Here is a 72,089-nt window from a genome sequence, read left to right on the forward strand (position 1 = left end):
ATTCCCTGTAATTCACGTGCTACTATGGTCACCCTGGAATTCAGAGATGTGCAAATAACCACTGCTCCTCAACACCTTATCTTGTGCCCTTTTTGGAAATGCAAAGGTTTTCTTGATAGCAATTTTTTACTCCTTATATTTCAGCAAATGAATTGCTGTATACCCGGTATAGAATGAAAACGCACTGCAGGGTGCAGCTCATTTATTGGCTCTGGGTTCCTCGGGTTCTTGATGAACCTACAAACCCTATATATCCCCGCAACCAGAGGAGTCCAGCAGACGTAACGGTATATTGCTTTCGATAATCTGACATTGCAGGGAAAAGTTACAGAGTAAAACGTAGAGAAAAATTGATGGTTTTTTCACCTCAATTTCAATATTTTTCTTTTTCAGCTGTTATTTTCTATAGGAAACCCTTGTAGGATCTACACAAATGACCCCTTGCTGAATTCAGAATTTTGTCTACTTTTCAGAAATGTTTAGGTTTCTGGGATCCAGCATTGGTTTCATGACCATTCCTGTTACTGACTGGAAGGAGGCTGAAAGCACAAAAAATTGCACAAATGGGGTATGCCCCAGTAAAATGCCAAAATTGTGTTGAAAAATTGGGTTTTCTGATTCAAGTCTGCCTGTTCCTGAAAGCTGGGAAGCTGCTGAGTTTAGCACCGCAAACCCTTTGTTGATGCCATTTTCAGGGGAAAAACCACAAGCCTCCTTCTGCAGCCACTTTTTCCAATTTTTTTGAAAAAAAACGAAAATTTCACTGTATTTTGGCCAATTTCTTGGCCTCCTTCAGGGGAACCCACAAAGTCTGGGTACCTTTAGAATCCCTAGGATGTTGGAAAAAAAGGACGCAAATTTGGCTTGGTTAGCTTATGTGGACAAAAAGTTATGAGGGCCTAAGCGCGAACTGCCCCGAATAGGCAAAAAAAGGCCTGGCACAGGAGGGGGAAAAGGCCTGGCAGCGAAGGGGTTAAACACAGAACCAACTTGTCCATATACATTTAAATCAAAAATAAGAAAGCTGTGCAAGGCCAATGAGTGATGACATTTTTTTTTGCTTGAATCTTCGCAATAGTAACAGAACATCCCGAAGCTGAACAGCCAACACGTGTTCCGCCCCATTGCGGGGCCTTTTCAAGGATGAAAAATATTGTTTATACATAAATCAAAAAATGAAAGTATACAAAATATTACAAATTAGTAAACACGCTATGATATGTGTCCTAAATTAGTAAACACGCATTAGTAGGCACGTATGTGTCCTAAAGTCCCGTAGAATGTGACCTAGTATACACACAATTGTAATGCAGCACAAATGTATGATTCACCAAAAACATTGGTGTTAGGACCAGTGTTTATATCTCTACTTACACGGGCTGCTGATTATATCTGTGTGATTGGTGCAGCACACTAAGTGGTCATAATACCACTGAGGGGGGCACTGGTGGGAAAGCAGGCATCCATTAAAATATCAAATAGATTCCAGCAATATTGGGACAGACTGGTGGGAGAATGCCCATTTATGAGTTTTATGTAGTAGATAAAAAGTGTAGGGAAACAGGCTTTTTGCAGGTTCCCCTTCCCCCCACTATTTGACACATTCGGAGTACCACCTACTGAGTTTTTGACTTTGAGAGTGCACTGAGGCCTGATAATCATACCTCGGTGCCAGTGTTCTGACCCATCACAAAAGGTATCTCCAATTGGGAATACCCAGGTGACCAGTACTGACCCATAGCTGCCAAGGTTTCAGAGCGCTATGTGTGACGTTTCCATGGTTTCAGTGTCATTATGAGTGACATTTCAATGACTGTGAGCGACACTTTCTCTTGAGCAAAATCAAGGGATGAAGATGAGCGAAGCATATAAATATCAGATATTACACTCATTTCAGGAACGAGAAATTCTAAGAAGATCTTAAAACTGCTGCAAAGCACCAGGAATGGAAGGGCGCTAACCTCGTGGCCTGGTGGGCTGATCGCACTGTAACACAAACGTGTCAAAGCATCCTCCCCCTCAGCTCAGCGCCAGGTGCCCTGCGCAGAAGCTCCACTAGCGAAAAGATGTGTGTGACAAAAGCAGCATCTCACGGCTAGCCTCGTAAAATACAGTTCTGTGAACATGTTCTCTGCAGCAGGAGTATTAACCCTCTGCGCTGCTTTATAATGACGAAAACTGCCAGTAAACTAAATGCTGATCGCTCCGGAGGAACATTGCTCACCAGAGTTACCTTAACAGTTTTATTGCTGCCTGAAACTTCCTGCACACACAAGGAATTCAACGCCACTGTCAGTCAGGTGGTTTTAAACACGTTACTTATGCAAAAGCACCCTCCACCCTTCGGCGCCAGGTGCTGTGTGGCACAAGTAACAAGAGGATCTCTGTGAAAAAAGCAGTAAAACACACAGGTATCCGACCTCAAAAAATACAGTTTTATGAAAATGCAGATTGGTAGAGATTCTTTACAGCAGAGACATTAACCCTCGGCGCTAGGACTGCATGGCAGCCAAAACTGACTCAAAACTGTGACCTTTGAGCAGGGACTTTTATAATCAGCAACGCCATATGCTGGTCTTACCAGAAGTCTGAGAGTCACAAGAGCTGCAGCTGGGAAATAAAGCCTGTGGATGGGGGCTGGGGTGCCTGGGGGCCACACTCCCGGCAGCCGACAGGTGCTGTGGATGAGGCTGTGTGTGCCCTTAAGGGACAGTCAGTACCTGCTATCAGACTCACCCCACGGCCAGACACAACCCCAGGGGACCCCCCACCTCCCGGACACAACCCTAGGGGACCCTCCCACCTCCCGGACACAACCCTAGGGGACCCCACCCCACTGCCGGACACAACCCTAGGGGACCCCCCACCTCCCGGACACAACCCCAGGGGCCCCCCACCTCCCGGGCACAACCCCTAGAGACCCCCCCCACCTCCCGGTCACAACCCTAGGAGACCCCCCACCTCCCAGACACAACCCTAGGGGAACCCCCCACCTCCCAGACACAACCCTAGGGGACCCCACCCCACTGCCGGACACAACCCTAGGGGACCCCCCACCTACCGGTCACAACCCTAGGGGACTCCCCCACCTCCCGGACACAACCCTAGGGGACCCCACCCCACTGCCGGACACAACCCTAGGGGACCCCCCCACCTCCCAGACACAACCCTAGAGGACCCCCCACCTCCCGGACACAACCCCTAGGGGACCCCACCCCACTGCCGGACACAACCCTAGGGGACCCCCCCACCTCCCGGACACAACCCTAGGGGACCCCCCACCTCCCGGACACAACCCTAGAGGACTCCACCCCACTGCCGGACACAACCCTAGGGGACCCCCCCCACCCCTCAGACACAACCCCTAGGGACCCCCCCACCTCCCAGACATAACCCTAGGGGATCCCCCACCTCCCGGACACAACCCTAGGGGACCCCACCACCTCCCGGACACAAACCTAGGGGACCCCACCCCACTGCCGGACACAACCTCTAGGGGACCCCCCCACCTCCCGGACACAACCATAGGGAACCCCCCACTTCCCAGACACAACCCTAGGGGAACCCCCCACCTCCCGGTCACAACCCTAGGGGACCCCCCACCTCCCGGACATAACCCTAGGGGACCCCCCACCTCTCGGACACAACCCTAGGGGACCCCACCACCTCCCGGACACAAACCTAGGGGACCCCACCCCACTGCCGGACACAACCCTAGGGGACCCCCCAACCTCCCGGACACAACCCTAGGGGACCCCCCACCTCCCGGACACAACCCTAGGAGACCCCCCACTTCCCAGACACAACCCTAGGGGAACCCCCCACCTCCCGGTCACAACCCTAGGGGACCCCCCACCTCCCGGACATAACCCTAGGGGACCCCCCACCTCTCGGACACAACCCTAGGGGACCCCACCACCTCCCGGACACAAACCTAGGGGACCCCACCCCACTGCCGGACACAACCCTAGGGGACCCCCCAACCTCCCGGACACAACCCTAGGGGACCCCCCACCTCCCGGACACAACCCTAGGGGACCCCCCCACCTCCCGGATACAACCCCTAGGGGACCCCACCACCTCCGGGACACAACCCTAGGGGACCCCCCCACCTCCCGGATACAACCCTAGGGGACCCCACCCCACTGCCGGACACAACCCTAGGGGACCCCCCCACCTCCCAGACACAACCCTAGAGGACCCCCCACCTCCCGGACACAACCCCTAGGGGACCCCACCCCACTGCCGGACACAACCCTAGGGGACCCCCCCACCTCCCGGACACAACCCTAGGGGACCCCCCACCTCCCGGACACAACCCTAGGGGATCCCACCCCACTGCCGGACACAACCCTAGGGGACCCCCCCACCTCCCGGATACAACCCTAGAGGACTCCACCCCACTGCCGGACACAACCCTAGGGGACCCCCCCCACCTCTCAGACACAACCCCTAGGGACCCCCCCACCTCCCAGACATAACCCTAGGGGATCCCCCACCTCCCGGACACAACCCTAGGGGAACCCCCCACCTCCCGGTCACAACCCTAGGGGACCCCACCCCACTGCCGGACACAACCCTAGGGGACCCCACCCCACTGCCGGACACAACCCTAGGGGACCCCCCACCTACCGGTCACAACCCTAGGGGAACCCCCCACCTCCCGGACACAACCCTAGGGGACCCCACCCCACTGCCGGACACAACCCTAGGGGACCCCCCCACCTCCCGGACACAACCCTAGGGGACCCCCCACCTCCCGGACACAACCCTAGGGGATCCCACCCCACTGCCGGACACAACCCTAGGGGACCCCCCCACCTCCGGGACACAACCCTAGGAGACGCCCCCACCTCCCGGACACAACCCTAGGGGATCCCACCCCACTGCCGGACACAACCCTAGGGGACCCCCCACCTCCCGGACACAACCCCAGGGGCCCCCCACCTCCCGGGCACAACCCCTAGAGACCCCCCCACCTCCCGGTCACAACCCTAGGAGACCCCCCACTTCCCAGACACAACCCTAGGGGAACCCCCCACCTCCCGGTCACAACCCTAGGGGACCCCCCACCTCCCGGACATAACCCTAGGGGACCCCCCACCTCTCGGACACAACCCTAGGGGACCCCACCACCTCCCGGACACAAACCTAGGGGACCCCACCCCACTGCCGGACACAACCCTAGGGGACCCCCCAACCTCCCGGACACAACCCTAGGGGACCCCCCACCTCCCGGACACAACCCTAGGGGACCCCCCCACCTCCCGGATACAACCCCTAGGGGACCCCACCACCTCCGGGACACAACCCTAGGGGACCCCCCCACCTCCCGGATACAACCCTAGAGGACTCCACCCCACTGCCGGACACAACCCTAGGGGACCCCCCCACCTCTCGGACACAACCCCAGGGGACCCCCCACCTCCCGGATACAACCCCAGGGGACCCCCCCACCTCCCGGACACAACACTAGGGGACCCCACCCCACTGCCGGACACAACCCTAGGGGACCCCCCCACCTCCCAGACACAACCCTAGAGGACCCCCCACCTCCCGGACACAACACTAGGGGACCCCCCCACCTCCCGGACACAACCATAGGGAACCCCCCCACCTCCCGGACACAACCCCTCGGGAACCCCACCACCTCCTGGACACAACCCCTAGGGGACCCCCCCACCTCCCGGACACAACCCCAGGGGACCCCCCACCTCCCGGATACAACCCCAGGGGATCCCCCCACCTCCCGGACACAACACTAGGGGACCCCCCCCCACGGCCAGACACAACTCTAGGGGACCCCCCTCACCTCTCAGACACAACCCCTAGGGGACCCCCCCACCTCCCGGACACAACCCCCAGGGACCCCCCCAGGACACGGCAGAACACGTGCGTCGAGGTCAGACATTGCCTTCCTATAATTTTCATTGGCGCCGGGTGGCAGCAGCGCCCGGGGGTCCGGTCGGGGGAAGGAAATTAACATTAAAAACATCCTGCATAATGGGTAAAGTATGCAAGCAAAGAAGCCACAATTCTATGTCAGGACCGGAGTCTCCGATTATGCTTTCTCTTTCTTTACTGAATCAAACAGCAGCCAATGAAATACAAGTAACAGAAAAAACTACACATCCCATGATGCTCAACATCTCATCACATGGTCCAATCACTATCCACGTCCTTGCTATAAGTCCTATGACCCTTGATGTCACTTCCTCTTTCTTTGCTGCTTCGCAGCAGATAAGTACATGATTTATCTCTCTTGTGTTCTTCATGTTTTTATACCGGTGTAAAATGTTATTTAAACGTTGTTAAGCGTTGCGATTTAGCGCGCTTTATTTGTTTTGCTTAGAGCGTTTCTACGCTCGGTTTTGTTGCCGTTTTGCCAATTTTTGACTGGCCCGTATATCGTGGAGTGGGAGCCGAGCTGCCTCAGCAGTCTCCTTTTCATTTTTACTCGCGCGCGCACACGCACACACGTCCCGACGAGCCGATTTCTATCTATTGAATCGATCGGCTCGTGGGAAGTGCGGCGAGGGCGTTCAAGTGCCCTTTTTGGAATACAATTGATTTGCTCCCTGACGCCCAGCAGAGAGACTGTCTGGGTAGTAAAATAAATATTAGGCTTCTGCCTAGAGTGCTTTTCAGGCAGCTCCCTCCACATTCTATTTAGGGCTTATATTTTATATTGCCTGAACTGGGGTTTTTGCACTCCCCCCTTCCTTGAGCCCTATCTATTTCATTTAAGATATTTACCCTATTATTCAGAACATGGCTCAGTGGGATGATCAAGGAGCTGAATATTATACAGATGATTTGAGCAATCAACTAGAAGTTGATATAGTTGAAGCCCTTGATTCCAGGGTTCAACAGTCGGTAAACGACGCACTGGTGAGAGCTTTGGGCCCCTTTTCAGACCAATTATTTGACTATGCCTATACACAGGGTTGGACTCAAGGGGGGTTATTCCAACTTTGGAGGAGGTGGTAATCCATCCCAAAAGTGACGGTAAAGTGACGGTTATACCACCAGCGTATTACAAGTTCCATAGGATATAATGGACTCGTAATACGGCTGGTGGTAAATCCGTCACTTTACCGTCACTTTTGGGACGGATTACCACCTCCTCCAAAGTTGGAATAACCCCCAAGATCAGCAACCTCTCCCCGAATCCAAAAAAGTCAAGGACAAAGCAAAAAATCTGGACACTGGGGCAGAGGTTAGTAGTGTGCACGCAGACACATTTGAAAAACTACGTAAAAAACGTAGTGGGGAGCATAACTACAGTTCAAAAAAGGAAGTCTTCCTCCCTTCCTCGTCTTCCGATAAAGATTCTTCCTCTGATGATTCAGATGATTCCGATGCACCTAGACCTAGTAAAAAGGCTAGAAAGGCACCTCCCCCCTGTCAGGTTCTAGACTTTGATCCCACAGTAATCATTCACCCCAGAGCATCTAATTGGGTTCCCCCTCCCGAGGTGGCTCAATATGTCCATTCTAATCTACGTAAAAGCTTCGACAAGGAAGTGCGATCATGCTTAAAAGCGGAATGCCCTAGACCTGACCTAGAGGGCAAGGTTTCTGAGACTCCGGAAATAGACCCCACAATGGTCACATTTATGCAAAAAATTTCTAAAGACCCCAAAAAAGGTTTGGATCGCTCCTGGCGTAATTGCCAAGACAAGTTGTTGGACCTTTCTGGTCCCTTGACCAAGATCCTTGAGATGGCTTATGTGGCCAAGGAATCTGGATCTCCTGTGGACACTGATGTTCTTATAGGATGGGCACAGAGATCCATTTGTCTACTTGGGAACTTGAATTGTGCTATTTCTGCAGAACGCAGAAAGTCTGTGTTAATGCGTTTTGACCCTAAATTGTCTGATCTTGGGTCTTCGGAAGCAGGACCTTCAGCTGAAGGACTGATCTTTGGATCTTCTTTTATTAAGGACTTGTCCAAGTTTTTCTCCACCTTTTCTACACTTGACAAGGCTCAAATGTCCCTCAAGAAGGTCTTTAAACGAGGCCTTTTTCTCAGGGCTGGTCGTTTTGTAGGACGTATGCCCGGCCGAGGATCTTACAATAGTCCCCAGAACTACTACCCGAGAGGCAGAGGTGGCTGCTACAGAGATCAAGACCCCACCTTCTACCCTACATGTTCTTGGGGAGGACGCCCCCGTTTCCGCAGAGGTCAACGCAGAGGGCAACAAGGAGCCATACAGGACTCAAGTTTCACAGGTGAGCATTATTCATTTTTCTCAGGTCAAACTTGGGGGCACAGTAGCTTTATGCTTGACAAATCGGAAACAGATATCAGGGGACCCCTGGGTTCTCCAAACAGTAGAGGGTTTTCACTTGGAGTTTGTCAGTACCCCTCAGCAACTATCTCCCCCTGTACAAATGTGTTTTTCCATAGCAAATCAAAGTTTTATAGACGAGGAGGTACAAGCCCTTCTAGACAAAGGAGCGGTACAGTTTGCCTACCCTCACCCTTACGGTTTCATCAGTCCTATTTTCGTAGTAGACAAGAAAGGAGGAGGACACCGTTTAGTCTTAAATCTGAAGGATTTCAATCAGTGGATCCTTTACAGACACTTCAAGATGGAAGGCATCCACATGTTAAGAGATGTCCTATTAGAAGGAGATTGGATGGTTCGTCTAGATCTAAAGGATGCATACCTGTCGATCCCAATTTTTCCCCCTCACTGGAGGTTTCTACAGTTCCAATGGAAGGGACAGTTCTTGGAGTTTCTAGCCCTTCCATTCGGTCTGTCATCAGCCCCGTGGTGCTTCACAAAGCTCCTGAGACCTGTGATGGAATGGCTCAGAGCCAAAGGAGTCAGATTGATTATTTATCTGGACGACATCCTATTGATGGCTCAGTCCCCTCAAGTCCTCTGGACTCACTTAGATTGGACCATCAATCTTCTGCAGGATTTAGGTTTCCTTATCGATGTGCAGAAGTCATTATTGATACCCTCTCAGGAGATAGAGTTCCTGGGTTTCCAGATAAACTCCATATCTTGTCAACTCATTCTTCCCTCTCAGAAAATCTGCAACATCAAGAGGGAATTGAGATCGACCTTACACAGTCAGACCATTTCCCTGAGGAATATTGCCAGAATAGTGGGCTTACTAGCTTCATCTATTCAAGCAATTTTTCCTGCTCCCTTACATTACTGAGCACTTCAAAAGCTCAAGATCAGACATCTGCAACAGGGTCTGAGTTACTCGGAACAAATTCCATTGACTGCCGAAGTTCGCTCAGAGATCCAGTGGTGGCTACATCACATGGAAGCTTGGAACGGCAAGGCAATTTTCGGATCCCATCCAGAGGTGGTGATAGAATCCGATGCCAGCAGATGGGGTTTGGGAGCACGCTGCAACTCCTTAGTGACGGGGGGCAGCTGGTCAGAATAGGAACAGACCCTACATATCAATTGCCTGGAACTTCTAGCGGGATCTTTTGCCATAAAGAGTCTCTCCCCTCAGAAAACAGATTGTTGCATACTCTTACGGATGGACAATGTATCAGCAGTAAGATATGTCAACAAACTAGGGGGCACGAAATCCAGAATTCTGGCGGAGATTGCCAAAGACTTTTGGCATTATTGCCTAACACAGCGTCTAGTGGTTATTGCGGAATACCTTCCTGGGGATCAGAATGTCATAGCAGACTGGAATTCCAGATACCTGTCAGATTCCAGCGATTGGAAATTGGACCCTCTGATTTTCTCACAGATAATCAGGAAGTGGGGCAGTTGCGAGATAGATCTCTTTGCCTCGCGGATCAATTGCCAACTTCCAAAATTCTTCAGTTGGCGTCCAGATCCGTATTTACTAAAGACAGATGCCTTTCTTCAGGATTGGTCCCAGTTTCGAGGTTATGCCTTCCCTCCATTCCTGATGATTGCCAGGGTCTTGTCTCAGGTGAGGAGACAGAAGACAGAAATTGTTCTGGTGACCCCATTTTGGAGAGCACAGCCTTGGTTCCCTATAGCTCTTCATTTAGCTTGTGCCTCTCCTCTTCTGATTCCGCCTTGTCCAAATCTTCTGTTGAGTCCGGAGGGCCTTCAACATCCACTGATCTTGTCAGGGAAGTTGGTTCTACTAGCCTGGTTAATTTCAGGTCGAGATGGAATACCCCAGATGTTTCGAAACAAGCTGCGGAATTCATTAAACAGGCCTGTGCAACTAGTACCCATAAAATATATGATTCAGCCTGGCGCAGATGGTCTAGTTGGTGTGATGGAAGGGGTGTCGATCCTGTGGAAGCACACCTTGGTATGATTGTTAACTTTTTAGCAGAACTAGCAAGTTCTGGTATGGCTTATCGTACAATTAATAATTTTAGATCAGCTATATCAGCAGGACACGCTCATCTTGAGGGTAAACCCATTGGTGAACATCCATTAATTTGCAAACGTCTGAGAGGTATACGTTTTTCCAAACCTCCTCAAGCTAAATATTCTGTTTTATGGGATGTTAACATTATCTTAACATTTTTGGACTCCTGGCCTTCCAATAAGTATTTATCTCGCAAACAACTCTCTGCTAAACTGACAATGCTTTTATGCCTTATCTCTTGCAAGAGGGTTTCAGACGTTAGAGCGCTGGATCTAGCGGGTAGAGTTTTTTCCCCAGAAGGGGTCTCTTTTTCAGTGACAAGAAGAACTAAAACAAATTGCAGGTCAGTATCTTATCCTATATACACGGAAAATTCAAAATTGTGTGTAGTACAATGTTTAAAGGATTATTAAGTAGTCACTGAGGAATTTAGACAAGATTCTAAAGGTCAATTATAAATTTCTTTGAAAAAAACATTTAAACCAGTGACTTCAGCCACTCTGGCCAGATGGTTGATGAATGAAGCAGGTATTGACACTTCTGTTTTCGGGGCTCATTCTGTGAGAGGAGCTATGGCTTCCAAATCTTTTGCCCTGGGTTCCCGGTTGGAAGACATTATGAAGGCAGCAGACTGGTCTTCGGAGAACACTTTTCGTAAGTTTTATCACAAACCAGTGTTGGATGTAGCTACTGTAGTGATGGAACAGCTTTAAACTAGCATAATCGGAGCCTCCGGTCCTGACATAGAATAAAACATTTTCTAGCTATCGCGTCAAGAAATTTCAATTCTATTAAGGACACGGAGGCGAGGATTATCCCCCCCTGTTTTAAAAAATTATATAATAAATATTATGAATGTCAATTTATTGTGAATATTTATGATTATTGTCAATTTTTCCCTCCCATTTGATTCTCTATTATTGAACCACTAGTTGATGAAGACATTTCAATTTGTGAGGATATTACCTGCCTGTTTTATTTTACAGGTTCTGATCAGAAAAACTCCTGAAGTTATTCTCAGCAGGAATAGTTTTGTTTTCATGTTCTACCTCGGCTGATGCCCGGTATCGAGTTGCCCAGGAGAAGGTTACCCTGGAAGTCTAGAAGTTATGGTCATCGGAGTTTGTGGTGGCGTAAGAAGTTTCGTTTTCCAAGTTGATCTTATCTGTATTGACCAAAGAAAGAGGAAGTGACATCAAGGGTCATAGGACTTATAGCAAGGACGTGGATAGTGATGGGACCATGTGATAAGATGTTGAGCATCATGGGATGTGTAGTTTTTTCTGTTACTTGTATTTCATTGGCTGCTGTTTGATTCAGTAAAGAAAGAGAAAGCATAATCCTCGCCTCCATGTCCTTAATAGAATTGAAACTTCTTGACGCAATAGCTAGAATTTTTTTTACTCAAATCTACAACTGGCAAGTGGGACATAGGATGAGCTCGGTGCGCTACACAGTTACCTCTAACATCAATGGCATTCCACGGCGCCCGTGCAGTGCACAGCACTTACAGATGCCGCCGCCAGAGGGCAGTACAGGATGCTCATTCATTCTACACCTTCTTTCACCGAGGCCCATGTTTATACTCTTTTAGCGCCACATTTGCGTCATTTCTTGACGTAAAAGCGGTGCAAACTTACAAAATATAATTGTATTTTGTGTGTTTTGCGCCACTTTTACGTCAAAAAATGACGCAAATGCGGCGCTAAAAAAGTGTAAATATGGGCCTAAGTCTTTCGTAGTGAACTACGATCTTGCTTTACTGTCTAAAATGTATGTAAAGCTAGCCACTTTCCGCTGTGTTTTCGCTGCTATAATGCAGCACGAGCGCCGCGGATACGGTAACTTTACCTGATTTTGTTCACCCAGGCTCAGCGCCTGCAGGTGCTCACGGTGCTAAAAATGCGTGGTAATGTATTTTAATGCGGTGATGCGTACTGCTGCATTAAAATGTGTTAGTCTAACACCTGATGCGTGGTACTTGGTAGGGATGCCTTCCTCCCACTGTGGGAGGGGTGGAGTCTGCTGAGATCAGGGTCCACGGGGTCCCACGGTGGCAGTAGCAGAGTCTGCAGTGATCATTGGCACCGGGTTGTATGGTAACTACAGAGTCCAAGGACCCTTGAATCCCACAGTAGGAAGAGTGAGGTCAGCAGACATCAGGGTCCTAGGTTTCCACACTGAAGTAGTGAATTTTGCAGAGATCTGGGCATAATTATTTGTTGCATTTGCGTCATTTTTTTTACGTACATTTGGCGCAAACTTAACTCCATATTTATATTTTGAAGCTAGACACGTCTAACATCAAAATATTGGAGTTAGCTCCATTTTTTGGATGCGTGAACCTACCTTGCGTCAATGAGATTCAAGGTAGGTGTTCCCATCAAAAAAATGGTGCTAACCCCATAGCTCAATGTATATCCCTCGTGCTAAAATTATGCACAGCTAAGAGGAGGAGCTAAATAATGAGTCAGACCGGGCATTAGGGGACCTGTGGACCCATTTCCATGGTTAAACATCATGGAATGGGCCCTCAGGTGTCCAACCCTAGAAACACCCCCATCTACACCAGAGGGACACGAGAGGATGGGGGACCCCATCCCAGGTAAGTAGGGTAAGTATAGGCAAGTATTAAAAAAAAAAATGTAAATGCCATTGGGGACACTGACGTGGGCCCCCCTGTATGGCACCGGGTGGAATGGCCATGCCCACGGGACCCCGGTCCTCTATGTTGGCCATTGGGGTGGTGGGCATGACTCCTGTCTTTTATAAGACAGGAGTCATGTGGTAGCGTTAGCACAGTTTTGCAGCAAGAAGTATAAATCTGCCCCCTTTAGTCCCACAGATGGAGGAGTCGAGTCTACAGAGATAAGGGAGCCTTCAGTGATCATAGGCCCCAATGTCCCACAGTGTCCAACAGACCCTGTGACCAACAACAGGAGGAGCAGAGTGCAGATATCAGGACTACAGGTCTCCACAGTGGGGGAGGTGGAGTCTGCAGAGATCAGGATCCCTGATTTCCACAGTGGGAGGAGAGCAGTTTGCAGAGTTCAGGATCCCTGATTTCCACAGTGGTAGGAGTGGAGGCTGCCGAGATCAGGAGCCCTGATTTCTACAGTCGGAGGAGTGGAGTCTGCAGACATCAGGATCCCTGATTTGCACAGTGGCAGAAATGGACCACCACTTCCCAGGGGCTTAAATACAATTTAATGTGGGAGGTCCGTGTGGCCTCCCTGCAGCTCCGGGGACCACCACCTACCAGGGGCTTAAATAGAATTCAATGCAGGGGGGCTGCATGGCCCCCTCAGACCCAGGGACCATCAGCTCCCCAGGGCACTAATTATTAACAGTGTGTGTGTGTGGGGGGGTGTTTAGCTCCTCAGCAGCCCTGGGGATCACCAACTCTCTCAGGCACTAAAGACAAAGGGCCAGATGTAGCAAGGTTTTGCGAGTCGCTAATGGCTCGATTCACTATTTGCGACGTTGCAAAATCCGAAATGGGATGCAAAAATCCCATTTCCGAAATGCAAATAGCGATGCGACCCATTACCGACTCGCAAAAATTGTGACCTGATTTTGCGACCTGCAAGTAGGAAGTCGCAAATTGCGATTCGCAAACCATATGCAATAGCCAGTCGCAAATTGCGACTAGTCGCAAAAAGTCAATTTTGCACATCCAGATTACCACTGATTCAGAGCAGGTGGTAACAAGAACCAAAGTGTAAAAGGAGACCCAGAAGGCATCTGGGTGACTCAAAATGGCTGAACTGTGCGTGATAGCATGGAGGAGGTGAGTCCAGGCCGCCCAGCAGAGGAGGAGGAGGCAGAGACAGGAGAGGATATAACGAACCAGGCAGACACTATTTCAACAAACTGAGGAGGAGATATATGACAAATATAGACTGAGCAGTGCTGCAATCTTAGAATTAATTGAACTACTGAATCTTCAGCTTGAACGACAGACAATGCGTGGCAGCGCCATCCCTACACATGTGCAAGGCTTGCTCACTGCACCTCTTGGCCTCGGGTGGCTATCAGGGGCTGATTGCTGTGGCAGGTGGGGTATCCCAAAGTGCATTCTCACGATTCTTCAGATGTTTCCTAGATGCCATACTCACACACATGTCCATATATATACTTACCCAGGAATGAGGAAGAAATTAACAGCACCAAGTTGGACTTCTACAGAATTGCCAACTTCCCCCATGTAATAGGGTGTGTGGATGGGACACATATACAAATTTGCCCTCCTGCAAATCTGGAATACTGTATGTGTTCCGCAACTGGAAATGTACCCACTCACTAAACATCCAGGCGGCATGTGAAGCCCATAATGTCATTACTGACATTGTAGCTAAATATCCTGGGAGTACACATGACTCATACATATTCAGGCACAGTGGGATACACCAACGCCTAGCACGTGGAGAGTTTGGAGACGGATATCTATTAGGTATTGCTGACTATACCCTGAAGCCATACATACAGGTCACTGTGTAACCCTGTGATGCCCTGCTAAATTTGCCTTTTTTGTGAAACAGGTGACAGTGCATATGCCCTGAGACCATGGATACTCACCCCGTACCTAACACCTGCCAACCAGAACGAGAGGCGATATAACAGTGCCCATCGACGGACCAGAACTGTCGTGGAGTGGACATTTGGCTTGTCAAAGGCAAGATTCGGATGCCTCCACAAAAGTGGAGGTGCACTCCAGTATGCCCCAGAAACAGCATGCAAGATCGTTGCCGCCTGTGCCATCCTACACAACATTGGCACCAGACGTGGGCTACATCTCACCCCTGAAGACACAGAGGATGAGGAGCAAGAGCTACCGCACTGACAGCCTGGGAATAGAAGCATCGCAAATGAGAGCAGACAGAGACGGAACCACATTGCAACTCAATACTTTGGCAGGTACGTGGCAATCATCACCACACTCACTAATGTTAGACACACATAGGCCAGTTATGTAGTGAAACAAACAAAACCTTTTTATTTCTAAACTATGTGAAAGAAGGAATATTGCTGTATGTCACAGTCTGGAATTGTACATTTGCATTTAAGACACATTAAATTAATGTGCCTTATTTACAGTACAGTCTGGTGGCTCACACCCTCCTCCTAGTGCGGCCACCATGGCTCATCCCTGGTGGGTCCCCTGACCCTTGCCGTGCACTGCTACTCCGTAGCACACGGGACTCGCTGGCAGACACACTACTAATGGTCGACCCCTCCTCGCTGTCCTGAGGGGTCTCCCCTGTGCCCCTTGCAGCCTGCCTGCTCCCCATAAGGTCCTCCGCATGGCTGATGCGGCCAAGTCCTTGCGCCACATCCCCTGCAAAGTGCCCAAGTTTCACCTGGAGGCTGACTCTACGCCTTGACAGGCCTGTTGTATTTGTGGCAAGACGCCCAATAGATGCTGCCAGGCGGTCAAAGCGTACGGCAGTGTGGCGCTCCCTGCGCCTTGCATGTGCTCTGTCTGCCACAAGTTCAATCACCAAATGTTGGATGGCCTGTGTTAGGTCCACCAGATGTTGATTGATGCGGTTGAACTGAATGTCCACATTTGCCATCCCATGTGTCATTGTGCTCTGCAGTCTATTGAGGGTTCTGGTGATGGACCTTAATGTCTGTTTTGCAGGCGCTGACCCTGAATGAGCGATGCCTCCAAGCCCGCAAACTCTGCTTCTCCAACATCATCCTGGGGCACCGACCGAACCCTGCGCCGGCATCTGCGCACTGGTCTAGCTGCTGGCTCTGTGCGCCTCTCTGTGGGGCTGGGTCCTGGTGTTGTTTCTGCAGCCCCCATGTCCTGCGTTTGCTCTTCAATGGACCCTGGTGGTGTTCTGCTGGGCCCGGCAATGTCACCGGCAGCCTCCTGCAGTGGGTCTGGCCCATGTCCCTCTCCCTGCCTTATGTCGCTGCTGGGGGTGTCTTGTGGGAGATCTATGGGACATAGGGGATACACTGTCAGTCTCGCACATCTGTTTTATGCCTCATAATAAACATTTGCCTATATGTGGACTACTGTACTACATTGCCCATAATGCACTATTCTAGAGGTTGCTAGACTGGAATGGAGCTAGTCTGGTGGTGCCTGCTGCTGTGTACTGGGATAGTGTGTATACTGCATTTGTGGGTGTCAAAGCATATCTCATGGTACTCACGTTTTGATGTCCCTGGCGCTGAACTGTTCAGTTCTCCCATGCCCTGTACGGCCTCTGGCTCCAGTGTCTGCTCCACCATGCTTTCCAGGGCTGTGGGTGGTGGGACGGTGGATGGGCCTCCCCGGTGCCCCTCATCTCCCTCATGCAGTCCTGCAGCGCAGGTCATACCACCTTTTGCGCATTTCCTCGAGGGTGCGGTGGCTCACCTCCATGGCATTGATCTTCTCCTGTATCTGCTGCCATATTCTTTTCTTCTGAGTGTCTGGGACACTCATTGCTGCCTTTCCAAAAAGTTCATAATGATGCAGGCAGCATTCTTCTGCCAGCACCTCCATCTCCTTGTCAGAAAATTTCATTTTCCTCCTTCTGCCAGCACTGCCTGTCTCCTCCATGGTTGCTGCAGCTTCTCTCCCCTGGGTGTGACTCAGCAGTTTGAAATGGGTGTGGTCCTACCTCCTCCTTGACTTCCTGGTTCTGATGTCATCACCAAGAGCCAGGAAGTGGGGTTCCAAACTGTTGTGGTGCACCTGCAGGCAATTCGCGAGTCAGTCGCAATTTGCGACACCCTTCTCACAAATTGCGACCTCGCTAAAAGCGAAGGTCGCAAATAGCAGTGCAACACCTTTGCGACTCGCAAATTGGTATTGCGAATCTTTCTTGCATTTGATTTTGCGAGTCGGAAATAGCAAATCGCACTAGCACTTTCTGTTATAACAACACAGGGGTCTTCACTATAAAAAGCTTTATTAACTGTAACACCAAATTTGTGATTTATATTCTTAAATGCACATGCAATAAAATTTATGTGGGCAGTACTATTAGACCGCTCAAACATCGAATACAGGAACATATACGTGCTATCAAGAATAAGGACAATCGATATCCGCTTGCACTGCATATGACATCGATGCATAAACATGATGATGTAATTTCATTCCATGGGATTGACTATATCCCACCAAACCCCAGGGGTGGTAATAGAGAACTGGAATTACGCCAAAGAGAAGCAGCTTGGATTTGTCGTCTGCGCTCAGTCGAGTGGGGACATAATACTGATCATGAGCTTCACTATTTTTTATAATGGGTTGTTATACATACCAATATTTACACCTCAATACATATATTTTCTCTTCTCTTTTCTCTTTTTTTGAATATTCTATTTAAACTGTTAACTAGAATAGTGATCTATGAGTTGCCTATCATATATATTATAATGGAATATTATAATGGAATACAACTGTATGTATAAAGATTGAGTTTGTCTCTTATTCTGTAACATATGATGTATTATTATCATTTTTTGACAATATTTTTTGACAATATTCTGCTCACAGCCAAGTGATTGCCTGGTTGCTTCCCCTTATGAGAATATTGTTGTAACATATGTTTATTTTATACTAATGGATTATTTTTCCATTATGATTGAGATTGTATGAATATAAGGACGATTACTACCGTTATAAATATTCTTGTAAATACTTTTTGGACTATCAATACTTTCTCTTTTCCTATTGGGATTTTGTTATTTTCCCCTTAACCGGGTTTTTCAATATGGACGCTTTGCTTTGTTCTCTCTCTCCCTTTCTCTTATTTTTCCCCTCTTACCTCTTCCCCATTTACTAATAACACTGTATGCACTTTTACACATATTTATATATATATTTCACTTCCTTCTGTTTCACTATTTTTCTCTTGAATATTTTTTATATAATTTTTTATACTCTTTTACTCAACAACTTTAATAATTTGTTTTTGTTTGATTTTGTCTATTCCAATATGGCCGCCACTTTCATTTCGTGTGATATGGTCTCTCTAGGCATAGTCCGTCGACTATGTCTACACCCCTCTTCCACGCACGACGGTCTTTATAAACTGCCGGCACTTCGTGCAATATTTACGTCTGTCTTCAAACGCGGAATTTATTTCATTTTACTTGACGGGTGGCAATACGACCGGGCCCGTCTCTCTGTTCTTTGATTTAGCTGCTGACCGGCCTGGCATATGTTTATCTTCTAACGGTATGTACCTTTACCGTTTAGGTAAGATTAACAAACGGTTTCTTACCTTGTGGTTATGACCTGGTCAATATAATACTACTTGTTTTATCTTAGTATATGTATTGCGCTACGGCTCCATGCTGTTTTGAGCCTTTACATAAAGCGCCCCCAGTCCGCTTTTATTTTATTTCATTTTATTTTATTTTATTTGATTTTATTTTATTTGATTTTATTTAATTTACTTTATCTAATATTGGCGATATCCCCTTTTTTTATATTTGAATTGCTTTCTCTTTATTTTTCTTTTTTCTTCAGCTATTTGCAACTTGGTCTACATTCATATATATATATTTTGCGAACAACTTCTCAATACAGTTTGGAACTTACTACTTGGTAGGTGGTTTGCTGTTCATGCAAATTCACCCCCTTTTTTTCACTTATCACACTTTTGCTTTTTATTTTATTTTAGTTTCACTCTAGTAACCTCACTGTATAGTTCGAATTTAGGGTCTTTTTGCTTTTTGCTTGTAATACATTTCAATGCACCGGTATGGTGATGCTGACACTAATTCGTTCAGGATTTATAGTATTTTTCTATACACCATAGTTGTCACGATGTTTCTAATATCGTGCACACCTTTTTCGTGTCACTCATCACTTCTCTTCATCCCCCCGTCTTTTCGTTTTTCCTCTATCGTCTTACTTTCATCCTTGTCGGTTCTTCTTTTTATTCACTATTCGAGGTTGGACTACAAAAAAGAATTATGGCGAATAAATATAAAAAAAGTCTTTTTTCTTTCTACTGTGATTTAATTAACAACTATATGTAAACATTGTTTTGCGCTATGCATTATGTCATTCTATGTAACAATTTCTTTGGTTGGCTTTGTATATTTGGAACACTTGTGTTATCCAAACCTTTTTATGGTCATATGTTATTTTTGCAGCCCTGAAGAAGCCCAATTGTGTAGGGCGAAACGCGTTGGCTGCTTGCTCTTATCAACTCATTGTTGCAAAAAGTATTCTTGATCAAATAAAATATTTACTGGAAGAAACAAGAACAGAAAACTTGCATCATCAGCTGCTTAACTATTTGGGACTCTTCTTTAATTTTTATATTATGTCTACAATCTAAAGTGGTGCACCATCCAACTCTTTCTTTCCTTTAGCAAATCGCATGGAGTCGCTATTTCCAATTTGCAAAATATTTCCTACCTAGATCTGGCCCAAAGAGTGCAGGGGGCTGTGCGACCGGCTACAATAAAAAAAGTGTTGGGGTCTGTTTTGTACCTCCAAGCCCGAGGGACCATTACCTTCCCGGGGCTGTGTAACATTGGATGGGGGTCACCCAGCCCCACCCATTGAGGAGCCAATGATGGCCCTGGAGACCCCCACACCCCAGCGCCGGCTCCTTCTATGTCCCAGGGTGCCCACCCCTAGGACTTATCTGTTTGCTTTTGGTTAGTGGGAGGTGTCAGCTGACCCAGGGACCACCACCTCCCCTTTGGGACCCGAGCACCAGAGCTAAGTGGTCAGGGTGTTTGTACCCTGGCCCCTTTTATCTTTTTTATCCTTTTTTTCTGGGACTCAGCTTCAGCGAGCCCCAAGATGGCTGCCAACACTTCAAAGACTTTGTTGTTGAAGTGTTGTCAGCCAAGCAGATAACACAAGATCGAGAGGGGTCGTGAATTGTTCGCATCCCTACATATACAAATTTGTTTTCCCCTTAATTTCTCAAAAACTACTGAACGGATTTACACCAAAACAAAAAAAGGTTGCTTTCTGGACCAGGACCTACATTTCTGCCACATCTGATGTAATTCCGTCCAGCAGTTTCAGGGCTATCGCTGTTCAAAATCCCTATGGAAAAATTAACAGGGAATAAGTGTTCTGGGATGCCCCCTTTTTATCGGCCCACACCCCTCGACGGATCACCCCCAAACTTTCCAAACAGCAGTTCAAGTGAGCATTGTATTTTAATGGAAAATTTTGTGAAGATTCGCCAAGCGACGCCAAAGTTATCAGCAAACAAAAAATGCACTTTCTATAGAAACTTGGTCCAAACTACAACTACCTAGGGGCTACCACCACCACCATATAATATATGTATATATATAAATATAGATATACAGTATAGATATAGATATAAATAGATAGATAGATAGGTATACATATATATATATATATATATATATATATATATCTGTCTATATATACGTATAGATAGATATAGATAGCTAGGCATAGATATATATAGCTATATAACAAAAACAACGCAATACATAGGAATGTGCGATTATGTTTTCACACTTGGTATAATAAGAAGATAAAGGAACAACTCTCGAGACATATGAATCCTTCCCTTAAGAACAATAGACATTGTAAAAAGTGTGGAAATGCCTTTTCGCTCTGCTAAAGAAATTGCTGATGCTAAGCAAAATTATAATGAGTATGTGTGATGCATAGAAAATCATATATAGAAAAGAGTTGAGGACACATTTAAGCATCAGGACAAATTATGGAATAGTTGTAGCAACAAGTCAAAATATCACTGTTGTGGTTCTAAGTGTCATAATGATAGTTTTGAGAACTGTGCGGCAATACGTAAGGAATGTTTCAAGTAGAAAAAGTCTGGACATTTTACCAATGTATGCCACAGTTCCAGTAATTTTACTAACAGATAGTTGGGCCTGGTCCTCTCTGCAGGGTCACCCCTAACCTTTTTGCCTTTACCCCTCCTATTTTCTGAACCCCTTTTTTGTTGGTTTTTAGGACTCTGTGTGTTATACCACTGCTAACCAGTGCTAAAGTGCTTGTGCTCCTCCTTTAAATATGGTAAACTTGGCTTACACCCAATTGGCACATTTAATTTACTTATAAGTCTTTAGTAAAGTGGCGCTGTAGGTACCTAGGACATGTAAATTACATGCTGCTAGTGGGCCTGCAGCACTTAAGAAGCCCTTGGAAACATGTCTTAGACCTGTGTGTGCAGTATTAAACTGCCGTTTTTACCTGGCAAAATAAACCTTTTGCTAGGCCAGGCCTAAAACTTCCTTTTTATTATAAAGAAGTCACCCCTAGGGTACGCCCTAAACAGCCCATAGGGCAGAGTGCGTTGTATTTCAAAAGTTGGAAATGTACTTTTAACTTTCACATGTCCTGGTAGTGAAAAACTCTCAAATTCATTTTTCACTATTGCAAGGCATACTTCTCCCACAGGATAACACTGGGTTGCCACATTACATTTAATAAGTGGCAACTTTTGCTTGGGAGAAAGAGGGATCTCATGTTTGGTGTCTCAGGAATTGTAATTTAAAACCCTCTTTATTGGTAAGATTGAGTTGTAATTCACAATTCTGAAAATGTCACTTTTAGAGAGTTGGCATTTTCTTGTCATAACCATTTGGTGCCTGCAGTCTGTTCCTAGGTCATATGACTAGGTGTAGTTGGCAGTTGGTCTCTCTGTATTCCTTCCAGAGAGCCACACAATAGAGAGTCTGGGTGTTGGCAGGATAGGCCATCCTGACTTGATGATAGGGGCTAGCTGTCACCTGTCACACTTGCATTTCAAAGACACTGCCTCAGCTCACGCAAAGGGCCTCACATTAGCCTATTGTGCCTCCAGATAGACTTTGACCAGGAAAAGGAGGCAGAAAATTCCAGATACTTCTGTAGGGGGGAATCCAGAAGGTTCTTCCACTCCAAAGTTGGCACCAGGTATAAAGAGAGGGCCTTCAAACCAACTCTTCCCGTTCACTCCTGGATCTGTGAATACTATGGAAGAAGGGCTGCCTTGCTGCCCTGCTGTTTCAGACCTGCTCTGATGTCTGAGAAGACTGGAGCCGCACCCTTCATCCCAGGCTGAAGTGACTCCAAGGGCCAGCTGATTGACCTCCTGTGCTGAGCTACAGGAAAACAACGAGCTCCAAAGGTCTCCCTGCAACTGCCCAGCTGTGCTGCTGCAATGGACCTACCTGGACCTGCGGGAGCCCTGCTGGCCTCTGCTCGAGTGATCTCCCAGTCCTCAAGAGGTGGCTCTAAGGTCCTGGACCCTTGCTGTGGCATCAGTTGAGATCCACCTAAACAAAACAGGGAAATCCTGAACTTTTGGGCTCTTCATGACCATCAGTGGGCCTGTTCTTGCCAAGATCTTGCCTTCTTACAGGACTGCCAACGGGAAGCTCCAGTGAACCTGACTCTTTGTGCTTCAACAACCGCCTGCAGTGATCACCAACGTGAAGATCCAACAACGACTGTCCGTGGTGCCTGAAAGGATCTTTGCACTACGGCGATGAGAGTCCACAATGCCTAGGGCGTGGCTAAAATGGCGGCCGGAGTGGACGCTTGATCAACGAGCTCCGCTCTCGGCCCATCAATAGCAGCAATCATCCTGTTCCCTGCGGTCCCTTGCACTAAGCAAATGTCTTGCTGGGACACCCTGGAGCACGCCGGCGAACAGAAAAACAAAAAACAATACCCGGGCGCAGTCTAGCGGTTCGCGGCCTCCCCGGCCTTGAGGTGGGTCCGTGGCGAGCGTCTGGCCTGGAGGGCCTCCCCACGCTCGGAGAGGGGGAGGCAAGATCCGCTGGCATCCGGACGCCGGATGCGGCCTCTCCGGACCCCGAGCTGCGCCTTTCCTCGCCGAATGGGCGTCGGGCCCGGACTTTCCCTTGAGGGGGCTCGGTTGGCTCCGGGCATGCCCGAGACAGTTCGGCCGGGCCTTGTGTGCCGCCGCGGCCGTGGCTGAACGTACTCCCTCTGGTTCTCCTCCTGTGGGGCCCCGGCCGCGGAGGCGAGACGTGAAACGCTGCTTTGGGGCCGCGGCAGGTGGGCTGCGGCCGAGGCTTGGTGCGGCCCGCCCATGCTCCTCCTTGGCCCTAGATCCTTCGGCGTGACTACGACCTGGTGAGTGCACAGTCGGTGCACATAGCTGATCACCAGCAAGCGCGAGTTGTGGGGGATGAAATAAAGCAAAAGTACGAATAACCACTCAAAACAATCAGAAAGGCGGAAGACAAAGGGAAAGAAAAAAAAAAAGGTGAAAGAGGCGAAAGAAAAAAAAAATATATAAAGGGGCAGGAAGGATGTGAATAAAAGGGAGTAAAAAAAAAAAAAAAACATCTACGCTGGAGTACAGGTAAACTGAGCACCGTTGGTCCTCCAGTGTCGTCATACAGGGAACCACACACGGAGCCACAGGGGGAAGGCGCAGACAGGAAGGACTATTCATCAACAGCTTAACCCCAATTAACGCACCATGCCGGACTGTGAGGACTTACCTGAAAACCCCCTCAGGCACTCGCAGAAAGCTGCAGGCAGTGTGACAAACGGTCGCAAAGATGAAAGCACCCCTAAACAACGAGATAGGCTGAATTGCCCACCCAACAGTCGTAAGCAACAGCAGGGCGGAACTTTGCAACCCAGAATCTCCAGATCTCGACGAAGTTGGCTGTGATGCATTCCACTCTCCGTGCAGAAAACTAGCGTACAAACTGAGTCCCCCCACGGGAACCTTGCCAAGTGAATCACCCGAAAAAGCAACACACTAGACCCCGGAGGCCCCCACTGGGGGGACACAGTAATAGTGGCTCAGGTAGAACTCTGGGCAGCATACGCCCCCGTGCCACTCAGACGCGAGAGATTTTGGCCGATTGACTCAAGCCCTTGGGCAATTTAGCCCGTAACCAGCCTCAGTGAGCATTCAGGCAGTGTTTATTGCCCTGAAGCACAATGGTTAAGCCAAAACTCGCCAAGCCGGGGTCCCACATGGATGGTGGCATCCCCCCCCCCTTAAGTCACTCTGACACGCAAACCACAACACTTCTCCAGGTGAGCGAAACGCTGCGCACACACTCCTTGCAATTCGACAAACTATTGCAAGCAATAATGGACACTAAGACATCATTAGAAGGTAAAATTGATGCTGCAGTCCTTGAAGTCTCATTACTCCGTGCAGATCATTGCAAGCTCCCTGACAGGGTCAACACTACAGGAACAGCTCTACAAACTGTTCAATCAGAGGTGGAAGGCATGAGCACCAAGACTCAACAAATGGAGCTGGAATTAATGCAGCTGCAACGCAGGGCTGAGGACGCTGAGGGTCGCTCCAGACGCAATAACATCAGACTCCTGGGCATCCTGGAACGCTCAGAGACTCCAAAAGCAGAGGAATTCATAGAGACATGGCTGAAAAACATAATGAAAATACAGGACGTCACCAAGGACCCGGTGATAGAAAGAGCACACAGAATCCCAGGTAGACCCCCGCGGCCTGGCGCCCCACCCCGTCCTCTAATAGTGCGGTTCCTAAATTACAGAGACAGAGACCTGGTGCTCCAACATTTCAGAACCACAGGCCCAATCAGTCTGGAAAATAGTAATATATCAGCCTACCCTGATTACACAATGGAAGAACAACGTAAAAGATCATCATACTTCAAAATTAAACAACTACTGCGTGAACACAAAATCACTTATTCACTCATGTTCCCAGCTCGCCTCCGATTAATAATCGACAAAAAGACTCTCACGTTCTCTACTCCGGAAGACGCTTGGACATGGATACACGCCAAGGGCCTGGCCATCTCACCAGCAGATGTCGCAGCAAATGAGGAATGGAGCACACCCAGCTCTAGGAGAAATAAAAATAAAAATTCTACGGTGCGTCCAACAAAGTCACAGATGGCTGCTGATCAGGCGCAAATCTTACAAGAAGCTGGCACTTTCGCACGGTCGTTATCAGCCACTACGAGCGAAGTGGATATCAACGAAAGCGGCTCACCAGGTAGTAGGTCCAGTTCACCCTTTTACCAGCTGCTGGTCGGACCTAATCTTACCCCATGTCTGGCAGACAAAATCTGAGAACCCACAAGATGTACCTCGTAGGGGTTGTTCTGGACCCCAAACACTTGGATGTGGGCCCATCGCCGGGCGTAGGAGCCGAGGCATACGCTCAATCTTGAATAAAAGCCGATCCGTTAATGATCCTACAGACCTTGACGTAACCAGCACCGGACCATTTAATCATTCGCAGACACTCGCAGGGAAAAGAAGCATTTTTGAGGTGGGCCAGGAATGCGCCTACCTCGACTATTCCACGTTTCCCCCCCCACCTGAACGGTACCCGAATGGAACTGAACTCCCCTGATCCAAGTTTAGGCACCGGTTGTGCCACTCCGCTTCAAATTGGGCTTGGTCCAAAATATCCTTTTCTGTTGACTTTCTTATACATATATATATATATATATTATTATTATTTTTTATTTATTTATTTATTTTGTATCAGGGTTCTATCCTCTCTCTCTGGGGTCGATGGTGTGCGGCGGGGTTCATGGGGCCCGGGGGGATGGATGGGTGGGGCGTGCTCTCCGGGGGATTGGGTGGCGGCTCGGGAAGTTGGGCTCCGCCATGCTGACGGAATCCCCATGGTCTTAAATAACACCATATGATATAATGCATAAGGAACCTACTTACAACATACTAACATGGAATGTGAAAGGCATGGCGGGATTATCCAAGCGTAACAAGGTATATTCACATTTAAAACGCCATCATATACACATAGCCATACTGCAAGAAACACATATTACACCTGAAGATATCACACACAGATGGAGAATAGATGGGCGGGACAAATATATAGCTCTGGAACATCGACTTTTGCCAGAGGAGTACTGATTTGGATCGCTCCCAGGGTTCCCTACACAGTAAAACGCTGCACTATGGACAAAGAAGGCAGGTACCTACAGTTAGTAGGCTCACTAGACGGTGAAACACTAGTGATAAACGGGGTATATGTTCCAAACGATAAGCAAGGCGAATTCCTACAAAAAACGATCTCTCACTTATCAAACGATTTAACTTTACCCAGCATTTGTGGCGGGACATGAATTGTGTCCAGCAAATAAACATGGATAGATCACACCCCCCATTGGTGGTCACCCCAGTAGCGAAAAATTCACAGATGCTACAAACATGGATAACAGACCGCAGCCTGATAGATGTATGGAGACACCTACATCCACAAGAAAGGGAATACTCCTACCACTCACCTGTGCATTTACTACATACCCACATAGATCTTATTCTCGCCTCGCAAGATTTAACAAATAGAATCACAGCTGCAGAATAAACCGCTAAGGTAATATCAGATCATAGCCCACTTATCGTCCATATCAGGTGGGGGAGACCACTTGCTTGCATCCCAACCTGGCGCCTGCAACCCCGTTTACTACAATACCCCTTGTTCCGGAAAGAAATAGCCACACACATTTCCTCGTACTTTACCTTAAATAACGGGACCTCGAGCTACAGAGCAATTGAATGGGATTCACACAAGTCAACTATTAGGGGCATATGTATATCCATGACAGTGGGAGTCCGGCATACTCTGTTGCAAGAGCGCCGCAAATTAGAACAGGAAGTCCGCACTGCTGAACGCAAACAAATAGAGGGCGTCACTACTGTTGCAGAACTCAACAGATTACGCACACAATGGAGTGAGGCAGACAGGCGCTTAAGGAACTATGATTACCGCCATTACATGTCCCGCACACATGCGGAAGGAGGTAGATCAGGAAAACTACTGGCATGGCTACTAAAAAATGAACGTCGGAATCCCCCTATTGGGGCCATCCGCTTGGATACAGGGGTAATCGTGAACACTCAAGTGGAAATAAGCAGTGCTTTTAGAGAGTATTATGGTGCATTATACAAGGCCCTCCATCAACAGAACAGTTAAATGAGTTCTTCTCGGGAATCAAATTAAACCGCCTAACTGCTACTCAGTTGGTGGACTTGGAGAAACCAATAGAGTTAGCAGAGGTACAGCAAGCCCTACAACAATTAACTCACGGCCATGCACCAGGCAGCGACGGCATCCCTGCTGAGTATTATAGCACGTTCCCGAAACAAACATTGACACCTTACCTAGTAATGTTACATGAAGCCCTGAAATGCGGTCAACTACCGGACACCTTATGTGAGGCACTGATAGCGGTACTGACCAAAGCAGGCCGGGACCCGCTAGATGTTCGTTCATACAGACCGCTTTCGCTGTTAAATACAGACTGCAAACTGCTTGGTAAAATTTTAGCGAATCGCCTGCTCCCATGGTTGCCGGACCTGGTCCACCACGACCAGTCTGGTTTCATACCGGGCCACAACACTTTCCTAAACATACGAAATCTACTACGCCTTATGGCAGATTCCCTGGTGGGCGACCACAATCGGGTAGCAGTATCCCTGGATATTGAAAAAGCATGCGACACCATAGGTTGGTCCTTTCTGTTAGAAACTCTTAATCGCATGGGCTTTGGCATAACATATGTCAACTGGGTAAGAGTACTTTACTCTAACCCAACAGCGAGAGTCAAAACAGGTGACGTGATATCTGATAAGTTCAGAATCGATAGAGGCACCAGGCAGGGTTGCCCACTGTCCCCACTGTTATTTGCTCTAGCTATAGAACCTTTGGCTGCCAAGCTCCACACACTTGCCCAGGCTTGGGGCATCCCGGATGGCCATACACACCGCATAGTGTCACTATACGCGGATGATGGACTAATATTCCTACGAAATTATACCGACACTCTGCCTGCCTTATTGAAACTTCTGCACCAATTTGGCTCGGTATCCGGATTAAAAGTGAATTGGTCTAAATCATGCTTATTCCCCATGCAGCCGGTTCCGGGAACATTGCATTTGACCTCTGGTCCGGGGGACCTGAAATGGTGTTACACCACTTTTAAATATTTAGGAGTAAATGTGTATCATGACCCCCAGGACCTCAAAGACGGTAACCTGGGAAAAGTGATTAGATCCATCAGGGGCTCTTTGCCATTCTGGTGCTCGCTTCCGCTTTCGCCCATGGGCAGAGTGGCCATAGCAAAGATGCTAATACTACCACGTCTATTATACTTCTTCATGGCACTCCCACTAGCATTGCCCCCCTACTTTTTCAGTCCATTAAATAGCATATTAATAGACCTAATCTGGGGCAATGGCCGACGGCGAGTGGCGCTATCCAAAATATGTCAACCAATTACAAATGGCGGGCTGGGAGCACCTAGAGTTTAATTATATTATGCATCCGCCCAGTTGCAATGGATATCTAAATGGCTTGGAAACCCTACGGGAGTTGAAATGCAGACGATACATTCAGACCTTGGACGCACTGATATTTTGCAATACCTGATGAGTCGAGAAGGCTGCAAACACTCACAGAACATCTTATTGAACATAGCTCATTGGGCATGGGGACATTACGCTATACCAGGGGATAAAAAACTGCACTACTCCACCAAAATCCCACTACTTGCCATTCCAAAAGTCGCTAAGATTGCAACCGAGGTAGGCTTGAGCATATGGCCAGAGAAGGGCATACTCACAGTGGGTGATATCTACAGCGAAGGGCAACTCCTAACCTATGAGGCACTGGCGAACACATATAATCTGGGACAAGGAAGTTTTATTGCTTTTGCTGCAATACGACACCTGGTACGTTCAATCTGGAATAGTGGTAATAGAGAGCCAAATACGGCTCCCATACTACATGACTTGCTCGACACCATAACTACACCAATGAAGGCATCAAGGATCTATAGTATTCTGTCTGCACACACCGAACATAGACAGGAGCAAGCTAAAAATAGATGGGATCAGGTACTACCGGTACCGCTCTCACAGAACGCATGGAACCAGGCCATGAAAATGATCTATGAAGTATCACGTAATCCCCGCTTCCGTTATACCCAGTTTAATTATTTACATCAAACATATCTATCACCTTACCGTCTAGCACATATGTTCCCACAGACACTCGGGAATTGCCCCAGATGCGGCACCACAGCCGTCACCTTTTACCATATGACATGGGACTGTCCCCAATAATGCGCGCATGGAATGACACACTGACTATGTTATCCGAATGGTCCGGCATCCCGCTAACTCTCAAGCCCGAACTGTGCCTACTCGGGGTAGGAGCAAGACACAAGAGGCAAAAGCAGAGCAACAGATGCATAGCTCTAGCATTGGTGATGTATAGACGTCTAATAGCCATGCACTGGAAAGAGCCTAGTGCGCCAAGTATTACTCAGTGGCACACCGAGCTGTTGCGATGGGCCAAGGCAGAAGCCAGACACTACAGCTACTCCAAGATAAAGGGATCCGGGTCAAAGGGGTGGACATATGGAACACCTTCGTGACTAACATTGGAAGCAGAGATGATAATCGACCCCTCTGAATAAATAAATAAATACATTATCAATGTTAGTGATAGGCAATATCTATCAGAGGATAGATCATGTTTGAGACATGGACGTAGTAGAGAAACCCTGTAAACACAACATAATCGCATGAAAGCTAGACACTATAAAACCGTTGGCGGTTAAAAGCACGTGTGCCATATACAGAAGGAGTAATGGGTGCCCACTGATAGCAGGTCAGTCCAAGGGAGAGAACACACATTGGCCTAAGATTATCCTGGTTGGCCCTGCTGCCGTGTCCCCGCCCGGCCTGTGCGCTCGCCCTCCCGTGCCCCCCCCGGGCGGGGGCTGCTGCTGTGGCCCCCGTGCTTGTCCTGGCACCTGTTCGCGGTGGGGGCTCGTGTTGGGTGGCCCGTTGCCGTCTGGGGGCTCGACTTCTTTGGGGTCCTGGTGGTGCCCTCCCTCCTTGCTCCCCCCCTCCCGCTGCACGCGCTGGCCCCGGACACGTCCTGACTCCTTTCCTCCCCTACTCAACCCTCTCTCCTTTTTTTTTTTTTTTTTCAGCTTTTGTTATCACTTTTTATGACATGTTTCTTTCCTCTTTCTACTCCCGTTGTGTACATGATGTTCACAAGACTCTCATTTGAATCGCACAGATATATCCATTTTGTTAAAAGTACATAGATAATGGAATGTTCAGTATTGGATTACGTAAAAAATTGCATAATAATGTACTACAACTTTCATCTGATTTCTGTATTTCACTGTTTAAATAATAATAAAAACATATGAAAAAAAAAAAAAAAAGAGGGTCCACAATGCCTGGCCTGCTCTTTATGGTACAGCATGTTCTCCCTGCGGCCTCCCCTACTGAGAACAGAACTCTTCACGCTAGAGTTTAGAAGGTAACTTTATAGTGGGGATTAACATGGTCCCTGGCCCACGCTCCATCACGGTCAGCCTGCACATATGACTTTCACCCAGTCTCACACAACCAGATAACCATGAGGAGCGCTTTGTGCTTTTAGGTGCTATACTTGCCTTAAATGTTTGGAGTTGCATGGCTCTGGCTCTGCTGATTGGATTTTTTTCATTTTGGTGTCATATAATTTGTTGAATTTCACTCTATTGTTATAAATTGATGTGGAATTTTTCTTGTGTTGTATTTTCATGTTATTGCTGTTTGTGTGCTGCATAACAACTTTACACATTGCCTCTAAGAGAAGCCTGACTGCTTTTGTGCCAAGCTACCAGAGGTAGGCACAGGTTAATTTAGTGGTTCACCTTGGGGATGATTGTTGCAAAAACACAGCATAATGGTATTTGCACACTAGAAAGTTCCATCCAACCTGTAATCGTACAGACATAAACCAATTTAAAACACATCCTGTTTTTTGCAAAAAACATTTCAGTCAGGGCCAAATCATCCTATAAATCAGGACACAAGCACCAGATAAATCCTTCTATTACAAACTAAGGCCCAAATTTAAGAAAAGTGTTGCTGCATTATATGCAGCGCCACATTTCCTGCACCCTTTAGCGCCCCCTAACGCCACCATGTGTGCGCCGTATTAAACATACGCACCATGGCACAGGTTAGGGACAGTAACCTCAAAAGCTTGACGTTTGACTTTGCAGGATTAGTGCCAGAAACATTGGCGCTAATTCTGCGAAGTACATGGAGGCCCATTATAAATAATGGTGTGCCTCCTTTTAACGCCTGCTCTGTGCAGGCGTTAAAAAATGCCACAAAAAATGGCGCATTGGAATCTCTTCGATGCCAGAGCACCGTGTTTCTGTGTCCAAATCAACGGTGATCTCATCAGAACGCGTGTCACACTTGGAACCTTCTGGATTCGCCATTTCTCTTGGGATTGACCCTGTGGGCTTTAGGTAACAATATTTAGCTCCTGACAGTACAACTAATATGTTTGATACCCATGTGAATGTTTACTCTTATCCGCTGCAAGCGGCCACCGTGCCATTAATAAGATGACACGTTGAGTGTGTCTTTCCCACACGCCTGCGTTGATTTTTTTTAATCAGATCGGTTTGTTTGCCTATTTGCTATGCGCAGCGTCTCTTTACTTTAGGTAACAAGACAAGAAGATTAGTGTGTCATTTTTGTGAAATAACTATCAATAATTTGAGTTACAGAGGCTAATGAAGAAGGTGTTGAAATAAGAATCAAGAGCAGGGTTTAAATTGTAATAAGAAGAATTTATTAAAAAGAACCTGCATTCATTTCTACATAAGTCAGCCTTTTAATCAATATAAAATGCCATGGGCTGATTTAGATATTGGCGGATAGGTTACTCTATCATAACGGTGAAGGATATTCCGTCCGCCGAAATATAAATCCCTTAGGATGTAATGGGATTTAGATTTTTGGCGAATGGGATAAGTGTCACTGTTGTGACGGAGTATCTCGTCCTCCAATATCTAAACCAGGCAGTGTCATCTACCCTACAAATGTTACCTTTGACATTGGTAATTCAGTGGCCAAGGTGATTTCCAAAATGTTGATCCCTCCTACTGGTAATAGCAGGTCCTGAGACCGGAAGCCGGAAAGTGAAGGAAGCACTCCTTGCAGATGGAAAAACCAGGTCTTAATGCTTGGGCATAGTACCCCAAAAAGTGTAAGTTTTGACTTACTTCTTCCAAAAGAAATTGATAAGACATATGGGTCCCTATTACACAAAGTGCTTTGAGGGTGGAATGGGCATGTGTGCCCACTTTGTAAACCCTTGCGGCACTTTTGATGCTTGTGTGGCCCTTTCTGTAACACAGATAGCGCTCGCTCACATGTAATACCAGCGAGATCATCAGAGGAAATGCCCTCATTTGCATGAAGGATTTGCCTCTGCACCCGTGCTGTAATATGGATGTGGGTGCAAAGGCAAAGAAGCTTCCAGGAGGCACAGACAGTGCGCCTCAAAAGGTGGAGCACTGTCAGTGCCCCGCCTGATGGCAGCCCTTTTGAGGGGGAAAGAGGGGTCCCATGGACTCCCCAGACACCCCCTTGCAGGCGGGTGCAGTCACTCACTGCACCCACCTGCATGGGGATTTCTCTCCCCTCTTAAAAGTAAAGTGGGTTGCGGCCTGCACAGTGAAACGTGGAGCGGGTTTGAAGCAGCCGCTCTGAATTATACTTGAGTGCGCTGCCCCCAGGGCAGCATGGGTCTGCGGCTGCCATGGGGGCAGGGCATTCACTGTGATACAGCACATTTCTCCTGTTTGTGGACAGCACACCTACTTAAATGTGCCCCATGGCCCAAACAGGGAAAGTGCGCTGTACATGTAGTACAGCCCCTGTTTGATTATGATTTTAGATACTAATGGGGAACTCAGGTTTGGCACATTCTTAACGCTATAACACCCTAACTTATATAGGGCATGGTTTTCGATAACCCTGCAAGATCAAAGAGTAGGGTACAGTGCCCCGGACTCAATATACCACATACAGTTGCAATAACTCCCTCATTGGATCCAAAATCATAAACATATTAAATAAGAACAGGAAACAACCAAGTAAAGGTATTGACAAGACCTCAGTGTCCTGGCAAGATAAAGTACTGGATGTGGTTGTGCCCCTTACTAAGATCTTGTGTATGACGGAAAAAGGCCAATAAATCTGAGGAACAAATGCAACCTGACATTCTATCAAGGTGGGCGCAGAGATCTTTGTGTTTTGGGCAATGACAATTCGGCTATGCCACAAGAGAGACGTGTTTCTACCGGCACCAGGAGATACAGGGGCCAAAGTGCCGGCTGGTTTAACTTTGACATTGGGTACCCTTGGAGTATCCAACTCTGACAATTCCATTCACCAACTTTCTTCCCGCAAAAGAGAAGGGGAGGCAGATTTCCCCCTTCAAGGGGGCAGTGAAGAGGTTGTATCAACCAAGGGTTGTGTCAACCGCAATGAGTTTGCTTCTTCATCTCTTCTTGTTATGGCTGGTAGAACGGCAGCGTTCATTCACAACTGGAGAAGAATCAGGAGATCCTGGGGTTCTACAGACTACACCAGGGATCACTTGGAATTCTGTTCTGCCCCTTTCCCACATCCTTTCCAATCCCAGGTGGTTTCTCTGTAAAGTAGTCAGATCTTATGACAAGGGCGGTTCTGGCCCTTACACTGAGATCCTTCTTGTTCAGATCAGGTTCCCCTAAATTCAGAAACCTTAGATGAGATCGGACGGTGTCTGGATCACCTAGATGACTCAGAAAGGCTAGCAGTTTTCACTTCATCCCGTATCAAGTCTTGGAGTCAAGGCTAGCCAGTGGGGTTGGGGGACTTTCTGTGGCCAGTCTTTGAATGTAAGACCATGGCAAGTGAAGGAATCATTAATGTATATAAGTTGTTTAGAGCTTCTTGCAGGCTCCTTTGTAATTCAGTTATACAAAGGGCAGAGCAAATTGTGCAATCTTATAGACAATATCTCAGCAGTCAACTACATCAACCACCTAGGAGTTCCCAGATCCAAACCGCTGACAGAAATAGCAAAGCCTTTTTTGAGATTTCGTACTAACAGGATATCAGTCAGGTCAGAGTTCTTTTGAGTCACCCTACATGCAATAGTGGACTGGTGTTCCAAACATGTATGGGATTAAAGAGACTGGATATGAGAGCATTTCAGTATTAGAGTAGACATGGGGTCCTTCACCTATCGATCTTTTTGCCTCTTGTGTAACACCCATTAAACGCGGCTTTACATTTGTGGGCTTACTTACAGGCCCTGTGTGCCGCCGGTCTGTCACTTTTTCAGACGCACCAGTGGTGCATTCTGCAGCACACATACAAAGAGGAAAAAAACCTGCATGGATTCTTTCTGTGCCGGAAGGTGTCCCTCTCTGTACAGAAACAATCCTGTCTGCGACGCAGGCACCCTTGCACCATGGTACAAGGATGCCTGTTTCAATGCTAGGCAGCCAATTGTGTGCCAGCGCAGGGGGAGAGGGGAGAAATGTGCTGTATCTTGTATATACGGCGCATTTCTGCCCATTTCCTGTAGTGCCACGCAGCAAGGTCCCTTGCTTCGCTTCCCTGCGCCACATGGTTTGTAAATAAGCCCCTCGGAGACCTGATCATCAAGCAATCTGTTCAGATATTTTTCTGCAACATTGGTCAGCGGCAAAAGTTACACTTTTCTGCCATTTTCCATGATCTCCAGGTGCTTTGTACACATTGGCAGACAGGGTGAACAGGTGGTGCTGATCACTCCATTCTGGCGTTCTAAACCGTGGTTCCTGTCGCTGCTGGAGTTGTTCACAGACTGTCTGGTACTTCCCCCCATCAACTCTGTTTGTTGATGTACTCCTGGGGAGCCTACCACAATATGATATTAGCAGGCAAGCTTTAAATACTAGGGGCAATGTTTATGGCCTGTTTTGTGTCACTCTTGTACCACGCAACATGGTGCAAGAGCGACGCACACCTTAAGTGAGATTTCTGAAGCTACGCAAGGGCACTTTGCATGGCCCTCCGTGGCTTCTTAAATCTTGAGTAACGTTAAGCAGCACAAACGGCTGAGTTACATTATTCTGCGCCAGGGAGGCGTTTGCATGGGTGTTGCGTGGGTGTTCCCTCACAACATCCATGGATTTTGACGCATCCCCTGATTTAGAAGAACTTGTAAACCTGGGATTGCACCAAAAAGATACTCCTCTCCAGGAGAGGTGGAAAGAGGAGAAATATATTTATTTCTCCTCAATGTTCCGTCTTTCTATTTCTGCTGCATCCTGCAGCACACATAGGACGAGGAAAAGGCCTCTCGGAATTGATATTGTGCTGGAAGGTGTCCCTTTCCTGCGCAAAAACAATTCTGCCTGCAGCGCAGGCACCCCTACACCATGGTGTAAGGGTGGCTGCGTTGGTGCTTTGCTGCGAAAATGCCACCAGTGCAGGGGGGAAGGACAGGGATGCACCATATTGGACAAATACACCACGTTCCCGCCCATCCCTGTGCCACAGGTGCATCAAGGTGACATGCAAAGCTGGCCTATGCCACAAAGCCCATAAATACGGGCGTAGGCTTGGAACTTTATTGGAACAGGCTGGAGGCCCCATGACTGTCTAAGTAAGTTATCAGTCTAGGAAAAACTTCAAAGGCCTATAAAGAGCCTTGGGGTTTCTGGCACAGCTGGTATTTGGAGATGAATATTGATAAACTTTTGGTAGATGTAGCTGCCATTCTCAGTTCAATTTCCTAGCTGTGTTAGCAGCCGGAGGAGCCCTTCAGGCTATCAGTTGTTGTGGGTCGGCGATTTCGTCGACGTCATGATCGTACGGATAACAAACTAAGGCCCATATTTATCGTTTTTAGCGCCGCATTTGCGTCATTTTTTTACGAAAAAAAATTGCAAACTCACAAACTACAACTGTATTTTGTAAGTTTGCTCTGATTTTGCGTAAAAAAACGACGCAAATGCAGCACTAAAAAAGTATAAATATGGGCCTTAGTGAAAAAAAGGGTGTTAATTCACCTGGATGCTGGGGGTAGCGGAAATGACATCACACGCCATTTGTCCTGTAGTGTGACTCACACCCAGCTGCTTACACGCTCACTCACACTGTCTCACATAAAAACACACACTCACCCTCCAGCAGACACACGGGGCCGGCTTTAGAGCTGGTGGCGCCCTGTGCGACAGTGTTTTTTGGCGCCCCCCACCTCATGACCACCTCCTCGGATTCACTCACTACCACCCGGCAAATGTGCCCCTCATCTCTCCATGGCCCCCACTTCCACATACATTAATTTGTTTTAAAGTGCTCGTATAGGCTGGCTTTACTAATCCACTCATATATCCACATAAATATATAGTTCTCTTTTTTGCAGCAGGCGCATTAACCCTCTGAAATTCTTTACGGCGAGACAAACCTGTCCATAGACAAAACTCCCATCCCTCTTTCTAGCAGGAATATTGATCACAAGAGGTACCATGACATTTTAATTATTTCCCAAAAGCTGGACGCACAAGGAACTTTCCAGCAGGTACTTTTGAATGACAAGTTTGGTAAGTCATTGCTAAACAAAGCCCCCCCCCTGCGGTCAGCGCCCCCCAATCCAGGTCAACACACGGTGCAGCCGCACCGCTCGCACCGCCCTACAGCCGGCCCTGCACGAACACAACATACATTTGAAAGCGTCCTTACTTACCTCAGCTGCCATATATTGTCCTATTACAGCTAACTGTACTCAAATGTTTATTACACAAATAGTAATTGTGTTTTTTAAAAAAAATGACAGACAGCCTGGGAAGAGTCTGTAGGGAGGCGCTGCCCCTGAGTACCTGGCACGGATTTTGCCACCTCCGAGGCCAGGGGTCGCCAAGGTAGTGCCAGGTGTCCAGCGGCAGCATCCTGCCATCCCTGTACCCTCTGTCAAGAATTCATTCGAGTGAGCCAGCTTCAGCAAGCTACCGTGGGTACCCATATGCCAAGAATTACCTCCAGCATGCCAGGGTGAGTGACAGACAGACAGGTTGGCACACAGACACCCTCAGTCACTCATGCTCATGCGCATTCACTCACTGATACTTTTTCTCACTCACACTTAATCACACTCATACTCCCTCATTCTCACTTCCCCCACACTCCTTCGCTATCACCCTCATTCATACTCACTCACTTGCACTCAATTGCACTTTTACTCTCACTCAGCCTCACAGTCCCACTTTCATACATTCCCACTCTCTCTACTCACTTATTTTCCACCATAGTTTCACTTACTTTCACTGATTCCCCTTCACTTCCCGTTATTCACTATTGCTTACTCACTTTTACTCGCATACACTCACACACACATATCATCAAATATTTACACATACATGCTTTCTCTCTCTCTCACACACACACATACACACACACTCACAGGCACACACAAAGACACACGCACAGGTTTGTATACACACACACACACACCTATACACACACCACATGGCCGTGCACACACACACTTATACACATCCACACACATATAGACACACAAACACACACCCTCTCAAGCACACACACACACTCTCACACACACAGACACACACACTTGTACACACACACTCACACTCATACATTCTCACCCACATGCACACACACATCTGACAGGTTTTTCACTTACCTTCAGCTGCTTGTAGAGGTCTCCTTCACCTCCTCATCTGGTGGTGCTGGACTGACCCGGCAGGTAGAGAGGCAACTCACTCAGGCTCAGGCACTGAAGAAGGAACTGGAAAGTTGGACCCTGGACAATGCACACTCCATGCACTGCAGAGGCTGCGGCTTTCAGTCTCTTGGTTTTTCACCTCTCCCATCTCGTCACAGGAAACAGTGGGTTCAGTGAGGCTCCTGGGATTAGAAGGCTGAAGCCTTAAGCGCTACACTTAGGTGCTAGATGCCATGTTTAGAACTTTGCCAACCCTGGATAATCAGTTTGATGGATGGCACCATTATGCGCCTGCCCAAGCCATCAAACGTGAGACTGTTACTCATCCCACCTTAGCAGAAAGGGTGGGTATTTTTATGGCAGCAATAGTAAATGTTAGCCTAACATTAATTATTGGAACAATAAAAAAAGGTGCAGAATCCCGGACTGCAGAGCCACGATGGCAACAAGACCTACATTCTTTACACAGATGTCAACCAGACCCTGCCAAGATCTCAGAGTTTCCATGTGACCACAACCACAGCACCGGAGGGGAGAGGGGTACAGAAAGCACAGCTGGCAGAAGCTGGTCTGTCAGGGAGCAGCTGTTTCTATCCCCAGCCCACCTGACAGCTGCAGAGTCCCAGGGCAGGGTCATTAAGACTTTGGGCGTGCACCCTGTAAAGTACACAAGGACACAGACTGAGAACAGTGTCACACACAGGGGGCTACACATCACGCACCGTGCGGGGGGAGGCAGACAGCCCCCAGTTGTGCAAGATTGCATGTGGTACGCTGAACTTGGAATCACCCTCCACAAATGGTCAGTCGCCCCCTTATCAAATCAAATCATTAACATTTATAAAGCGCGCTACTCACCCGCGCGGGTCTCAAGGCGCTAGGGGAAAAAGGGGGAGGGTTACTGCTGCTCGAAAAGCCAGGTTTTTAGGAGTCTCCGGAATGCGGAGTGGTCCTGGGTGGTCCTGAGGCTGGTGGGGAGGGAGTTCCAGGTCTTGGCTGCCAGGAAGGAGAAAGACCTCCCACCCGCCGTGGAGCGGCGGATGCGAGGGACGGCAGCGAGTGCGAGGCCAGAGGAACGGAGGAGGCGGGTGGGGACGTAGAAGTTGAGGTGTCGGTTGAGGTATTCCATGAACTAGGAGCATTAACAAAATTGACACTAGACAAAACTTTCTCTCTCTACACCAGGAACATTACACACCAGAGTTATCTTGACAATTTTATAGTTGCCTGAAAACAGTTTTGACATACAAAGAACTCTACAGAGGGTGCTCTTAAACCCATAAAATATTTCTAAACACAGCCCACTGCAAACCCCTGAGTTCAGCGCCAGGTGCTGCTGTACCGGTCGCACCGCCCTAAACCCAGCCCTGCCTGGTACCCTGGAAGGACAGGTACCACTGTTAACTATACCTGAGGTTACCCTTTGTAAAATGCTCCCGGAACTGGAAATACACCGGCCACACCACGTTTTTGCTGTGACATTTCACACCAGAGCAGAGCAGAACCAGAGGGGAAATGTCTGAGGGATGGATGACAGGGGCTGCTGACCCGGAAGAGGATGTGGGAGTCAAGACACAAAGATCAGTGTGAGTGTGTGTGTGTGTGTGTTGTATGGATGTGTTTGTGTGTCTTGTATGGGTGTGTGCATGTGTGTGCACCTGCGTGTGTGCCTGCATGTGTGTGTTGTATGGGCATGTGTGTGTGTTGTATGGGTGTGTGCATCTGCGTGTCTGTGTCTGCGTGTATGTGTTGTATGGGTGCGTATGTGTGTGTTGTATGGGTGTGTGCATGTGTGTGCATCTGCGTGTGTGTCTGCGTGTGTGTGTTGTATGGGCATGTGTGTGTGTGTTGTATGGGTGCGTTTGTGTGTTGTATGGGTGTGTCCATGTGTGTGTGTGTGCATCTGCGTGTGTGTGTCTGTGTGTATGTGTTGTATGGGTGCGTGTGTGTGTGTTGTATGGGTGTGTGCATCTGCGTGTGTGTGTTGTATGGGCATGTGTGTGTGTTGTATGGGTGTGTGCATGTGTGTGTATCTGCATGTGTGTGTTGTATGGGCATGTGTGTGTGTTGTATGGGTGTGTGTATGTGTGTGTATCTGCGTGTGTGTGTTGTATGGGTGTGTGTGGGTGTGTCTGTGTGTGTGTCTGTGTGTCTGAGAGACAGACGGAGTGGAGGAGAGTGTCTGTGTTAGCATGTCTCCACTTGTGTCTGAGTGTGGAAGTGTGTGTGTGTGTGTGTGTGCACCTGGGAGTATGTGTGAGCGTATTTGTGAGTGTGCAGGAGAACCCTGGTAGTCCACACATCATGCAAGAAAACTCCCGGGGTTTTAGGGTCACTAGCTTTTGTTTTTTCAAAAAAATCTCCCACTTTGGAAACTTGCTTCTGAAAACCAAAGTTTGCTGAGTGCCGCCTGGAGGGGGGCAGCAGCTCAGCAAACTCTCAGTCCTAGGTTGGCATCTTCTCTGAGGGCAGAGAGGTCTCTGCGGGCCCGAGGGGGCTCTCTGAATATTGTGGGCCATAGTCCGGCCATCTCTCCCCTGATGGGATGCAAGCCACCGCCCTACTGAGGCCCTCAGTCTTAACAACATCGCCTTTTGCAGACTTGATGCAACTGAAATGTAATTATTAGTAATTTCAGAGAAGCTCAAGGATGAGAAGGCCTAATTTTTTAAAACTTTTACCAGTTTTTATAGGTGAACCTAAATAGCCGCCTTCAGAATATTCCAGTACTGACTGTTCTGGACTGTTCACTAGGATCATTGTAACTGAGAGGATGTGAGCTAATACCCCCTTGTAGGCAGAAGTCTGGTTAACAACTTTTAGCCCCAGGCTTCTCCGTGAGTTGATAAGATTAACCTCTTATCCTTCTAGGGTTCTGCCCAAAAATGGCGACCTCCAGTAATCTCAGGTCTGTAACTACCGCTTTTATCATAATCCTCAGTCCCAGTGTTTCTTCCTCGGAAATCTCATTGCTATATCATGGACACCATGGGATGCGAGTGACGTGCCAAGGTCACGCCCTTGGACGGAGGACTGCCTGCTTGCTCTAGTCATTTCAGGTTTGTACTTAGGTGCACCCCTAGAAGGAGAAGCAGGACATGGGACCACGCCGCACTAGACGAGGGGCTTACTCATGTACCCCAATATTTAATGAGAGTTCTTGCCTTGATGAAGTGATAACATGTTGGCTTCTCTTAATCCTATAAACTGTTGTCAAAGCAACACTTAATTACAATAAAAAGACACAAAGAGCCTAATTTAGATATTGGCAGACAGGCCACAACTGTGACAGATGTCCTCTTCCCCGAAATCTAAATCCCATAACTTCTCATGGGAATGTGACTTCGGCGGACAGGATATCCATCACCATTGTGACGGAGTGACCCGTCCGCCAATATCAAAATTAAGCCCATAGTATTTTGTGCAACAACGAGTGCAGAAAACAGTGTGATCTAGTGAAACAAGTATGACAGAAAGAAAATGTATTTATGATGTAAGATTATTTTTGGGAAATGGCCTCTCCGCAGGGTCACCGCAAACCTTTTGCCTTCCTCCTCTTCTTTTTCTGACCTCATTTTTGCTGGTTTTAGGACTCTGGACACTTTTCCACTTGTAACCAGTGCTGAAGTGCTTGTGCTCTCTCCCTAAAAACATGGTAACATTGGCTCATTCCCAACTGGCACATTTGACTTACTTGTAAGTCCCTAGTAAAGTGCACTACACGTGCCCAGGGCCTGTACATTGAATGCTACTAGTGGGCCTGCAGCACTGATTGTAACCCCGTAACCATGTCTCAGGCCTGCCATTGCAAGGCCTGTGTGTGCAGGTTCACTGACACTTCGACTTGGCATTTAAAAGTACTTGCCAAGCCTTAAACTCCTCTATTTCTACATAGAAGTCACCTCTAAGGTAGGCCCTAGGTAACCCATAGGGCAGGGTGCTATGTAGTTAAAAGGCAGGACATGTACATATGTGTTTTTATATGTCCTGGTAGTATAAAACCCCTAAATTCATTTCCCACTGCTGTGAGGCTTGTTCCTTTCATAGGATAGCATTTGGGATACCCTCATATACTGTTTGAGTGGTAGATTCTAATCGGACAGGGGTAGAAGGTCATGTTTGGTAAGCCCAGAATGGTAATAGAAAATCATGTTTATTGATGAGGTTGGATTTTATGTTACTATTTTAGAAATGCCACTTTTAGAAAGTAAGCATTTCTCTGCACTTAAAACCATCTGTGCTTTACAGCCTGTTTCCAATCCATGTCTGGTCTTTGCTGGTTGACATTTCCCTTGTGCATTTCACCCAGACAACCACAAAAACAGGACACTCAGTCACATCTGCATACTGAATGGGTCTTCCTGGCTGGAAGGGTGGAGGGCCTGACACGTACATTTCAAAGGCCAGTTGCCTGCCCTCACACAAAGGACTGATAACCCCCCACTGGGCCCCTGGCAGACAGGACTGGGCTGAAAGGGGAACTTGTGCACTTCAAAACCACTCTTTGAAGTCTCCCCCACTTCAGAGGCATTTCTTTATGTATAAACTGGGTCTCTGACCCTACCAACTCAGACACTTCTGGACCTACACCGGCACCCTGTCAGAGGAGATGCCTGGCTGCCCAAAGGGCTCATCTGCACTGCTTTGCTGAGAATGACTGCTGCCCTGCTGTTGTCCTGCTGCCCTGCTGGCCTCTGACTTTGCTGGAAGGATTCTGCCTTCCCCAAAAGTGCTCTCCAAGCTCTTGGGTTGAGCTTGCCTCCTGTTTCTGAAGTCTCAGGGCCAACAAAGACTTCACCTCTTCAAGAAATTCCTTGTGCATCAAAAATTAATGCAACGGCTGCAGAAATCGATTCAAAGCCTGCATTGCGGCCGAGAAATCGCCACACAGCTGACCAGAACAACGCAGCTTCAACTTCCCAACTGGAAATTTTGACACAGCGCCTTCCTTGCGACAGAAAATTAGACGCATCATCTACCAGATCAACACAGCTCCTATTCCTTCTTCCAGCGCGTGAAGGATTTTCAAAGTTTCGTCCCTGGGAGTCAAAATATCACCACATCGCAAGGAGGAAAAGACTGCGTGCCGAAAAACAACGCAAACCCCTTGCAGCGTGGAAAGAAACAACACATTGTCTGTGCCGTGTCAGAAAATCCGATACGACACCCTATTTTTCTACGCATCTCCTTCTCTGTGGTCTATGTGCATTGTTATTTTTGACACATACTAGGTACTGTGTGTAACAAAGAGAAAACTGTTTATTTCTAAGGATTGAGACTCTTTTAAACCTTTTAAAAGTGATATTTCAACTTGTGCTTATTGGATCTTTCTTGTTTTGATCTTAATTTATTCAGATAAATATTATCTATTTTTCTAAACCTGTGTGGTGTATTTTTGTGGTGTTTTCACCATGTTACTGTATGATTAATTGCACAAATACTTTACACATTGCCTTCTAAGTTAAGCCTGACTGCTCAGTGCCAAGCTACCAGAGGGTGGGCACAGGATAATTTGTATTGTATTGTGACTTGCCCTGACTAGAATTGTGGCCCCTACTTGGACAAGGGTGTATATCTCCGCCACCTAGAGACCCCATTTCTACCTATTTTAACCCCTTCGCTGCTAAGCCTTTTCCCCCTCCTGTGCTAAGCCTTTCCTTGGCTATTTGGGGTAGTTCACACTTCGGCCCCGTAACTTTTTGTCCACATAAGCTCTCCATGCCAAATTTGCATCTTTTTTTTCAACATCCTGGGGATTCTAAAGGTGCCCAGGATTTGTGGATTCCCCAGGTGGGGACCGAGAAATGAGCCAAAATACGGCTAAAACTTGTTTTTTGGGAGGAAAATGGGGGAAATGGATGCAGAAGAAAGCATCTGTTCTTTCCGTGTAAATAGCATCAATGAAGGGTTTCTGGTGCTAAAATCACCATTTTCTCGGCTTTCAGGACAGACTAGAATCAGAAAACCAAGTTGTTCAACACAGTTTTGGCATTTTACGGGGACATACCACATTTTCCGTATTTTTTGTGCTTTCAACCTTCTTCCAGTTATTGACCAAAATGGGTGTAAAACCAATGGTGGATCCCAGAAAGGAATACATTTCTGAAAAGTAGACACAATTCTGAATTCATCAATGGGTCATTGGTGTAGATCCTTCACGGTTAACCTATAGAAAGTACCAGTTAAAATAAAAAAATATTGAAATTGAGTTGAAAGAAACAGCCATTTCTGTCCACATTTTCATCTGTAACTTTTTCTAAGTATGGTAGATTTATAAAAGCAATATACCGTGACATCCGCTGGACCGTTCTGGTTGTGGGGATCTATAGGGCTTGTAGGTTCACCAAGAACCGAAGGTACCCAGAGACATTAAATGAGCTGCACCTTGCAATGGGTTATCATTGGTAAAAGATAAAGACTGAAAAATAGGTATCAAGGAAAACGATGTATTTCTGAAATACGTGCAAGATATGGAGTTCAGAAGTAGTAGTTATTTGCACATCTCTGAATTTGGGGGGTCCCCATACTAGCAAGTGAATTACAGGGCAATGACTTCTTTCTTACACACTGTTTTACATTTGGAAGGCACAAATGCAGAGAAAGACAATTGGTAATAACACTTGTTCTGCTATTCTGTGTTAACCAAGTCTCTCAATAAAAACTGTACCTCACTTGTGTGGGTAGGCCTAGTGCCAGCCACAGGAAAGAGCCCAAAACAAAGTGTGGACACATCACATGTTTCCACTGAAAACTGATGCGTTTTTTGCAAAGTGCCTAGCTGTGAAATTAGGGCTTTAGCTCAGCCAGCACATAGGGATGTTAGAAATGGGGTCTTTGGTTGGCAGTCAGGTTATCCCCTGTCCAAACAAGGACTCTCACTCTAGTCAGGGTAAAGGAGAATCATCATCAGTTAACCCCCGCTCACCCCTTTGGTAGCTTGGCACGAGCAGGCAGGCTTAACTTCAGAAGCAATGTGTAAGGTATGTGTACCAACACACACAGTAACTCAGTAAAAACACAACAAAATGACACAGCACAAGTTTAGAAAAATAGATAATATTTATCTAAGAAAAGAAGACCAAAATGACAAAAATCCAACATACACAAGGCAAGTTATGAATTTTCAAAAGAATAACAGTCTAATCCTTAGAAAACAGTGAGAATGCTGTTATTTCACAAAAGTGCCTGGGTAGCGTCAAAATAAAGCTGCAAGGGGCGAGTGTGTGTCGAAAAAGGCCAGCGCTACGTTGATTTCTCATTCACAAGTGAGACTGTATGTCGTTCCTCATCCGGTCGGGTCGGCACGCGCCATTTCTACTCTCCTGCAAGCGATCCGGACAGGCACCTCGGGTCTGGTCAGGCTTTGTGTTGATTTTCCGCACCCAGCGATCTGGTTGCATGGTATCACAAAACCGTGCTGCGTGGGGGTTTGCATCATTATCAGCTTCCGTTAGCGGGTGTTGATCGTTGTTTCTCCAGCCACGTTGCATCGATCTTCCAGCCGGGATGCAGGTGGAGCATTGATTTCAGTCGTGAAGATGGCGGCACGTCGTTTATCAGCCCGTCACGGAAGGTGTGTCGTAAATTTCCCCTGACGGCGGTCTGTGTGTGGATTTTCAGCTCTTCTCTGCCAACTTCACCTTTCAAGGGCCCAGGGACTGGATAGGGCACCACTTGGAAGGGCAGGAGTCTCAGCAGAGAGTCCAGGTGCTGACAGGGGATGTCTTTCATGGCCCTGAGACTTCAACAACAGGAGGCAAGCTCAGTTCAAGCCCTTGGAGATTCTTCTCAAGCAGGAATGCACAACAAAGTACAGGCTTTGTCCCCTTTCACAGGCAGAAGTAACAACTGCAGGATGGCTCCCCAAAGCACAGTCACCGGCAGGGCAGCACTTCTCAGGTCTTCAGCTCTTCTCCTTTGCAGAGGTACCCCTTGATTCCAGAAGTGATCTAATTTTCAAGGGTTTTGGGTGCTCTTCTTACACCCCTTTCTCCCTTTGAAGTAGGCCTACTTCAAAGAGAAGTCTCTGTTGTTTTCAAGGTCCTGCCTTGCCCAGGCCAGGCCCGACACACACCAGGGGGTTGGAGACTGCATTGTGTGAGGGCAGGCACAGATCTTTCAGGTGTGAGTGACCACTCCTCGCCTCCCTCCTAGCACAGATGGCTCATCAGGATATGCAGGCTACACCCCAGCCCCCCCTTTGTGTCACTGTCTAGTGAGAGGTGCAAACAGCCCAACTGCCAAACTGAGACCAGACAGGGAATCCACAAACACGCAGGGTCACTGACTGGTTTAAGCAAGAAAATTCCAACTTTCTAAAAGTGGCATTTTCACACACACAATCTCAAAACCAACTTCACTAAAAGATGTATTTTTAAATTGTGAGATCAGAGACCCTAAACTCCATAATTCTATTTGCTCCCAAATGTAATCTACACTTTAATAATATTTAAAGGGAGCCCCCATGTTAACCTTTGAGAGAGATAGGCCTTGCAACAGTGAAAAACGAATTTGGTAGTAGTTCACTGTTAGGACATGTAAAACACATAAGCACATGTCCCACCTTGTACATACGCTGCACCCTGCCAATGGGGCTGCCTATGGCTTACCTTAGGGGTGCCTTAGATGTATAAAAAGGGAAGGTTTAGGCCTGGCAAGTGGGTACACTTGCCAAGTTGAATTGGCATTTCAAAACTACACACACACACACACTGCAGTGGCAGGTCTGAGTCATGTTTACAGGGCTACTTATGTAGGTGGCACAACCAGTACTGCAGGCCCACTAGTAGCATTTGATTTACAGGCCCTGGGCACCGCTAGTGCACTATACTAGGGACCTAATAGTAAATCAAATAGGCCAATCATGGAAAGCCAATTCCACATATATTTTACATAGGAGCACTTGCACTTAAGCACTGGATAGCAGTGGTAAAGTGCCCAGAGTAGCAAAAACAACAAAAACAGAGTCCAGCACACATCAACAACCTGGGGAACAGAGGCAAAGAGTTAGGGGAGACCACGCCAAGGATGCCAAGTCTAACAGGAACCCTAGCAAACCTGTACATTTTTTAAACCTAGATACCTAGGGGAATCCAGGATGGGGTGATGCGTGGGGCTCTCACCAGGTTCTGTCAGACAGAATCCTTGGCAAACCTCAAAGTTTGTCTAGAAAAACACATTTCCCTCATATTTTGGTGATGCAAAGTTCTACAATCTGAGGGGAGCCACAAACTTCCTTCCACCCAGCATTCCCCCAAGTTTCCTGACAAAAATGTTACCTCCCTTGTGTGGGTGGGCCAAGTGCCCGTGACAGGGTAAGGGCCCAAAACACAACGTAGACACATCAAAATTATCTATCACAAAACAACTGTTTTTGCAAGGGGGTACTTGTGTTTTTGGTCCTGAGCTCGGCGACCATCCAGGGAAATATGGCCAAAGAGACCCCAGGCCCCCTCCCGGGGCCCCATGAAGCAGAGCAAGTGGGGAAGCCGTCATGCTCCCTGTAAAGGTGAGGAAGGGCCCTGGACCACATCCCAGGGCCCCAAAGATGCAGAGGAGGAGTGCCATTGCACTGCCCCATGGTGGCTGGTCTGGCCGCAGCCAATGCACATGTCTGCCCGCAGGAGCGGGCAGACATCAAAGGAAGGGCCAGCTACTGCTGCAGCACCTCGAGGTGCTGGCTGTGCGGTGAGCAGGTGGGGGTGGCCAGATGTGGGCTCCCTGCGCTGCCCCCCAACGAGGGAGCACTTACCTGGTGTGGGGGCGTCTGGGTGGGACCGGGCACCCCCCAAGACAGCACACCAACCGTGGGCCAAAGACCCCTGTGTGTCAACTCGCAAATTAAGTTTACTCCCCTGGGGTGGGGGATAACATTGGCCAAGTGTGTGAAGTAGATGGAATAACCTGACTACAACACACACAAGGCACGGTTTGTCTGACTACAAACACCAGAACAATGTTCATTCGTCAAAAGACCCCTGTTTGGCAACTCTCAATGTTGGTTTACTCAGCTGGGAGGATACCATTTGTACAGTGTGTGTAGTAGAGGAAGTGAGGTTGCGTCACTGTTACTTCACTCACCAGTCCAGTGTTCTCTTCTCCTAAGACTCCTGTTTGGTAACTCACGCATGAAGTGTCCTCACCTGGGGGATAATATTTGTGTAGTGTGTGTAGTACAGCGACTGACATGACTACAACTCCCAGGAAGCTCTGTTACCATCACTCCAACCATGAGTCCAGTGCTCTTCTCTCCAAATACTCTTGTTTGTTAACTCACAAATTAAGTGTACTCACCTGGGGGGATTAAATGTATCAAGTGTATAAAGTAGAGGGCGTGTCATGACTGCTAAGGCCAGGAGGCTCTGTTTCTCTAACTCCAAACACAAGCCCATTGCTCACATGCCCGAATACCCATGTCCCTTTACTCTCAATTGAAGTTTACTCACTTGGGAGAATACCATTTATTTAGTGGTGGAGAGTAGAAGGAGTGACTGGAATACAAAGCCCAATAGGCCCTGTTTCTCTAACTCCAACCCCAAAACCAGTGTTCACTTGCCGAAATCCATCTATTTCTGAACTCTCAAATGACGTTTACTCACCTTGGAGGATAACATTTGTCAAGTGTGTGTAGTATGGAGAGTGACGTTACTGCAACTCTCAGGAGGCACTCTTTCTATAAGTCCAAACACCAGACCAGTGGTCAATTGTCCAAATACCCTTGCTTGCTAACTCTCAATTGAAGTTTACTCCCCTGGAAGTGACCAAGACACAGATCATGCTCAACTCTGAGATGTGTCTAGCTATCTAGCTCCATCTTGACCTGCTAACCCACGATGAAATTATTGAGGACAGGAAGGACAGCTCACCCAGTGTCCAAAAGAGTTATCCCAAGGGCCTCATGATGCGTAACCAGAATGGTATTGGCAGCAGATACAGTCAAACTGCACTGACCTCATGATGACTCCAGTCACATATACAGCAAACTCGTGGGTCTGCCTGCATCACAATCGACTAGGCATCAAAATGGCCGAGGACATATCTTGCATAGCCGCTGTTTTGCCTGCCCTGGTGGCAAGATGGCATTCTGAGGCCATCCTCCCAAAGCCTCATGATCTGCACATTTCAGCAGCTGCTTCAGTCACAAAGACCTGGCATACTCCACAAATGTCATGGCAATATAACCAATACCAAGGGTACTTGATACAATGGGACTAACTGCAACTTAACTTTGTACAAGGTCTCCTCTTAATGTAACACTAAACTATTGGCGGTAGATGTTGCAATGCATCCAGTAACATTGTATCTTTCACAACAACAGGTTGAACTGTCACCGGGCACACAGAGGCCACAGAAGAGACTTCAAGTACCCCCTGGATTAAGCCCTCAGTGAAGAAGACACTCTTGGACACCTGGATGTGGAAGATAGCTCTGGCCCATCTGGGCAACTTGTTGTAGGGGGCTGGCCTGGTTTGTATTGGGTACCTTGGGTACTTACACCTTATACCAGGTCCAGTTATCCCTTATTAGTGAAATGTAGTAGTGTTCTAGTAGCTTAGGCTGATAGAGGTAGTTATAGCAGAGCAGCTTAGGCTGAACTAGGAGACATGCAAAGCTCCTACTATACCACTTATAGTTACACAGTACTTATACACAAGTAAAGACAATACTCAGTGTTACCAAAATAAAGGTATTTATTTGGGTGACACAGTATCAAAAATATCTTAGAGACAATACTCCTTCTGGAGGTAAGTATTATACACAATATATACACTGGACACCAAAATTAGACAAGTAAATAGTCATAGAACAATGCAATCAAAAGAAAATGCTATAGAATGTAATAGGAGAAGATAGGTCTAAGGGCAACACAAACCATATACTATGAAAGTGGAATGGGAATCACAAATTCCCCCCTAGAAAAGTGTAGTGTCTGCAGAATCGCTCAGAGAATAAGAATACAGTAAAGGTAAGTAAATTACCCCACCCCAGAGCCCAGAAAAGCAGGAGTAAAGTACTGAAAGTTTCCTTAGGACACACTACACCTTGTAATTGGAATATTGCAGCAACCAACCAAATCTGCAAAGAACAACTGCTGGATTCCTGGACCTGAAGACCTGCAAAGGAAAGGGACCAAGTCCAGAAGTCGAAAGAAATTCCAGGAAGGACAGGAGCCCCTGCCAACCCAGAAGATGGTGCAAAAGAAGAGTCCCTGGTTGGGCGAAGACTGCAGGAATGCACCCTAGGAAGATGCCAGCGGGTTCCTGCATGATGCAAAGGATGTCCTACGACGTGAAGATCGTTGCAGACGTGATTTCATGTTGGAAGTCACCAACAAGCCTTGGCTACGACAAAAGTAAGTGTTGCAACAAAATGGTGCTGGATGGACCCAGGAGGGACCATGGGGCCTCAACTCTGTGAGGAGGAAGAGGGGGCTCTCAGCACTTTAGAGAGCCCTCAGGATGCCAGCCAGCACCCCCAGGAGTCGCAGGATCGGGGAACAAAGGAGGTGCAAAACGCGGTTGATGCAGCACAACAAAAGAAGGTCCCACGCCGCCGGAGAACAACTCAGCCTGTTGAGCGTCGTAGGATGGAGTGCTGGGGACCTGGGCCAGCCTGTGCATGAAGGAATTTTGCAAATAGTGCACAGAGGCCTCAGGAGATGAAGAAGACGCAGTACACAGGGGTACCGTCACTTTCAGGGTTGGCAAGGACTTACCTCCTCCTAATTGCGTCAGCAGGACCTCAGGACAGTCTATGTCAATGATGTCCACCCTCTGTGTCCTTAGGAGCATGCTCGTCGCCGTGAGAGGAGTCCAAGGGTACCGGTCATCATCTCATCATCTTGGAAGGTGACTGCTTGGAGCAGGGGAGTGAATACATCACTCCACAGGAGATTTCTTCAGCCCTTCTGGTGCAAGATGAAGACAGGGAGTCCCCAGAGCGTGCACACTGTGGAAACTATTGCAGTTGCTGACTTGGAGCTGAGGTTGCTGAAGAAAAGTGTCTCTTGTAGACACTTTGTTGCAGTTACAGCGTTTCTTGGAGCAGGCTGCGGTTGATCCAAGGTCAGAGGAGTCTGAAGTTGTTGCAGAGGATTCCTGAAGGAAACTTGCAAGCAGAATCTCAAGAGAACCTACAGGAGAGACCTTAAATAGCCCTGAGAGGGGGATTGGCTACCTTATCAGGAGAGGACCTATCAGGAGGGGTCTCTGACGTCACCTGCTGGCACTGGCCACTCAGAGGCCTCCAGAGTGTCCCCACACCTTGCAAAGCAAGATGGCTGAAGTCTGGGACACACTGGAGGAGCTCTGGGCACCACCCCTGAGGTGGTGATGGACATGGGAGTGGTCAATCCCCTTTCCTTTGTCCAGTTTCGTGCCAGAGCAGGGTCCCTAAACCGGTGTAGACTGGTTTATGCAAGGAGGGACCATCTGTGACCTTCAAAGCATTTCCAGAGGCTGGGGAGGTTATCCCTCCCCAGCCTGTAACATCTCTTTCCAAAGGGAGAGGGTGTAACACCCTGCTCTCAGAGGAAATGCTTTGTTCTGCCTTCCTGGACTGAGCTGCTCACACCCCAGGAGGGCAGAACCCTGTCTTTGAGGTGGCAGCAGCTGTAGCTGCAGTGCGAGCCACAGAGAGCTGGTTTGGCAGTACTGGGGGTCCATGGTGGAGTCCCCAGGATGAATGAAATTGGCTCCCCAGTACCATATTTGGAATGGGGGAACAATTCCATGATCTTAGACACGTTATATGGCCATGTTCGGAGTTACTATTGTGAAGCTACATATAGGTATTGACCTATATGTAGTGCAAGTGAGTAATGGCGTCCCCGCACTCACAAAGTCCCGGAAAATGGCCCTGAACTATGTGGGGCACCTTTGCTAGTGCAAGGGTGCCATCACACTTAGTAACCTTGCACCTAACCTGCAGCAAGTGAAGGTAAGGGATATAGGTGACTTACAAGTGACTTAAATGCAATGAAAATGGCTGTGAAATAGTGTGTGCACTATTTCACGCAGGCTGCAATGGCAGTCCTGTGCAAGGGTTTGTCTGAGCTCCATATGGGTGGCAAAAGAAATGTTGCAGCCCATATGGATCTCCTGGAACCCCAATGCCCTGGGTACCTAGGTACCATATACTAGGGACTTATATGGGGGTTTAGTGTGCCAATTGAAATTGGTATATGAAGTCACTAGCCTACAGTGACAAATTTAAAAGCAGAGAGAGCATAAGCACTGAGGTTCTGGTTAGCAGAGCCTCAGTGACACAGTCAAGCTCTACTAACCACACACATTAGGCCACAAACCATGAGCACTGGGGTCCTGGCTAGCGGGATCCCAGTGAGACAGGCAAAACACACTGACATATAGGTTTTTATCTATGAGCACTGGGGTCCTGGCTAGCAGGATCCCAGTGACACAGTAAAAACACACTGACACACACTCACAAACAGGCCAAAAGTTGGGGCAACCATACTAGAAAGAGGCTACTTTCTCACACTTGGTCAGACAACAATGACCAAGTGTGGCCAAATCAATACCTCCCAGCCTGGTTACCTAACATCACAGGCAACCACTCGCCCCCCAACTTGTGTACCAAGCACAGCGTCTACCATCTTGTGCCCTCTAGTCATGGATCCTGAATTGCAGCTCAATACTTCAGACAATGAGGGACCAGGAGCCAGTGGGAGAGGGTACCCTGTGGCGGGGGCACAGGGCTGTGGTGGTAAGGTGCGTGGGAGTGATGCTGTGGGCCAGAGGGGTGAGGCTACTGGGGCTGCCCCTGGCCAAGACACCATCAACCACGTATTAGGGGTCTATCAGGAGTCCCAAGCCATGATGGACCTGGTCCTGACCGAACTTTGGGAAATCAAGCAGCTACAGTGGGACATGCGGGAACAGATGGAGGCCCACAATAACAGCATGGCCTTCCTAACAGGGGTGATGAGGGACATGCACACCACCCTGAGCAGGGCTTTTCAAAACCAATCTTCTCCTTCCTTTGGCTCATCAACACCAGGCACATCAACATTGGTGCTAGCCACTAGAAGGAAGGTCCTGCCAGTGGAAGAATCCACCCCAGACACCCCTGCCTCTATAGCAGCAGATCTCCCACCCCTAAGCCAGCGGGGACGTCCAGCAAAGAATTCAGGAGGTGCTGATGGCAAGACACCCACCACTGCCTGCAAGTGACCGCTTCCTAACGGACCTCCGTTGTGTGCCACATATTCACTCTGTTGACTGATCCTCAACCACCTTCAATTTCAAATGGGAGGAGTACTATGGACTTTTGACTCCCAGTGCTGTGGCATCTGCTCCAATGATTTTATTCACCATGACTGACATCTGCACTTTACTTTTTTGTTCCTTTCTGTTCACATTTTATTTCCTGCATCAGCATTCTAATAAATTGAACCATAACAAACTCATTGTCTGCTTGCTTAATTTCCACATTTTGCTATGTAGTGATGTACGACCATGTGAACCATATGATGACGACACAAGCTACTTGTGCAAGGAGGGATATTTTACAGGTACACAGTGTCCTGCTCAGGATTACAAACTTTACACGCTAACACACTAGTTCACATGTCTGGTCACACCAAGCATTTTATTCCAGTGTACAGCACATAGGCTTCCTCTATGTCTGGACTTCTTGAAACACAAATGTGTGACTCATACTGAGTCAAAGTACATATTTCAAGGAACAGTCCCCGGACCAAGGCAGGAAGGGATTTATTGGACATTGTCTTGTAGAATAGGTAAAAATGAAAGTGGTGATTCTGATGTCAGCAGCTTGAGCCTTATCGCATACCACGCCAAAGTAATCCAATATCACAAAAACTAAGGTACAGACAGGTGGCAGTACAACAGTCCCTGATCACAGGTCCATGTTAATCCAATGACCATGCATCTGGTGCTATGGCACAAACATATGTCTGTGTTGTGGCACAGGCACTGTGGCCTGCAAAGATTAAACACATCTACAGCTACATATAGCGTTTAGCCAATGTGAAGGGAAAAGGACTTGGTTGCAATCTATGACTACATATTTCATGCCCACATGATGAACACATGATACAGTTGGCCCACCACAGCACACAAAACAAGTCCATTGTGTAGCAGGCTGGCCCTCTATATAGTGTGCAAAGCTAGTCACACTGTGCAGGGAGTCCAGGCAGCCACATGTAGGTTTACAGGGGTAAAAACTAGACCAACTAATGCTCTAATTTGTATGGTAGCTTGGTTGAGCAGTTAGGCCAGTCTTAGAGAAGTGCAAAGTATTTGTTGAACTCACAGCATCAATCTTGCAACTCACACACTCAAAGGAATAAGTCTAGACTGATTTATAAAAATACTTCAGATTTTTATATACATTTTAAGATGAAGATCATCAGAATTGTTTAAGTATTCTTTTGAGATATGAATTTTTGGAGTTTAATAAAAATAGTAATTATGCACATAGGAGTCAATAGAGGACAACCTTTAAAAATACATATAAAATCACACAGTAGGTTTACCAACTTCTTCTTTTGCAGGCTGGTCGGGGTCATTAGGGGGCACACCATGCAGCTGGAGAAGTTTGGGAGGCACCTGGTTCTGGCAGGAGCTGCAGTAAAACTTCTCTGGAGCTGGTGCAGGATCACTGCGAGGGACCACTTGGAAAAGCACTGCACAGGTAAGTTTAAAGGTGAATCCTGAGTTTTCCCTTGGAGTGTGAAGGTCCAAGGGGTGGGAGACCCTTACAGCACAGCAGGTTCTTTGGTGCAGGGCACAGGGCGGCCAGGTGCAGAGCGAATCGGCTATCCAGTAGCTGTGCACAAGGATGCCCTCAGAAGCAGGAGGTAAGTCGGTTCAAGGGTTGTTTGCAGGACAATGGGGCAGGTTCAGGTTGTTTCTAAAGTCCCTCAACTGGGGCTTCCCCCGGCCCTTTTTCAGTAACAGGTGGACTGTTTTTCAGGATGCCCGAAGCTAGGTGATCACTACCCAGGGTATTGGTATGGTTCAGCCGCTAGAGGGTGCAATGCCACCAAACCTGGTACACTGGCACGGTTTGTCTTCACAGTCATTGGTGTGAAGTTTGGTCTCGCTGAAGCATCTGGTCCTGGAGTTAGCATGGAGTCAGTGAGGTGGACCTCACTAGCTTGTTGGTTATTGTTGGTTTTAGAGTCGTACCTCCACCCTGAAAGGAGTTCTCTGGCAATTTGCAAAGCCCGGAAGGTCCTCTGCGGTTTCTTTAGAGTTGTCCAGTTGCCCAGCAGCTCCTCAACGGCGATCGTCGGGTCCTGGTGCAGCAGGCAGGGTTTGGCACCTTGTTGCTGGACTTCTTCTGTCCATCGAATCTGGGTTCTTGGTCTAGGAATGCCCACTAAATACTGGATTTAGTGGGCATTTTAGGGGGAATCTGGTAGTGACCAATGGGTCATCTACCCTAGGATGGCTACCCCAACCAAGTCACTACCCTACTCCAGTGGGCATTATGAAGTGCCTGCAACTGCTGGCAGAAGTCATCATGTTGGTAGGCGGTTGCAACCTCGATGGACCCAGCAATAGGCTATCATTGTTGCCAGTGGCAGTCACCGACCAATGGCTGTGTCCGTCGGCGGTGACGAGCGCTTACATGGCAGACGTGACTGCCATGTTCTGCAGATTCACTCACTTGACTCCTGACACTGCTGCCAGCAACACCTCCATGCCCTGAGCTGCTGTGTGCCACCTCTAGGAGCAACCATGCCACATACAGCAGGTGATAGGGCCCTGGCTTCTCTTCAGAGGAACTCGAGAGGCTGGTTAATGAGGTCCTACCCCTGTATGAACAGCTTTTTGGCTCACTAGAGGAGCAGTCATGTACGTCATGTGCACAATTTTCTCTGTACTTCACCATCCTTTTCCTTCTCACAGGCTACAATGTGCCCCTGTGTGCCAGTTAGACTTGTTGTGTACCTATTGTTGTATTCTGTGTGGCATCAATGGGATGTAGAATGTGCAGGTATTGGTGGCCAGTACCATATGTTAAGTTCAGTCACATTCTGTTTTGTGTGGTTTTTGAGGTTCTGGATCCTCCTTGTGTTGGATGCACATAACCAGGTGAGGAGACATTACTGCAATCCAATGACAGCTCTTTCTCCATGATTGTTGTACATGTTGGACAATATGTATGTGCCTGACAGCATGAGCGGTGTATGCATCTTGTCTGCATCATTTGAGAATCATGTGAACAATGTGTGTAGTGCCACTGATCTATCAAACCATATCTGGCCTTGCTAAGCTGTTTTGTGGAAGGCATATCATGACTCACTGTGCCCGTCAGGTTGCCACACACACCACATGTCAAATTGCTGAGGGGCACATGATTTACTGTCATGCATGGAAGTGATGTGAATGGAGTGTCAAGTAGGTTCTGTCTGCTCATCCTACAGAGACCAGCGCCTGTCAGAAGTATCACCCAGTATGGGACACAGTCCAGCCTGTGGGAGAGTCACTATGGCTATGCAACAGTGGCACTGTGCCCACTCCCTGTACCCCAGCAGATCCTGGCATGTGGCCAATATGATGATATAGTGATAAAACTTGCCCTGAATGCCTCTGCCCTTTGACTAGATTAGGAATGGTTGCAGAGGTAAATCACTAAGCTATTCTATATGTGCATTTTGCCTCATTGTCAATGTGTATCTTGGACTCAAGACAGGCACCTTACTCCCACAGCTCTGTTGTTACTATCACACAGGTCATATTTGTCCTGTACAGGCATATAAATGGCAGTCCCACTGTGCAGACCCTGTATTGATTCCTGGGAGGCAATGATATGTGACTCAGTAGCTTAGTCACATAGCAGAAACTGAACAATGCATGTCTTTGTAAATTAGTTAGTATAGACACATATGTCCAAAGGACTGTTTTGTGGTACAGGTACATACCACAGAACCCACCCCCTGAAGTGTCATTTGGTAGGCCACATGTCCACACATGCATAAGGAATACACTTTCTGTACTCACCATGCCAGCCCCTTGATTGTCACTCCAGTGTAATGGTGAAGTTTGTAATATGGCTGTTGCCTGTAAGGACTGTATGTACTGAGTCATTTTTACAGAATGTGAACGTGTTGGTCCATTCATGCCTAAGTACTTCACCCTTCAGGAGCCACATAGGTGTGTAGTGTTTTGTTAGGCCTGGCATCCTTGGCGTAGTTTCCCCTGTCTTTTTGCCTCTTCTTCCTGTGTTTTTGGTTGTGTGCTGGACTTTGTTTTTGCTGGTACTCTGGGCACTTTACTACTGCTAAACAGTGCTAAAGTGGAAGCACGCTTTGTGTAAACTGTATGTGTAATTGGCTTTTCCATGATTGGCATATTTGATTTACTAGTAGGTCCCTAGTACAGTGCACTAGAGGTGCCCAGGGCCTGTAAATCAAATGCTATACGTTTTGCAGACATGGAGTGTGTTCAGTTGTGCTCCCTTGGTTTGCATTTGACTGTGCATGTGTCCATTTAGCAGTGTGTACCTTGCGGCTGCTTCATGTAGAGGTATGTCCCATGCAGTTCGAGTTGTATTTGCTTTGATTGGCATGTCACTTGAGTCTAGTATTGTTTGTCCCTGAGATACCTGTAGGGCCAGTTCCTGTGCAAATGTTGTTTAAGAGGCATGTGCAAAGTGATTTGTGTCCCAGTGCAGTCTCCAGGAACACTCAGAATCCTTCTCTGAGTGCTCCTGATGACCCATCCCTCCTTCACTGAGTGCTCCTGATGACCCCATCCCTATTGTGAAGCTATTGTTTGCATAGTGAGCTTTGTGTATTTGTGTCCCTCTGTCTTTTGTGCATCCCATTGTCCTTCCACTGTGTTGCAATGTGGGTGATGTGTGGGTGCATTGCAGAACTGTTTAATGGGAGTGGTGTTTGAGCTCTTTGGCACATCCATACATATGTGTGTTGAATGTGACGACAGTCCTTGGCATGTGTGAAATTTGACTGTGTGAGTTGTATTTGTAGATATGATGTTGCTGTGTTGTCGGTGTTGTGTGACACAATGTTGTATACACTTCACTGTCCCTGTGCCTGAGATGAGCAGATGTGTTTTAGTGTAGTGTTGCAGTGTAGGGTGAGTGACCTGCCCAGAGGGGACATTTGGTGACTGTGAATGTGTCCTTCTTTGTGTATTTGACAAGTGTACTTGTTGCCGTAGTGTGACCCCAATATAATATGGCTGAAAGCGCTATGATCTGTTGTTAAGGTTAATGCCACAGGGGTGTGTGTGTTCTTATGGTCGGTTGCATCCACGGCGAGTGGATTTTGGGATCCTTTGATGACCAGCAGCAGCAGCAGGACATGTGTGATGGGCTTCATGGTGGCACCGGACGTGTAATGCTGCCTGCAGGTGAGGGTCTCCCTTTATACCCCTATTTCTGCCTGATGAGATGTGATGGTTGGAACACCATTGTCACATTGGCGTTGTGCAACCTCATATTGTGTCCGGTGGAAACACAGGCTCCGCCGGCCTGCTTTTGCTGACTCATGACCGTGGCGGTCTGTGCTGCTTGGCAGTGCCACTGGGACCGCGGTGGTCTTTGCTCTATAGGCCTGCATGACTCGTAATACGGCGGTCTTGCCGCCAACTCCACGGCGGTCGGACTGCCAATGCCACCACGGCAGTCCACGGACTGCCAAACTCATAATGAGGCCCTAAGTCATGTCGAGGAAGATTATGGACAATAAAAAGGGTGAATTTTACTATTTCCACTCCAGTCTAAGCCATAAATTCATAAGGATGAACACTTTAATCAATTTGTAACCCTGAACATTTTGTTTTGTCTTAATCCCACATATAGTAACATTTTATATCTCAGCAGGTATATTAATCTTTAATTAGGTAAAACTTTAAAATGTTTTTTTATTTTAATTTTTTCACTACACTGGTATAATTACTTACAACCATCAGACAACGATAATCCAGTGCAACAGTCTAAAATCAGAGAAGTACATCAGCTATGGACAAACACAAAGGTAAATTAGAGCCAATATTTCTTTAAACTATCATTAGGTAGAGAAACAGCTGTCCAGACAAACTACAATTTTGATGAGTCCCTTGTTGAGACTGATTTAGAGGCAACTTCATTTTCTTTTTAAAAAGAAAGATATTAAAAGAATAAACAAATAGCAATGGAATTTCTCTTCAAAAAAATACAGGTCAACTATCAAAATTATGAAGCCATATTTCAATTGATTTTCTAATTTTTAAAGCAATAACCTTGAAATTAAGAAAACCAAAGTGAAATCTGACCTACAGAGAACAACAGAAATCACACCAAACACCCCAAAAATACATTTTTAAACAACTCCTACAAAACAAATTGTTACTTATTCCTCAAACCCCCTAAAAGGAAAATAACTTCTATTTTCCCTTTCTCGCAACAGAATTTGACGCAATAGCAGTTTTCCATTTTTTTAAAGAACAGGTTTAAAGAATTAGCAACATTTCGTGACTTTCAACAGGATTAAATATTAGATCAAAATATTTTATAAACATTATTACATAAACATTAAATACTGAACTTCTTTTTTTGTTTTTAGAATACCAAAACACTGAGAATTCCCAGCAGGCTGACCCTATGCCAAGAGAGACAAAAAGTCCGCTGAAATGTAATGAGCACATTTTTTTTCAGAGGAGACTTACCGAGTCCACATGTCATTGGAGGTGCGCTGATTATTTCTCGACCCGTTGCAAAGGCAGAGTCGATACTCTTGGCGATGTTGTTGAAAGGACTACTAAGCTTAACCACTCTGCTTCTGGAACCGAGATAGAAGTCAGAGAAAAAGTTCAGCACATTAACTCACTTGGTGCTATCTCCAATGAAACCCTAGTATTAAGGGGGGTAGCCCAGAAGATCCTCATATATATTGCAAGAAGTAGGCCCACTATTCCAACTTTTAGGAGAACTGTGCATCAACGAATACAAGAGAGGAATCCACAACTAGGAAAAAACTCAAAACTATTCTGAAATTAACACTCTCCCTGAAGTAACAGAATACTTTAACCACAAACCTTTCCTAATATAGCCTACCCTGCCAAGGGCTATGTCGGTTGTTAAAGACCTTGAACCTGAGCTTTAGACCCAAGCCACAGGTGAGGGCCTGCAATGAGGGTGAGGGCCTTTAACAAGAGGTATAGCCTGAGGCAGAAGGGCTCTAAGGCTATTAGAACATTACACCCACTGCGGGTTGAATGTTCTGCATTAATAATAAAAGAGAAGCAGAAAGACGAATATTGGAAAGTTAGAGCAGAAGACGTATACCGGCCAGTAAAAGCCCAGAGCACCCCATTGTCTTCAATGCGCTCTCAGCATTCCAAGTCCTAACACATGATAACACACACTCTCAGAAAAGTACACTAACATTTGGAACTCTACAAACCACAGTAACCCTGGTAATATTTGGATGATGGATGCTATGTTTAAATCAACTGGGTCTCACTGATTTTCCCAAATTCATACCATTCATGCTAAAATAAATAGCACTACTAAATCTTTAATTGATTGTCTGCTGCCTCATAACCATCAACAGATACTCAATTTCTATCACTGATAAATGCCATTATTAATATTTATCCAAACACCCAAATTTAAACTTGCTTTTCCATTTTCCCCAGAGAAAAATGCAGAAAAACACCCCTAGCTGCAGATTACTTACAAGAAGCAAATTACAACATGAACTCAAAAAACAACTGCTTTGTGTTTTGTTCTTCTTGAATGTGTAGATGAATTCTATACATCAATTATACAATCTGATTTTTTTCCAGAAAAGGAAGAAAAATTGGCACCACTCTTAAATTGCTTTGAATAAACTTGGATTGGCCATTTAAACAGGTCGGGTTGCAGGAGGAAACCACACTTTCTAAATGAGTGGTGGAGCTGCTTAAGAGGTGAAAGGCAAATAATGCTGTTGAGGGTTGGCATAACTCTTTACACAGTTCAAATGGTAAATGTCACCCTAACCTGGATAATTTCCTGGAGCTTTTAAAAAAGGAACGACGTTTTCAGAAAATGAGACAAGTGTAATCATTCATTGACAGGTGGTCTGCACCCTGAAATTTCCAAAAAAAGTGAAGAAATGTCAGTCAGATTATTTGCTCAAATCCAACAATTTTCAATGTTGGGCGCTGCAGACCACCGTGTCAATATTGCATACATCTTACACTACTAACAATGTAAAGAAATTACAAACATCCACAAAATACATGGATTTGGGTATCAGGAATTATGCCCAAAGCGTATCTCAGTCCACTAGTATCCACCCAGTGTTGATAAATATTAAAACTAAAAAGTTATTTTCTTAGATGAAGAAAAGATAATGACCCCAAGATAAATTCTTGTCACAACCTCCTTTATTTTTAAACAATATCTTTCAAACAGCAATAGTCCACACACGTTTCACGCTCCTTGTACTTCTTCCGATCTGTGGTGAATATATTAAAAGTACATATAAAGAATTACACATATAAAAAACAAATTTCCACAACTCGTAAAACAGTGAATAACACGTCTTTGCATAATTTGACATATTCTTGCCCATCACATATAAAGTCGATGTTATACAAAATCAGAGATAAACATAATATTCATTGCCTTGTACCTTATCGGATATTATTGTAGAACATACATATGAATCGCCATAGTCTTATAGAAGCATGCATGAACCTTCACATATCAAATTAACGCATTCCAAACATGGATCTATAAGCCCTTGTCCTGTCAGCAAAATAATTTGTCTGTAAATCAAATATTTAATTGCAAAAATATTTTCTAACTTCTGAATCACCGATACAAAATCTCTCCCTGACACATTTTACATCATCATCCAATAAAGAAATACCATATTCATATCCATTGTTGCATAACCTCTTCGTATTGCAGGTATTGTAATGGCATCAACTGATACCAGGTCTTGTATTGTGAACAATTTTATGAATACAATTGTTGTGATGTATTTGTGTTTGCAAGTTATTAATGAATCACATTCGATAACTGTAGGAAAGTACCCTCTTTCTTGGCATGGTTACCCCCTTTTTCTGCCTGATGTCAGTGTGCTTGACTGTGTTCACTGGGATCCTGCTAACCAGGACCCCAGTGATTATGCTGTCTCTCCTGAAACTCTGTATTTCACCCACAATTGGCACACTGGTGCCCCATTATAAGTCTGTAGTACATGGTACCTAGGTACCAAGGGCATTGGGGCTCCAGGGGATCCCTATGGGCTGCAGCATATATTTTGCCACCCATAGGGAGCCCATGCAAACGCTTCTGCAGGACTGCCATTGCAGCCAGCGTGAAAAGGTGCAAGCACCCTTTTACTGCCATTTTTCACTACAACAGGTCACTTATAAGTCACCCCTATGGTAGGCCTTCTAGCCCAGAGGGCAGGGTGCAAAGTACCTGTGTGTGAGGGAACCCCTGCACTAACAGAGGTGCCCCCACAAACTCCAGGACCATTTTCCCAGACTAAGTGAGTGCGGGGATGCCAGTCTACGCGTGTGCTAGACATAAGTCACCATCTTAGATTCCAGGTTGGTAGGGAACTCTGGGAGCATCTGAGTGGCCAGTGCCAGCAGGTGAGGTCAGAGCCCCCTCCTGATAGGTGGTCCCCCAGCTAGGTGAGCAATCCCCCTTTCAGGGCTATTTAGGGTCTCTCTTTTTGGTGGTTCCTCAGATTCGGTTTGCAAGACTCCAGAAGGAATCCTCTGCACCCTCTGCTTCTGACCGAAAAAACTGCATCTGGACTCTTCAGGACCCTACTAGCTGCAACAAAGAAGCAAGATGCCTCTGCAACATTGTAGCTCGGGCTCCTTCCAGCAACTGCAATATTTCCTGGTCATGCATCCTCTGAGGACAGCCCGTCTCCAGCCTGCATCAGAAGAAAGAAGGAATCTCCCTTTGAGTGAAGGAGTCACTCCCCTGCTTCTGCAGGCACGAACTGCAACGACGACCGGCTGTGTTGATCACCTCTCCTCCTGAGCTGCACGGATCCTGCATCATGGGTGGCAAACTGAAGCGGCCTGGATGGTCCTCTTTTCCAGCTGTCCAAGTTTGGTGGAGGTAAGACCTTGCGTCCCTACGCAAGATATTACCACTGTGAACTACGTTTTTTGCAGTTGCCAAGGCTTGTTGGCATCCTTCCTCCAAGATCGTCATGCATCTTGAAGCTCCAGCCCCTAGCTCTCCATCCTGTGATGCACAAGTGGTCCTCCGGCAGCATGGGAGCCTTTCTCGTAGTGCTGCATGGGCCTCGTCTGCAACCTTTGTGTCCCCCTCCTGTGGGACTCCTGTGTGCACGGCCTGGTCTGGCCTGGTCTTCTGTGGGCTCTCTGTGTCGCTCAGAGCCCACTCTGCCTCCCCCTCCTAGGTAGAGTCCACTTGGTCCTTCCTGGTCCTGGCAGGCCCATTTTTTGGCTAACCGCAAGCTTTGCGCGTGCCAAGGCTTGTGGGCGGACTCTGATGACACAAACCCAACTGCAATTCTCCATCCGGCGTGGGACATCGCCTGCACCCTCCAGGAACCCGACTCTGTATTCTTGAGTGCAGTGCTGCCTCTTCTTCTGCACCAGTGGTTCACTTCTTGCACCTTCTTCCTGGTGGGTTCGGGCTCCTGCCCTTCTTGGACTCTTCTGTGCTTCTTGGACTTGGTCCCCTTCTTCCACAGGTCTTCTTGTCCAGGAATCCACTGTTGTTGTCTTGCAGTCACTTCTGAAATATTCTTCTTTACTTCTCTGTGTGTGTTCAGGGAAATTTACTGTGATTTACTCCTGTTTTCCAGGTTGTTGGGGTGGGTTATGATACTTACCTTTGGGCTTTCTTTGTACTCACAGCTCCCCTTTACACACTACACTTGCCTAGGTGGGGGACCGACTTTCGCATTCCACTTTCTTAGTATATGGTTTGTGCTCTGCCTAGGCCCATTTCTAACTATTGTGATTTTCACTAATTGCACTGGTCCAGGAATACACTGGTGGTGTCTTGCAGTCTCTTCTGTGTTTTTGCAATATTCTTCTGTTCTTCTTTGTGTGTGTTCTGGGAAACTTACTGTGATTTACTCCTGTTTTCCTGTCTCCTAGATAAGCCTTGGCTGCTCATCCACAGCTACTTCTAGGGAGCCTGGCTTATAGACACTGACTACACTACACTAATAAGGGATAACTGGACCGGGTATAAGGTGTAAGTACCATACACCAAGCCAGCCTCCTACAATAATAGAATCCCCATAAAATCCAACTTTGCTAGTAGGAGAAATCACAAACATTGCTCACCTGTTTTGCGTTCTCTACTAAATGCAATTGCCCGTTTTCAAAAGGTTTAGGCATTTTGATTGCCCCACCTGTCTTCTTTCTTCAAATCTTGATGATTAATTAATCATTTACTCACTAGGTGTCACAGGTAATCCATCAATCCATAAATCTAAATCACAAACTATCACCATTTAAAATACAAAAAAATGGGTTTCTTAAATTGATAAAAAATTTATACACTCTATGCTTGGCCTTCTGATCATCTCCATTCTTTAATCCATTCACCCCCAAAACTGCTCTTTTTTAAATAAATAAATAAATCCATGATGCTATCTTCTTCATCTGACATTTTGCTACACAAAATGACTTCCAAGTTCTCAACAACCGGAAAAGGTAATATGTTTTATAAAATGGACTTATCTAAAATAAGAGTGATATTATCCAATGACTCTTTCCTCTTTCATCTTCAAGACTGTTGCCTTCTTTAAAATTTAAAACCTGTTAAGAACCAGACAGAAAAAATAAGGTTGTTATATTTAACTTAAAAAAAAAAAAAAAAAATCCAATTAGAAAATATTTTAAAAAGAAAATAACATTTGGCATAATGTGCTCGTATGAAACCACCCTGTTTGAGGATGTAAAACTGTTACAACATACTACGCATATAATAGACACGTACTCAACATCTAACTACTTTGCTACTGTGCTCCCTACAATAGAGTACCTTTATATCATGTTTCTTTAGGAAAATTAGATTGTTCTTAACTGACTGCAGCTCCTCCCTGCTTCCGATCTTGACCACAATGCTCTGTAGAAACAGACACACAGCCAAGAACGTGAAGTTGAAAAATGGCAAAGAATTGTTATTTTATTATTAATACATTGTGTAGTGAGCATATTTTTATAACAATATTTTAATCTTTAAAATTCATATATTTCTTTAAAAAATTATAATTCTTTAAACAAAAAAGTACAATAATTTAAAGTTGTATGTTTATTCAGTATTCAATGTTTTTGTTTAATATTTCCTGTTTATTTTATATAAATAAAGTGCATTTTGTTTTTATGAATAAAATGTATAAATGTGGTATTTTACTTTTTCAATCTGTTTCATTTATTATAATATTCTAAACGAGGGGGGTCATTATGAACATGGCAGTGAACAGAAGACCGCCATTGGCGGTGAACAGAAACCCGTCATATAAAGATGGCAAAAACATAAACCGCCAAAATTTCTGGTACCACCAGCCAACGCCAGGGCATTGTCGGTGCACAACCCACCCCGCCACCGCCAAGCACACAAATCCCCCACCGTCCAAATAATGATGCACAAATCACCACAGCGGTTAGTGAATGTCGAACGACCATTGGAGGTACAGACTGCCACGGCCAGCAATGGGACCCAACAGCAAGAAATGCACACATTGGCAAGTTTGAAACCCACACACTTGACACACATCCACACCCCACAATCCTTTGCATTGCCAATAGGAAAACTCAGACTGATCAACACAGCATGCAGACACTGAAGGCAATATCACACGACTCACACACCCAACCACACAATGGCACCCTCACCAATTTCCACACAACACACCACCCACAACACACACCATGGCACCCCCTAAGCACCAACGCTTCACAGAGAGGTTGAGATACTCATGCTCGAACCACAAATCTTCGGGGCACAGGTCCAGCACACACCCATCGCCAGGAAGATGGAGTTATGGCAGACCTTTGTGAGCAAAGTAAATGCAGTTGGAAACCATCCACGCACGAGGGACGACAACCGGAAGAGATGGAACGACCTGCGTGGGAAGGTGAGGTCCATGGCATTGAGGCACCAAATTGCAGTCCAGAAGACTGGGGGAAGACCCCCACCTCCACCCCCCGAATACACTGACTGGGAAGAAAAGGTACTGTCCATCCTGCAACCTGAGGGCCTCACTGTACTCAAAGGAGGAATGGACTCTGGTAAGTCATTTACAATTACCCCATATCCACCACACCTGTAAGGCATGCACCACCCACCCCTCCAACTACCACCAGGACCACACCCACCCTGGCCTCAATCACAACATCCAGGCACCTTGCATGCCCACAGAACCACCAACAGGCTCACATCCCTCCCCCTGAGCACAGCCACCCATCCCTGCAAGGTATCACAATGGCACTAAACCGCCCACAATTCACCACCAAATCCCATGCAAAATGCAATGTCAACCCCACAAAAGGTCCCGGCATGGACAAGCAGGGGAAAAAACTGCACAAAATAGGCCCAGAGCTGTGCATCCTCATCCGAATTAGTAAATGTAACACACATGTCCGTTTCCCCCACAGGCACCACCACCCATGCCACCCTGATGGAAAGGCCAAGGAGTGCCAGCGCCCCACATGGAGACAAAGGCACCACTCAGGACACTGGAGAGGGAAGTGTGGACAGTGAGGAATACCCTAGCCCCTCACACAATGCGGGAATGTCACCCTCCAGCAGCCCCACCCAGGACACTACTGACACCCCTACCACCCAGCCAACAACATCAGCACATGCCAAACGACCCCACACCAGTGTATCCAGGCCACAGACTGGTGGAACACAAGTACAGAGGCCAGAGTCTCCACCTACCAACAGGCAGGGTGACGATGGCCCCAGTTCAAGTGGTACCGCCAGACCTGTGCAGGGGACACAGGCATAGGGGGCTAGGCCCAGTGGGAGGGTATCAGTGGCCCAGGGGGAGGCCAAAGGATAGATGGTGCAGCCCAGGAGGTGATCTCAGAGGTCCTGAGAGCATACCACCATACACAAGACAGGATGGGCCATATCCTGGCTACCCCGAAGCAGAGTCAAAGGCAGATAGCCCAACATCAGGAGACCATGGAGCAGTGGAAACAACTCAATGCCACCATGGCCACTATTGCAGGGGTGCTGCAACATCATCACCCAACCCTTCCTGAGACCCCCACAAACCAGGAAGCCCCTGCCACTGCCCAGGACACAGACCATCCATCAACCTCAGCAGCAGCAGCAACTGGACTGGTGTTACTGGCAAAGGACACACAGAAGACCACCACCCCTACCCGTGCATCCCAGCACCAGACACTCAAGCAGTCCCTCAGACCCACATATGGCACAGGAACACCTGCCAAGACCAAGGCACTCTCAAATAAGTGACTTTGACTTGAACTGTCTCCCAAGCCAGCCACTGAGCTACCATCCTCACCAGCTAATAGCAACCCAACAACATGCATGGTACAGATTGACCTTAACCCACTGCCACCATTCGCTGAGCCTATGTACCCAGTATGGACATCCACCATTAGCCCACTCTCCATCACTGTAATGCGCATCAATGCATACCTAAGGAGCTGGAGAAGCTGGTGGACGGGGTCCTACCCCTGTATGCCAAGTTATATGGGCTACCAGAGCTGCAGGTGAGTAGGCGGATGATGTGCATGGATGTGTGTGATGGTGATGGATGCCTGTAGGCATGTATGCACGATTTGCAACTGCATAGATGTTGAATGTTTGGCAAGTTCCGTGAGTGAGGTGGTGAAATGATGTTGTGAAGTGTCCGCCCCATAGGGGACGTATAGCCAGAGGTATCAAATGGGGATTGTCTGACCTCTGTGTTACTTTTCTGTGTGTCCCATACAGGTCAGCGCCCATCAGAAGAGGGGACTCTGGCAGGCCATCGCCAGGGAGGTGCGGTCCCTGGCAGTCTACAACCGGCGGAGAACCCACTGAAGGAAGTGGTGGGAGGACCTCCGACGCTGGGCCAGGAAGATCTGCGTGGCCCAGCTAGGGAAGTCCTCCCAAAGAGGAAGGGGTGTCTGTCGGGCCCTGACCCCCCTAATGCTCCACATTCTGGCGGTTGCATGTCCAGACTTGGATGGGCGCTTGAAGGCTGCACAGCAGACACAAGGGGGTGAGTACCAAGACCATTTCATTCCTCCTTGATGGATGTCTAAGGGTGCTGTAGTATGTATGCTGTCTAGTGGCAGGCATTCTGACTGGTATCTTACAGCAATAGGGGCCCCATTGGCACTGAGATGATTAGGGGCAAGTCTGCAGTTCCTCAGGTACTTTTGTCATGTAGGAGATGGTTGTATGCTAGGGTTGTGGCCACTAATCAGGGGCTTGGGCATGACTGTAGATGTAGGTGCTGCGTGTTGATGTATTAGCTGGATGGGAGTATGAGTGAACCAAATATGTACATCCATTCAGGTGTTAACATATATCTCTCCTGTTTTGTCACCCCACCCCTGTACTCCTGTGTTGTCTGTGTATATCAGCATCATCTGGCGAGGGAGCAGTGGCAGCGGCGAGTGGGCATGCAGGGGCCCACGGTTCCAAGGAGGCAGAGTCGAGCAACGTCAAGAGGACCAGTGGGCTGGAGGGCAAGGAAAGTACCACGGGGGAAGCTACTACTACTGGAGGTAGTGACTCTGATACCTCCTCCGATGGGAGCTCCCTGGTGGTGGCGGACCCTAGTGGGCCCACCCATTCTGTGTCATCTTCCGCCACCCCCCATACCATCACCGCCCTCCCAGTTGCTCCCACCCAGTTGCCCGTGCCCACTCACACAGAAGGGTGGGAGTCTCCTTCGCTCCAGGCACCTTTTCCCCTACCCTAGTCAGCCCTGCTGCGCTCACTGAGGAGGCTATTGACCTCCAGAAGACCATCCCTGTAGGGCAGACAACCATTGTGAATGCCATCCAGGGGCTAGCATCCCAGATGCAGCAGTGCAATGCATATCTGGAAGGCATTCACAGTGCCATGTCTGGCCTTCAGAGATCTTTTCAGGCTCTGGCCTCCTCTTTGACGGCAGCCAGTGTCCCTGGCCTTTCCGTCTCCCCTCCCAGCACCTCTACCCCTTATAGCACCCCACTCCCTTCACCCATCCCAAGCACACATTCAGGCAGCCATGCACATATCTCAACACAAAAAACATGCACAGAAACACAAGCATCACACTTCCCACCACAGGCATACAAACAGCCAACATACAAAGGCACCCATGACAACATCCACTTCCCCCAGTGAGTCCACCTCTCCCGCCTCCCTGTCTGTCACCTCTACATGCACACCCACAAGCACTGCACCCTCAGTCACTGTTGCTGGTCCCATTCTTGCAGTCACCACAACATCAGACATCCAGTCATGCACCCCAGACACCACCCCTGCACTCACCACAACGACTTTGAGTGACACTTGCAGCACACTCACCAGACTTGCAGACACCCAGACAACAGCCTGTCTTGTCCCACTGTGTTCACCCCCCATCTTCCCAGGACACTCAAACGTTCCCAGACACTCACCCAACACACATCCACCACACCTCAGCATACTGTACAGGCACCTGCTTCCACGTCATGCAGACCTACACCCGTTACAAGCACTCCCTCTACCTCCACTCCCACACCTTCCTCCATATTCACCCCGACTGCCCCTAAAAAACTTTTCCTGTCCTGTGTGGACCTTTTTGAACCCACTGTCCCATCCTGTCTCATACCTAAATGTGCCCACCTCCTTGCCCTGTCCACTCCTTCCACGTCCGCCCCTGTCCGCCCTTCCCATTCCCCTGCCCCTTCACCAGTGAGCAAGAAGCCACGTGCTGGCCCTGGTCCATCTGCCACCCCATGGTCCAAGCCACTCCCCCACCTTCCAAGGCTAAATTCAAACCCCCTCCACCTCCCAAACGTAAGCCCAAACCACCCCCCCCAGTCATAAGTCCCCACCCGCCACCCCCTGCCCCTGTTCCCTGAGGTGCCTGCCTGCCAAATTGATGCCCCTTTATGGTGGAGTACCATGTGTACACGTGGGAGTCAAGTTCAGGTAATTTGCGCCCTACGGCCTTTGTGTTGGACTAGCCAATGGCTTTATTTGGACACTCAGATGTTACATTTTCAATAAAGTTTGTGTGCCTAGTGTTGGTGTTGGCACACTCTGGATACGTGGTTCATCATTTCATTGTGGGTGGGAGGGGGGGGTTGTGCACATGTGTTTTTTGGGCAGGTTTTCCAGGCCTTGTGTTGGGTAAGTACCTCTTGCTCAGGTGTGTATGGCTTGTGATGTTGTGAGGAGTTGGGGGTGCGTTGCGGGGTGGGTGGAGTGGGTAGATATGTAACTGTGCCCTTTCTTCCCTTGTTTAGTAGGTTGCAGTACTTACCGTTGTCGTCTTGGTCGGCGGTCACGGTCGTGGAGGTATATGGCAAGGAGCAGGGCTTGCATGATTTGCAACTCTCTCTCCATGTCTGCTTTGGCGTGTTGTGTGTGCCTCCGGTGAGTGTTTCCTTTTATATTTGTAATTAAGATTTGTGGCAATTAAAATACTTTAAATTATTTGATATATTAATACACACGTATTTTAAAAATACCTGAGTTTTAAAACACTTCCCCACTCATACCACAAGATTCCTTCAATCTGGCTCCTTTTATCTAGAGAATTACCCAGTGGGCAGTTATAGTTAGGATTGTGTTTCCATAGGAAGATCTTGGTTTGGTTTGCTTGTAACTTTTGCATCATTTGACAAATCTTCACAAAACTTTCCAAGAAAAGTGTCATCCGCCTCAGCTCCTTCCTGAAAAGTTTCAAAGTGATCCTTTAAGCTGAGCCTAAGAAAAAGGAGGGTCCCCAAAATGTCTATTCTACATTAATTATTGTTCCATAGGAAAACTGAACAGTGATACTACAAGAACCGCTGAATAGAATTACACAGAATTTGGCAGAAAACTAATATGGGCCCAGAAAGCATGCTTTTTATGATTCTGTGTAAATCCATTTAGAGGTTTTTGAAACATTAGGCCTCAAGCAACTTGTGTACAGGGGGTCTGCAAAACCGACATATCCTGAGACGAGATCTGATTGGCTGCCACCATATCAACAATGCTGTGGCGGCAGCCATCTCAGGACTCAAGGCCTGGGAAAAAGTGCTGTGATTTTCAAGAGGAGGAGGACATGTGGCTAAAGTAATTATTACTCACACATCTTGCCATGCACTGCTAATTACCTCCCATACATCACTCATGATATGTTCTATTACATAAATGGTAACATCACAGCAACATTTGAAACAATATCATTGATGACAACTCTGTGCATGGTGGGGGCAAAAGTTAAAATTACTTTAGGGCACAAGTTACAGCTATTTGAGATAATTATAGCTGGTGAATTGTGGTGGTTTTGTTTGTATGTTTAAACTGACATTTTTACCTAACTACACCATTCCTTTAAATTTTAGAATTTTCAATTAACATTTTGTTTTTTAAATGCGAAGATATTATTACCATACCTAACCATACTGTCACTTTGAGCTTTGTTTTTCCTTTAAGTTTTGAGTTTTTTTTTTTAACTTAAAATTATATATTATTGCCTTCGGCCGCATGCTGTTTTATTTTTTCAAAATGATATGTTTTAACTGACATTTTCACCTATTTATAATGTCCTTTTAACCTTTGTTTTTTTCAATGAATTTTCAATAGATTTATAATTTTAATTCATTAAATAAATAAATTTGCACGTTTGTTAAAAATAACTCCTGAGTAGTAATACAGTTCCCCACTCATTACCCTTTTGCACATGTTAAATAAATATACATTATAATTGTAAATATTCCACAATACACCACAGTCACTGATACAGCAACTCACACACACTTTAACCCACTAATACAGCCACTCACACAGTCACTCACCCATATAGCTACTCACACACCCACTCCCACACTGATACAGTCACAGAGCCACTCAGATAACATGTACTAGAACAGTATCACTCAGTAGTAAAAAAAAAGAATAGTATTTAACTTATGCAGTAGCTTAGTATAAATCTTTAACTCTCAGAATATTTTACGAAACACTTACACTCACTGGATGATGTCATCAGTGATGTCATTTGAGATGTCATCAGTGATTTCACTGACAACGTCATGAATGTTGTAATATG

The sequence above is a fragment of the Pleurodeles waltl genome, chromosome 8 (assembly GCF_031143425.1).
Source record: "Pleurodeles waltl isolate 20211129_DDA chromosome 8, aPleWal1.hap1.20221129, whole genome shotgun sequence".
NCBI lineage: Eukaryota > Metazoa > Chordata > Amphibia > Caudata > Salamandridae > Pleurodeles > Pleurodeles waltl.